Raw genomic sequence first — 72089 nt, forward strand, 5'->3', positions numbered from 1 at the left:
CGTATGGCATTAGTTTTTTGCTTTGGAAAGTGACTGAAATAGATTCCACTTAGTTTTTTCAATATTTACTGAAAGTTTACTTACTTTGAACCAGTCAAAAATTTTTTTAAGTTTTAAGTACATAATTTCACATAGTACAGTAATATTGCTGTGCGCTAAAAATATATTTGTGTCGTCGGCAAACATTATTGTCCTCAGGCTGGATGCTTTATGGAGATCATTGACATTTAAAAGAAAAAAAAAGGTCTGAGTATAGAACTTTTTGGCACGCCAGAAGTAATGTTTAGAAACGTTTTTGATGATATATATTCAATGTTTACATATTGAGCACAATTATTTAACTCATTACCCATTTTAAAACGACTTCTGTGATTCCACATAATTCGAGCTTTTTAATAAGAATTTGACGGTCAATAGTATCAAAAGCTTTTGATAAATCAATAAAAATTCCTATTGTATATTCAGATTTTTTAAACAACTTGTTAATACTACGTGTAAACTGAAGTATTGCATGTATATTCGTTAAAACTACGTGTAAACTGAAGTACTACATCCCCTACTTTGAATATTGGGTTACTTTGGCAGTTTTAAGTTGGTCAGAGAGAACTCATTGGCTAGCGCAAGACGAAAAGATTATAAATAGAATATTTTAAATAAAATTGTAAGAATTTATAACAACGTTTCCGTTGATACCGTCGAATCCTTTTGCTTTATTTGGTTTAATCGTTTTAAAGCTTTAAATTTCTTAAAGGGTATTTCAACGCAATTAAGAATTGTTGTTTTTTGAGGTAAAAATTCAAAAGAATTACTAGTATATGGAATATTTTTTGCCAAGTTCGGCCCCGCTAAAATAAAATGGTTATTTAATTCAACTATATCTTTATATGCTAAAATTTTATATGCTTCAACTTATCGCTTGAAGCATATAAAGTTTTATTATTAACTTTAATACCGTTAGGCAAAGCGGTTTTTTTATTCACACGACCTAGCGATTCCTTTTTTTAAGAAATTGATTAAAAATATCGTTCGTTATTACATCGTCAATTGATGAAGTCGTTGATACAGTAATTCTTGTCGGTTTTGTTATTAGCGGAAGCTCTCCGTTTTTAAACAAGTCATTGTAAAACTCATTAATTTTGTATTTGACGTGATACTGAAAACAATAATAATTAAAATCACCAATTAAATAGTTTAATTTCTTTTCTATAGGGCGATAACAGCAACTCAAAAGTATATATATCATATATATATATATATATATATATATATATATATATATATATATATATATATATATATATATATATATATATATATATATATATATATATATATATATATATATATATATATATATATATATATATATATATATATATATATATATATATATATATATATATATATATATATATATATATATATATATATATATATATTGGTTAATATTTCGATCGTTAAAACCTCTTTATCGTCATCAGAAACTGTTAAGTCAAGCCTATTAATAAAGGTTAGCGATTTTTAGAATGCACCAAAAGTAGGTTGTGAAAATTGTTTAAACTGCGGACCTGGAAAGTTATTTTTGCTACGCGCAAACGGAAAACAATTTAAAAACAACAAAAACCTACTTTTGGTGCATGCTAAAAAATTTTTACCAACTGTTTATGTTATTATTATGTAATTGTAAAAAGTAAATGGTCAAATCAGCGTTATTATTTTATAAAATTAGTTTTTTATAAAAGCTTTTAGTATTGATTATTAAAAAGATGATTTTATTGTTACTTTCATATATATATATATATATATATATATATATATATATATATATATATATATATATATATATATATATATATATATATATATATATATATATATATATATATATATATATATATATATATATATATATATACATACATATATATATATATATATATATATATATATATATATATATATATATATATATATATATATATATATATATATATATATATATATATATATATATATATATATATATATATATATATATAAATTAGTAAAAAACACTTATCTAACTTTTTTCTTCAACTTTAAGTTTCACCATTGCTGGATCATCAGGAAGAGTTCTCTTCAGGAAAAACTCTTCCTGATGATCCAGCAATGGTGAAACTTAAAGTTGAAGAAAAAAGTTAGATAAGTGTTTTTTACTAATTTATTGTTGCTCTGTTCTTTAAGAAAATTAAGCACTCTATTTGTAAAATACACTTACAAATATATTTTTTTAAATAGTAATTTTTAGTGATTAAAAGAACTTAACATAATTTTAAACAATTTTACAAAAAGCAAAAGAGGTATTCCATGAGAAAGTGGGACAAATTTTTAAGGTTTTTAACCCACCATCTCAGATTTCTTTCATACTTTTTAGCACTGATATCGAATAAGTTTTGGAGATATTGTTACATTAAAATCAGCTATTTTTAGCAGTTTTTTTTGTTCGGCGGCCATTTTGATTTTACTATAGTTTTTGTTTTACAAGTTACAGTTTAACTATTCATATGATTAGGCTGAAAATTAGCACCAGTATAGTTTTAAAGACGAGGAACCAGAGTATGATATTTGTTTTTAATGAAAACAATTAGAAGTTTATCAATATTGGGATTGTACTTCACCTAGAGCTATTTTTGAAATTTTAACAAGGACTGAAAAGAGGTCTGGTAACCGTGATAGTATTAATTTTTTGAGAATTTTTTTATCTTTTCATTAAAATAGATATATTAAAGACTTTTTTGGTACAAAATTGAGAGGTGGGTTTTTTGAGGATTTTTGTAAATAGTTAAACAAATTATAATGAAAAAGTACATTTGGATGTTACTTATTAAGAAATTGCTTATTTTGAAAATGTCAATTATAAGAAAAAAAAACCATTAACAATAGTTAAAATAAAAAATTCATAATAAATGTAATATATTGAGCCAAAATAATCAAACAAATACATGTTTTAAATAAAAAACTAGTCAATAAAAAACCAGAACTTGTGTCTGAATAATTCATAAATTACTTATAAAAGAAAACTTGTGTAATATGATTGAGTTAATTTAAAGATTGGATTTTGGGCAAATCATCTGTGTCTATCTGGTATATGCGCCCTTTTCTTGAAGACAATGGTTTTTTTTATCATAATTAAAATATGGGATTTAGGAACCCAACAACAATCATCTCTACTTGGCCAGTGTAATGAAGAGTTAGGTAAATGAGGATGCATGAATTTTACAAGGGCGTCTTCATTTCTTTCATCAACTTCAAATACCAAACCAACCCAGTTAAACATCATATTTGCAGATATAATATTTTCCTGCAATGATTTCTTGAAGATATTGATTTGAGCCAGTAAGGTTGAATGTTAGATTAAATTCCTCCTGCTCAGAGACTCTTGACATATATGCTTGTTGCATCCTGTGGAATAAATTGGTGAAATCTTGTACCAGGTAAAGTCTTTGCATTATTCAATCGGAGAGTCAATGATTTACGGACTGATAAAATATCTTCACCTTTTAAAAAAAAGAAGTGGATGCCAAATATGTTATCTTTTGAAAAATTGAACATTTCTTCAGCATTCTGAATTTGTAAGTTAATTGGACATTGAAGACTGACACTTGAAACAAGTCTTTTAACTGTTCCACCAATGCATGGAAAGTTCCCATGTGATGTTGCAAAGAAATTCCATTCACATTGCGTCCCAAAATCTTCAACATGATGGCATAAATTTAAAAAATGTTTGCAATTTTTGTATTGGCCAGCACAACCATCAGAGAAATAGTGGATTTTTGTGGTATTAGGAAATATTTCTTGTACAAATTGGACAGTTCTTTTTACTATGCAATAAATAAATCCAGCATCATGTGTTAAGTCATCAGATATAAAACATAAAGACGTTGGTTGACTTTTAGTAGCACCCTCATCGTTTTTGTTATATATAACTACAGGATGTAGTGTGCATTGCTGTTGGTTCCAGTGGTAACTCTGGATTTCGTCTTGTATGAAAAATTTAAAGTTTTCTGCAAAATCAACCAAAATAATAATTTCATTTATGGGTATAGATGACTTTAATGTATTTAAATATTTACTTTGTGCTTTAGCAATATAAGAGTGAGATGTTATACTATCAAGTTTTCCACTAAGACTTTCAATGAATTCGCTTATTGTAGATGTATAACTTAGAAGCTCTGCTCTATCTGTTGTACTCAACTGTTTGTATTCAATTATTTCATCTTCATCAACTTTATCATTCTTTTCAAATGATCCTTCATTTTGCAATAGGTTTGCAGTTATATAATTTATAATATTTTGAATTCCAGGGCAACGATTACATCTATGGACCATGCATTCCCTTGACTCTCTGGTACAAACAATCTCAATAAGTTCATGGTAATTCTTCTCCAGTTTAACTGCACTTAGCATAAGCTTTAGGTTTTGGTGTATTACACATATACAAACAGCATGGGTTCCTTTTTGACCAGCATAAATACACCATTTTGGCTTTAACTGAGCAAATTTAGAAAATCCTTTTTTGGATTGAGGGTGCTTTAGTTTGAATTCAATAAAAAATTCCTTTAAATTTCAAAGAAGTAATCACTTAGATACATGTTTATTTTTGGATACACTGACAAAATCTTTTACACCTGGCAACTGCCGATTAAACTGATCATTACAATAGAAGCTTTCCACCTTATCAATAATATCGAATTCAATTCTAACAATGTTAGTTTTTTCTGGAAGTGTTAATATTCCTTTTTCAAATTTAAGTTTTCTTGCTTTAGTTATGGTTGACTTTGATATATTAAATACTTCAGTTGCTTTCCTTAAAGACCACGAATCTGGAACCAAAGTTGAAATCTGAATCTTTTCTCTTCTATTTGCTGTTTTCAATTTTTCTTGCATTGAAAGTATCAATTTATCTAGATCTTCAGCTTTCTTTTGATGTTCAACGTTGGGCTCCTCAGTAACATCATTTTTCAGGTCTGTTGCATTAACATTGAGGATAACTGATAGCTTTTTTGACATAACATCAGTAGCTTGCATTAGTTTTCTTTTCCCTAGAGAAATTTTAGCATGTTGTGGAACCCCATGAAATTTTACTGGTGATACATCTAATTTATCAAAACTGGTGTTTATAAGTTCTTTTTCTTGTGCAATTTCTATGTCTTTATCAAAAAATGTTTGTTCCAGAAAATTATCTTCGCCATTGTGGTCCTGTAAAATAGACCAATCATCTAATTTTTTTTACCATTTCTTTTTGACATGACGGACACATTTTAAAACCAGGTGCTGTTTCAATACCAATTGATGATCGATGCAATTTTTTTGGGAATTAGCAAACCGGTTAAGTAAAATTTGCTCATGATGTAAACAGATTTTAACATTAACGTTTAATATTGATAGCCCAGATCTCCATAATAATAAATTTCTATTTCTTTCTGATTAGCTTGATAAATCTTTCAATCCAATTGATTTCGTGTGCACCATTTTTTGACATTGATCATTTGATAAAATACCAACTGTACACAAAATCTTGTTCATTTTATTTTTTTCAATTTTTTATTTAGCTGTAAATAAACACAAAATACACAGATATATACATTTATTAAAAATGGAAAAAACTTTTATCATTAGTATTTTTAAATATGATAATATGTATTTATTTATTTTTTACTTTTATTTTATAATTTTTTTTTAATTTAATAATTAGCTACAGAGAACAAACAACAGCTGGTAAAATATCAGACTAATACTAAGTCTTAGCATTTTGATATTGAGTGTTTCTTCTGTTTTAGTGAAAGATGACATTATATGACATTAATTAGAAAGCAAAAATTTATTTTGAAAAGATATATTTATTTGAATTAAAGTTTCTTTAAACAATAGCTTAAAAAGTTTTCTTTTGTATAATATTTGATGACTAATGAAAATTGTCAATGTCAATTAATTTTAAAAAAATTGTGAACACTGACCTATAAAACTCATTTTTTCACATATTACTCATATATTTTTACAAAAAATTTCAAAAAACCCACCTCTAAATTTTGCATTAAAACACTCATTAAAATATCTATTTTAATAAAAACATAAAAAAATTTACAAAAAATTAATGCTACCATGTTTACCAGACCTCCTTTCTGTCTTTGTTAAAATTTCAAAAATATCTGTAGGTGAAGTACAATCCCAATTTTTATATAGTTCTTAATATTTTTATTAAAAACAAATGTCATATTCTGATTCCTCGTCCTAAAAGCTATACTAGTGCTAATTTCAGCTTAATTACATGTTTAGTTGAACAGTAACTTGTAAAACAAAAACTATAGTAAAATCAAAATGGCCGCCGAACATAAAAAATTGCTAAAAACTGCTGATTTTAAAATAACAATATCTCCAAGACCTATTCGACACTAGTGCTAAAATTTTGCAAGATAGTCTATGTTATTTAGGTGACCGTTTTTACAAAGTATGAAGAAAATCTGAGATGGTGGGTTACATGCCTGTCCCACTTTCTCATGGAATACCTCAAAAATATTGTAAATTATTCTTCAAGATTGCACAAAATATTTGATCTTTCTTGCCTTAGTTTCATATTTTATTCTTTATTTTATACCTTAAACTTAAAGGAATGTTAATAATAACAAAAAAGTGTTTTTATGATTTATATTATTTGAAAAGTGTTAATTTAGGTGTAATTTTATGAAATCTTTATTTAGACTAAATAAATTTTTCATAAGTCTAAATAAATCTTAATAATCTAAATAAGTCTAAATTTTCCACAAAATTACATTCTTACCATTTCACATGAGTTTTTAACAAAGAACTATAAAAAAAATTTTCTAAAAATTTTGAAAATTAGGTAAATTTAACTCTCAGTAGCTTTTGAGCTTTTTTGAACATTACTTATATTATTAGTATATTATATCATTACTTATAAGTTGTATATGTTCTTCCATATTTTCATTGTATTGTGGTCTATACATATATTTTTTATGTGTTGTATATGTTCTTATGTGTTTTTTAAATTACAACTTACAAATATTAACTTGATAAATTTTTTTGTATATTTAAATTTCCCTTAAATAAATTAACATATATTAAAATTAGTATGTATGTTTTGATTTTAGAGTCTATGGACCTCTTGTCGCTTGTTCTTAGAAATGATATTGATAGTTAAACTCCGAAATCATGTGTTTAACTTTTGAATCATAAACTAAGAGACACCGCAAATTTGGAACTACAAAGAATTTTTTTAATCGGAAGGAAAAACATTTAATAACAAACAAAAAGCTTGTAAGTTGCAATTTTTTTTATTATACTTATTCACTTCCAAGAAAGCTTAAGGCAGAAATTAATTGAATAAAAATTTACTAAGAAAGTGAGAAAAAGGGTTAACAGGCAACTTATAAAACTTATTTCCAGAGCTGCAAAACATGCCTTTTAGAAATAACAAAATCAAAATTTCATGACTAACTAGGACTATTTTCCTATTTTTCAAGGATATTTGATTATAAAATTCCAGGATATTACCCTCCAGAAAAAAAAAAATCATGACTTTCCCAAATTTTACCTAAAAATTTTTTAGGATTTTTTTTAACAGTCAGAGCATTTTTTTTAAATGAAAAAAAGTATTTAAGTTGAAAAGGTTTGAAATAATAATTTCACTTAAAACTCTATACCAAAAATCTAATAATTATGTGTTTGTGGATTTTACCTTTCTACAAAACCTAAGTCATAAAATATTTCTTAAAAATTAACTTTATTAATAATTGCTTTTTTAAGTACTGAAAATCTAAAATTTGGCGTTAGTAACATGACAATAAAATATCATCAAAGGAAAATGTCACATTTAAAATAATGTCTACTACTTGTTTAGCTTTTTTTCAATCAAATCAAACTCAGTATCTTCCTATTTTGCTTTAACTTTTTTTAACATAACTTTTTTTTTTATCAGATTCTTTTAAAAGTGTAGTTTTTAGTTACTTTTTTAAAAGTTACTTTACTTTTCTGCATTAGTGGCAACCTTGTCAGACTTGTTTGATAAGAAATCAATTTAACTTTGAACAAGTCTGCAAACAATTTTTTGCTTTAATGCCGCATTTTTTTTCTTTTTTTCTTTTGTAAGTTTTTGCAATAGCAACTGCTTGCTTCTCTTGCATGATGCTGCATCCCTTTGCCAATTTTAATGTTTTTATGTAAAGTTGAAGTCTTTTATGTCAAGTTTGAAAATAAAGTGCATCATTTTTTTTTACAGCATTTTTGAGGATAAATTGTCATTGACTATATCACCAAGAATTTGACTATATCACAGATAAACTTTTGGTACCAAAAGTTTATCTGTTTGAAACCCTTTTAGAAAGGTGTTAAATTCCTGATACCATTTCAAAAAATTTTAATTTTGATGGTAAAATAGGATCATGTATCGTTGCTTTTCATCACTGACAACTTTCATTAACGACTCCAGGTAGTTCAATTTTTTCAAGACTACCATCAAATGTTGTTACTTTGAACAGTGGGGTAACTTTGGACAAAAACTCTACTAGAAAGAGATTTACTCAAAGTTTTTTTCCTCTGTTCAAAGAAACAACATTTCACGGTACTAAGATATGATACACGTTTTTTGTAATCATCAAGAAAGCTTTTCATAAACAGTTTTCACTTTTGCACCACCTGTGTCCACAAAATTATAGTTGATATTAATCAACCATATATTTCTAATTATGTCTTACAATCAAAGATAGTTAGTTGTAATATTAACAATTTCCTGAACAAACTTACTAATTCAAAAAATTTCTTAGAAAAAGGGTTTAATTTATTCATTTTTACAGTATTGTGAACAATAAGATAAATTTGTTTAATCATTTATAGCAGTATTTACTTACTTTGTTTAAAACTAAAAAGATATAAGACATGCAGCCATATTAGATTTTAAACAAATTCAAATGACTTTTTTAGAACACAAAAAAGTTTTTCATTACAAATAACAAATTATAGATAAAATGATTAAAAATTGTCAATAATAAAAGAAACATTTTAAAAACAATAAACAAAAACTTAAACAGAAAACTTACTATTTAGTTGCTTTTCTTTGTTATAGATTTAGAAATACCTTTAGGTTTTTAATATATATCGGCTTTTAGTTTATGATTCGAAAGTTAAACATCAGTTCCTGAAGTTTAACTATCAAAATCATTGCTAATAGTATGAAGTTGATGTACCAAGGATTTTCTGAAGAATCTGATTTTATAGAAAAGGATTTTAATGCTCTGATTCTTTAATGTTTTTAAAAATCTATGTGGCTATTAAAATAAACGTTTTAGTAATGCTTTTACCATTTGTGCTAAGCAGGTTCGGATGAAGCTTTATTGGTTTCTTTTCTATAAACAAAATAGAAAATTGTTTAATGTTAACTTATTATTTGCAAATCTTCAATAAAGTAATGACCCACAAAATAAGGACTCTTTGTTATATTATACTGCATTATAACCAATTATCCTTGCAAACTTATTTTATAGTTTTAAATTAATCATTACAATTTTGGTACTACATAATTATGAAACAGGAAAAACAATCATTTACAAAATCTAACACATATTTTCTTCCTTTTTAATCTTTATTTATTCTTTATATTTCCTAATATTAATTTTTTCTTTGCTATAAAACAATTTTTAAATAAAATATACCTGGATATATATTAGATATAGCTTGACTAACAGGGATAGGAAGTACCAAAAAAGCTGCTTTCAAAAGTTAATAATCACTATCTATTGCTGGACTTTGGTGCCAACAAACTCTAAAAGTCTATATATAGAGAGAAAATCTCAACATTTAAGCTATAGAAAAGACCAATTTTTAACCTGGAGTAAAAAATGTTCAGTTTTAAAACATTAAATTCAGTGTTAATTTCTTTTAATGTAGCCTCTAAATTTATTTTAGAGCTCTTGTATACCTGGAACATATAGTGATTAAAAGCAGTCTTTTTTGTGACATCTTTTCCCAAAAAGTACTCAAGCACTGCATTTAAAATGTTTTTGCATTGGTATAAATTTTTAAAAATATTACTTCATTGTACATCCTTTGAAGCAATCATGGCAACTCCAAAGCTCATCTTTTTTTTCAAATGCAATTTGAGGAATTCTTTCGCATTCACGATGAAACCAATTTTTGCAATTAAAACATTGAGCCATTTGCCTTAAAAAATTGTACTTATTAATTGTTTCAATAAATTTAATGTATGAACATGCAATTTAAAGTCATTGCTTTAATGTAAAATAAAGAATGCTAAGAAAAATCTTTGCAGATACACTTAATACTAAAAATAATGTTTATGTTAAAAATATAAAATAATCTTTACAACATATGATTTATTAAAATTAAATTTCAAATTTTAGAGTAATGCTAATGTGATAATATACCTATTAAAGATTTGTTCATCTTCATTTGTCCAAAACATACGACATGAGCAATGCAGAGGGATACGAAAGTTCTTTGCTAAACATTTTTTAAACAGTGAGGGATTTTCAGTGACTGGAAATACATCTAACTGGTTCTTTTGTATACAGCTTAAGAGATGATTTCTCATTTGCCCTTGTTCAAACATAATGGAAGTTGATGGTATACTTTTATTTTCTAGGATTTGTTGAGCCCAGGCAATGGCATACAATCCGCAATCCAAAAAATTAGTTTGTTGTTTAACTAATACATACTTTTTCTTGTTATGTAAAATAGAACATATTTGCTTTTTTGTCTTGACAGATATAGAGCCATGGAAAAGGCTGTCAAACATATAAATCTCACCTGGCTTAAAATTGTATGTGCTCACACAAAGCCAGTGAAGATTTCCCGAAGATTTCCAGTGAAGAACTTGAACAAAAGGAGTAGACTCATGTGTATTAAAAGCATTGATTTGACCCTTAATGGGATCCTGTAAACCAACATTAATTTTTAATTGAATCAACATCATTTGCTGGCTAAAATTAATAATTTTGTCATTAAGTATTTGATATTTTTCAATTTCAAATAGTTCAGCTTCACCAATCAAGGACGATTTGAGACTTTGAATACATTGAAACTTGGTTTAAAATTGAACATCATTATTAACTTGGCTTAAGGTGGTTTGAAGGTATTTTTTTCAGCCAATCGTTATCACAATAATTTATATCTTCCTATATTTATGAACGGTGATGCACTTGATGAGTCACCTACTCTTCATCTTCTAGGATTAACTCTTACTTCCAATCTTTCTTGGAAACCATATATCAAATCGGTTGCAAAATTAGCATCTGCTAAGGTTGCATCTCTCTATCGAGCTCGTCACTTTCTTACTTCGGATTCTATTCTCTATCTCTATAAATCTCAAATCCGGCCTTGTATGGAATATTGTTGCCATATCTGGGGCGGATCCTCTAATGATGCCCTTTCTCTTTTAGACAAGGTGCAAAAACGCGTTGTAAACATAGTTTTCTTTTTAGACATTGTGTGCCACATTTTTTATCCAGAATAGCCTAGAGATTTTTACTTGGATTAAGATCTGGACTTTGCGCTGGCCATTCAAGTAACTCAATTTGCTTTTGGATAAAAAAATCTTTAGCTTTCTTAGACGTATGTTTAGGGTCATTGTCTTGTTGGAAGATAAAATGTTTTCCTAATCGTAGTTTTTAAGTTGAAGCAAGAAGATTTTTATTGAGAATGTTAACATAAACCTCAGAGTCCATAATTTCATCAATAAACTCCAATTTTCCAGTTCCGTTCCAAGCCATCGATCCCATACCATAACATTGCTTCCACTAAATTTTACTGTGTCTCAAATACAACTGAGTGTAAATGCTTCACCTTTTTTTCTCTATACTTTTTGAGCTCCATCGGACTTCACAAGATTAAATTTTGACTCGTCTGTCCAAAAGACATTCCTCCTGAATGATACCGGCATATTTACATATTTTTTAGCAAATGCAAGCCTTCATTTTCGATGAATTTTTGAATGGTTTCTTGCGTGGACCTCTTGCTTTGAATCTACTTTCTTTCAATCAATTTCGAATAGTACATGAGCTCACTTGTAACCCAAAATCTTTCTCAAGGAGGCTTGACACTTTTGGTGCTGATAAAAAGCAGTTTTTTTGCACCATCTTGACAATTTGTCCATCTTTTCTTGATGTTGTTTTACGCTTAGCTCCGGATTATGACTGATTTTGCACATATCCAAACATATTATACTTTTTAACTAGATCGCTGATGGTTCCTAATGCCATTCCAGTCGCTTTATTTATCGACTTAAATGTTTTACTGCTTGAACAAGTCAATAACCGAATTGCGCTGAGCTTGGCACCATTCCTTGATTTTAACTCCCATACTTAATAATATCAATGGTAAATCAAATGAATTTAAAAAAATATCAGTCAGTCATTAAAAATTACTCTTTGTAAAACAACAACATTTCTAAAACTATTGATTTAAAAACTTTTTTTAATAGTCAATTTCAAAACTTCGTTTATAAAACAATATGTTCAAATAATTATTTTTTTGTTGAAGTTTTAACACTTCTTCGGGAATTACTAAATTTTAGCAACACAAGTTAATTACCGTTGATTAATTTTTTGCTAGATAAAATCATGATTAAATTTGCTTTTAGAATAATTATATAAGTATTTATCAAAAACATGTTTTTTTGAAATAACCTGACAAAGTTTATTTTTTACAATAAAATGTTTTGTTCGGACACTTATTTCTTTGACTGTATATATAAGAAGCAGGTATATATAAAGACACCTAGAAATCTGTCAAGTGCTTTGTGCACCATAGATTTAATATGTACTTTCTGTTTTTGATAACATTTTTGATTAGCTTAATTTTACCTGTTTATCTCTTCTATTTAGATGACTAGAATTAGTAGCTACAAAAAATGGCAATCAGGATAATAAAATATTCCCAGATTAGTACTCTTTGGAGATGTCAAAAGGGGGTTTGTCCTCAACAACAGTATGAAAGCACCTCTGATGACAATTATTCCATAACTACAATTTATGAATTAAAAGTCTGGCTTAGATGAACCAGAAAATAAAACAACTAACAAGGAGTAGTAGATGTAAAAGGCGACTTTGGCCAATTATAACAGTTAATTTTACCCCTTCAACTATCGCATCACCATCTGGTGATGCGATAGTTGGAAGACTCAAAGCCTTTTTTTTTGTGTTATAATTAGAGGCAGAGGTACTATCTAATATATTGTTTAGAAAAAAACAATAAGATGGCTGAATGTTTAACTAATTGATAGAGGTAATGTGGATTGGGGCAAAGAAGATGGAGAATCGAATAGGAATAGTTTTAACTAAGGTGATTTTGAAATGAAGCCCCTTACCTTTGAAGAGGTTAGTGATGTAAATATTTTTGATAGAAAACAACTTAAGAGAGTGAGATGAGCAAATGCAAGAAACATTAAAAAAATTTCAAACCACAACACTTGAGGTTGTAAAAGATATAATACCATGACAGGGAAATGTTACTGTTGAGGTTTTACCTGTTAGTAATATTATTGAGGTTACACTCATATAACAGTCTCCTCGCTGATAACTTTAGATTTAACCAAAGTTATCAGCAAGGAGACTGTTATACCACAAAATAAAGAACTTACTAAATTGGATAATCTTATTGCCTTAAAGAAAAAACTAAAAGATCTCATAATTGAAAAAAAACAGTTTTATCGATATGTATTAAATGTTAAATATTAATAATATTGATAACAATTAAAATAGAATAAAACAGTAATAAAAAAATAATAAAGAAATTTTTTTTCTGCATGAACTTAACTGTTGTGTAACTTACCGCTTCAACATTTATTTTCTCTCTGTACTCAGCCTTTACTTTAACATTTCGGTCTTTCCCTTGTTGACAGTCAAGAGTAGACTGTGAAGCTATAATAAAAGGAACTCCAGATTAGGAAAGATCTTTATCTTTATAAATTAAAGATTATGATTTTTTTTTAAATAATTAATAATAAATTATGATTTTTTTTTGTCAATTCTATAAAACAAATAAATATCTAGAAGTATAAAATAAAATATAAAAGTAATAGAAATGATTGTAAAAAGTAAAATATTGATATTTACTTTTTACTTTTCTACCTTTTTACTTTACATTACTTCCATATCTATCAGCAAAACATTTTTCCAGAAACAGACTTCTGCTTACTATGGTTAGAAACCATTGTAAAAAGGTTTTGTCTGACGAGAAGCCCACTATTCTCGTCAGACAATAGTGGCAGACACTATACTCATATTTCATCTCAAAAATTAGGCTCTTGTGACTTCTGGAGAATATTCAACAGCAGCATGGAATATACAAAATTGAAGACGAGCAGTCAATTTAAACTGCTAACACATGGAATTGATGATCAATTATTTTTTTTGGATGGCTAAAATTTTTATTATTTTATTTGTTTAATTTTTATCTTAATTTTATATGCACAAAAATAAAAAATAATGCTTGAAAATTAAAGAATTTGTATTCCTTAAAAAAATATATAATTTTAAATAAAATCAATGCATTTTAAATGAAAATACAAATAACTAACATTCAAATTACATCTATACATACATCTTTTATTTTCCATGTAAGTATACATATACTTCTATTTACATTGTTAGATCGATTATTAGAACATTTTAAATTTGCAAACCTTTTAATTCCTTTTCCATTCTCTTGAGAATACTGAAACATAACGCACTGTGTGCAATACTTGATGAAATTTTAGTTTTAAACAAACATCTCTATATGTATTGAGAATGTGTCGTTCTTCAAGAGTTTCTTCAAAGGGATCTAAAGGTACTGTTGTTGATCCTGGTTCTGCACATAGTGAATAAATGAAAATGAAAAATTTTTGAATAATAACTATATTTCAAAATTGAAAAAAATTAAAACTTGTTTATTATACCAAAAAATTAACTTCAAAATTAATATTAATTTTTTTTGTAATTATTTTTCTACTTAATATTTGCCATATGTAAAATATAAATAAAAAAATTCATTAGTTAATGTCATAAATCAAATGCAAATAGAATGTAACTTAGAGCAAAGTTTCAAGTTTAAGTTAAACTTAAAACCTGCATCAATTTTATATAAAAGCAAAAAACAAAATATATTAACTTTTAAATATATAAATTAGGTATATTATCAAAAAGTATCAATTCTTGATACCTAAAGAACATTTAAACAAAGTTAGTTAAACAAAGTTAATAACATTTTATCTAATGTTTTTTTAAGTAGTTTAACTTTACTTAAGTGCAAATTAGGCTTAAATACACTTAATGACATTGATTAATGTATATTATTAATGTAAATAAATTGATGTCATCAATTGATGCCATATTATATTAATATATTTACATTAAATATAAAATCTTACCAACAAAATCTTCTAGATCTAATGAGGAAACAATCTCACAAACATTACAATCTCCCAAATTATTTTTGTCCATTTTAATTAACTTTTAAGTTTTTTTTGATAAATACAATATAAATATCAATAAACAAATATTGGTAAATATCCAAAGAATAAGCTTCGTACGAAATTTTTGATTTTAAAAGTATGGTGAAAAGTTTTTCGGACGTGTTGAGACGATTTTTGCGTCATATTTGATATCCATAAGTTTTTCCGTAGTCTGTAAATTTTAAAATCTATGGCACCTCCTTTTGGTGCATGCTAAAGATCGCTTACCATTAATAAACTGCAGCTTTTCTTTTATATAAATAAAAATATCACCACCGCATTTTTTTTGTTTTACTCTCTAGTGAATAACAGCGATACCTGGTAAAAGAAAATTTGAGTTAGAATTGGCTTTGTTAGAATTGCACCAAGTTTCAGTAATGCTTATTACGTTAAAAATATCGAAAATATCCTCCATATTATTTGAAAAAGCTTCAAAATTTTTGTTCATATTTCCTATACTATGCAACACATTTAACTGGTCGCGCTCAAGAAATCATTTCATTCCATTGTTAAAAAAATAAGAGCAGTTACTCTGCAAAGAATGAGTCTCATTAAAATAATTTAGATCTGGGTCAGAATTTTCATCAATCACAAAATTATTTGTTTAGAAAAAAGTTAAAGTTGTTTCAAAATTTAGTTCACTTGGAGCCATTTTAGTTATAGTTAGTTATAGTTTATTATAATCTTTCCCAGTGGGTACACGACGTCGATCCAACGTTGAAATAACGTCGATCAACGTTGATTAACGTTATTTTAACGTTGGATCGATGTCGTGTGCTCACTGGGTTTGGTTCTAAAAACAAACTTTTCCTTATCTCCGTCGTTGATTCACTGAACGAATGAAATAATTAGTTTTGGGCTAACAAACTCTCGCTTAACTTAAAAATAACAAACTACATATTATTCCATAAAAAAAACACAAGAAGAAAACCTTCCTTATAAGTTGCCTGACCATATCTTAAATAATAAGTTAGTTAAAAAACGAGCCAGTATAAGATTCTTAGGAATTTTTGTAAATAACAATTTATCTTGGCTTTCTCAAATAAGATATATTCAATCTAATATCACAGTAAAGTTGGTATGATGTATCGAGTTCGTTCGTATATCAATAAACAAAGTCTCAAACTAATATATTTTGGATTAATTTATTGCTTCATCAGCTATGCAAATACATCATGGACAAGTAGAAAATCATCAAAACTTTAAAAATATTATAGCTTACAAAAACATGCGTGCATTATTAGAACTGACTGTCTACTTATTTAACGCGACACCGGTGTCGCGTTAAATAAGTAGCTCGTTAAATAAGTAGACAAACAGTTCTGCGCATGCATAAAAACGCTGAAACACTTAAATCTAGGATCCTAAAACCCAGCGTTAAATAAGTAACATTGCTTATAAACGAAAAAGATGGCTGACCACGATTACTCTGTTGAAGATGTTAAAAAATATATTTATGATCGAACAATTAAGAAATATATGAGTTTAAAATAGCGTAAATCATTTCTAAAATATGTTTAAAAGTTTCAGTTTACTGGTATGTATTATTATTTTTGTATTATTGTATGTATTAATAATTTTGTATTTGGATTTTATCTTTTTTTGATGATTTAGAATTTAATCTCAGATAAACTGTAAACATTGAATACAAATGTAAACATTTGCGTATAAATTATATACGATTGTAAAAATTGCAGTTATAATTCTGCAAATGATTAATCTTCAAATCATTTGAAAATTAGTCATTTGCAGAATTATTGTTCATTTGACAAATAAACATATACAAAAGTAGGTACGTGACAATTGCGTTTTACGGAACCGAATTTTGTGCTACAATTTTGTGCCACGATTTTCGTAGTCTCTTCAAAGATAGCGTGCTTGAGGAAGGCTTTCTGAAATAACTTTTTAGTATTCGTTATCAACATAGATTATTTTTAGAAAGAAGAATAGTTGAAGCTTATTTTCGATTTGGTTTTAATTATACTCAATTGATATATTAACGAGTTTATTGATGTCGAAGTTTTGGTCGTACTTCTGTGATGAAATTGATGTCCAGAATATAGTCTTTTTTTTTTTCTATTCAATTTTTATTTTTAAGTCATTTATCTACCATATTTCTGTAACCTACCATATACCTGCCAAATTTCGTTGAAAAATAATATGTAGCAGTCAGTTTTGTTACCTAATTTACATTTTCCCTGATGTTAGCGCGGGAGACAGAGGGGTTCATTGATTGTTTTTATATATATTTTATATATAACATTCATATTACTAATATTATTTGCAATATTTAACTTGTCATAATGTCATAAATTGATATTATAAACCTCGATAATTTATAGTGAAAATATGATTAAAAAATTTGTAAATTCAAAAGAAATTGTTTTATTAAAACAATTTTCAATAAATCATAAAATAAGACTTAAATTTTATATTTCATTTAGAAACAAAATGGAGAAAGAAAATAAAGGTTTCACATAGTATTTCATATCATATCCATAATATAAATTAGATATTAATCAAATTAGTTATGAATCATATTTAATTTGAAGTTTGAACGTTGTCTTTATTTAACAAGGAATCCCAGCCGGCAAACAACGTTGAAATAACGTTGAACTTACGTTGAAACCTAACGTTGAATTTGCGTTGATTTAACGTTTAGAATGAAAGTTCAAACATTATATCAACGTTGATTCGACGCAAAAAAACGTTACAATAACGTTGAATTTACGTTGAAACAACGTTAAGAATGACAGTTTTTTTAATGTTAATTTATCAACGTTAAACCGGCTTTTAAAAAACGTTTTGTAATCAAAGAAACCTTTGATAAAAACTGAGATCAACATCAAAACGCAGTATGCATGTCCAATAGTGCTGTTGCATTTCTCTATTACATTATTAAGGTATATTATGGAAATTAAATCTACTCATAGTCTATACTTAGACTATTTAGAACTTTTTCAGTTTAGTTTAGTTAAAATAGTAATATTAAAGCAAGAGATAAAAGTTGTTTTATTGAAAAATATATTTAAATATTACGCATATTTACATATAGTTGAATAAAATCTACACAAATTTCTTCTCTTTTCCATCACCTTTTTGAAATGGAGCGTATTTTAGAAAATCAAACAGTATTCAATTGACCAAGGTTTCTTTTGCTTCATTGAATACAATAGAAGAAGCTGTAAATAAAAAAAATATATATTTAAAAAAATCAAAAAAGGCAAACTTGAAAAAAATATAAAGAATCGGAAGGTGTTACAACTTATAAAGGTAATCCATTTACAAAGCCATATAAATTAGTGTTTCTAAGTATATTTTTCCACCTTTGCCCTTCATATCCGTAGAGGCCATAAAATTTTTTCGAAAAAACTCTGAATTTTTAAAAGGTAATTTAACTGTTAGACAGGGCCGTCCCGAAGTGGTCTCTCATGGGGAGGGGGGGAGGATTGAATGTATTTTTTGCCAACTAGAGACACACACACACACATAAAAAAGGGCCTCAATACTTGCAATTAGCCAACTATAGTTCAAAACTTGCTAAATGTGTCAATTTAATTGTTTATATGACAGCTTTGGAGGTAGTGGGACACCCCCTACACTTCCAGTTCGGGACGGCCCTGCTGTTAGATGATTATTAATAATTTTTTCAAATATTTAATTTAAATGAAACAACCTTTTTTCGAAATAAATTAATAATCAAAATAATAAATTTTTCTAACATTGAAAAGTAATTATCGGGGGGGCCACATATAATTTTCATAAGAAAAATAGGATTTTAGAGGAGAATTTGCACCTAATATAGAGGATTTTTTTTGTTTTAATTTAGGTTTAACATTCATATTTTTACACTTATGGGGCTTGGACAGAGGTCAATAATGTCATTTTTCATATTAAATAGCATGCATTTGCAAAAGCAATTTTTAATAATCCCTTGCACTTTCAGGGGAAAATATACATACATACATATATATAAATATATATATATATATATATATATATATATATATATATATATATATATATATATATATATATATATATATATATATATATATATATATATATATATATATATATATATATATATATATATATATATATATATATATATATATATATATATATATATATATATATATATATATATATATATATATATATATATATATATATATATATATATATATATATATATATATATATATATATATATATATATATATATATATATATATATATATATATATATATATATATTCAGATATGATGTGTCTTTATTGATGAAACACAGTGTAAAATGAAAAAAAAATTTTGTCAAGTGATTTTCTACTAATATATAATTAATTGCATAATTGCTTTGTTCTTTTAAGAACATCAAGCACTCTATTTTGTAGAATACATTTAAAAGTTGTTTTTAATTACTTTTGACTTTCGTCCAACATTTGCGTGTTGTTAGAAAGTAAAAACCATTAATTTAATTACAAATTAATCGTTTTTTAAAAAAACTGCAAAAACGCAAACTTAATTGACCATAATGTTTTTATCAATATAAAAATTATATTTTTATTGTTTTTAATAAAATGTTTTTATTTTTATTTTTTTTAATAAAATGTTTGTATTATTGTTGTTTTTTTTACAGTAAATTATGTGCAGAGTGTTGCTACATCGACTATCTTATAGCCTGACTCCCAACAAACTGCTGCTACATCGACTGACAAATAGCCTGACTCGCAAGGGAGTGCTGCTACATCGAGTGAGGGTTTGGTTGGGGCAGGCAGTCTACCAATTAATAAAAAAAAATTCCGGAATTGCATTTTAATTTTTACTTTTTTCCAACAAAATACGGAAAAAATTTTCTGACAACCAGTTAAGAGTTCTCTCTCTCTCTCTCTCTCTCTCTCTCTCTCTCTCTCTCTCTCTCTCTCTCTATATATATATATATATATATATATATATATATATATATATATATATATATATATATATATATATATATTTTTTTTTTTTTTTACCTATAGAATTGATCAATGAACAACTTGAGGTCAGGTGCATTGACACTTCATCTAAATCTTTGATAACTGAACCTGTAAAATATAATTACTAATTTATGGTATAAAGTACAAAAACATTTTTATTTTTAGGTATAAAAATTGAAATTTATAAAATCCAAGCACATAAAACTAATACATACTTGAAAAATTCTCTTTGTTTACGTTTTCTCTTTCGTAAATAGACATTCTCATTATAACATTTTTCTTTTGTAGTTGTAAATTCAAATTTTTCATAATCCTGTTTGCTTTCTGTGGAATTGAAATAATTATATGAATAGTTATACATTTTGTATCAAAAAAATAACTTTTCCTAACAAAATTATTTAAGAAATAATAATTGTAATATATAGATGTAATACCTGAAGAGAATTTAGTTTTAATTTGTGGAAACTTAGGCCAATTCTTTTCAGCATTTTAGTGTAGTCAATGTTTTGGTACCTGGAGGCCAATAAACAGTTTTATTACAAATCCTATTAGATGGAGCTACACCTTCTTCTCCTTGATAATCTTCATTCCAAACAGCTCCATTCCATATATTTGATTTTGAAAGTATTATATGAACTAATAAAAAAACGAAGAAACCATAATATAAGTGTACTAACAGGTCTAGTTAAACTAGCTAAATCTTGACATTTTATAACCATGATACTTGCTAAACAATAATATTATTAGACATTATTAGCAAAGATAAGATTTTCTTTATTTTATAAATTTATTATATTTTAAATTCATTTTTATAAATATATTTATTATACTATTAATCTGCATAGTTCTGAATATATTATGTTTAAATAACTCAAGGCATCAAAGGAAAATAATGAAAGAATCCCAAGTTGCTAAAACATAATAACTACATAAGAGTAATACAGAATATTGAACAAAAATAGATAATATTCATTATTAATACAAAATATAATATAAAGTTTATCATAAAATATCACACAACAATAACTTAGTTTGATTGATAATATAAATGCAACAAAAATTAAAAAAGAAAACATCTCAATAAGGAATAAATTATCATTCAAACAATTTTAAAGACCAAATAATAACTTGTAACTTATTTTTTACACATCTTCATCTAATAAACATTAATATTCATACCAATTTTTACTTCCACATCATTAGTATTTTTGTTTTTATTAAAAATAAAAATATTATATCAGTTAAGCTCTTCTTATTTTACTTAAAGCATAAACTAAATCCTACGTTTTTTCATAACTGAAATTTTTTTTTTGGTAATGTTGAATTAACACTGAAAACAAAATATTAGTAGACAACAAGAAAACATTGCTTTATTGAAATATATGTAAATACTTATAAGAATCAATCTAATTTTCTTTCTTTTCCGCCACCTTTTCGAAATGGAGCGTATTTTAAGAACTCAGACAAAATGCCATCATTTAAAGTTTCACTCTCTTCATTGTATTCAATAGATGAAGCTGTAAATAAAAATAAAAAAGTTTTATATATCTTATAAAGGTATACCTTTCATGGCACCATATAGTCTGGTAAACTTCTGTTAGTATAACAAGAAAAAAATAATCAATCATGATCTGAATAACAAGTTAACACCAGGAATAGCATCTGGTTGAAAAAATTACCTAACCTCGCTCATAACTTATTATAATCATATTAATGAAAATGAAACTGTAGACATTTAACATTAATTGCCCTTAAACCATTGAAATTATACTACCAAATAAGAAGCCATTGTTCTAATATATACAGTTATAAGTTTTTGTAAGTTTTGACATAAAGCTGTAGACATACAATTAAAAAAAGTTCTGAAACTAAATGATATAACTGTTTAATAAAATACTTATTAAAACTCACTCCTGATGATATTTCGTCATCTAATATCTTGTCCACTTCATCAAATTTAGCTACTGACAAAATAAAACTTATTTGGCTTATAAATTCACTATTATAATAAGGCTTTGTCACTGTGTTTTGGGATTTTTTATATCAGTAATAAAATATAACACTCTCTTTTGAAACTCTATAATTTAAAATAGTTTCACAAAACAACTTTTGTTAAACATTTTTACAAATCTTGTGGCATTTTCGCCAGTTTTTTAAATAAGCCGTTAATTTCTTTTGTCGTAAGAACAAGTAAAAATTTGAATACTAAATAAATCGTTTTTGAAAATTCAAAATTCAAAATTTCACACATAAACACCCTCTGTTTTGCACATTATACTAAAATATTGCTTTATTACTTTTTCGCTTTAACTATTTTTACTTTAAGCACCAACTCAACGGACGGTTTTTTTATAATTAAGTTTTTTTGTCAACGTTGATTTATCGTTGAAACAACATTAAATAAACAACGTTTAAATCGTAACGTTGTTTTAACGTTGAGACATAGTTGAACAACGTCGAAACAACGCTTTAACCAAATTTCAACGTTTAAACAACGTAGAAATGCCGGCTGGGATGCCTTAAGATTATAATTTATAACTAATAAATAAGTTATTTTTATATAAATTTATTAAACTGTTTATAAATTATTATTTGGCCACTATCTAAACCTTTATGTATAACTTAAACATTCCTTTTCTTGTTTTAGATGCTCAAAGTTTTGAAGTGGCGTCAGCCAACAACACCAGTTAGTTACTTTCTTTTTTCAATAGCTTAGTAGTTATTTTTATTATATATATATATATATATATATATATATATATATATATATATATATATATATATATATATATATATATATATATATATATATATATATATATATATATATATATATATATATATATATATATATACAAATGACTTACTATATGCAAATTTTTATATTACTTTGTAAAAATAAAGTTAATTTAATTTTTGTTTAGATAAACTTGCTTTAAAGAGGATCAGTTAGTTATATCCCTATCATATGAATTAATTTAGCATTTAGTCATTTACTATTAGTTTTCAAATACAGTTCTTTATTATGCCTATGTAGATTGTTGTTACTATACTTACTACTATACTATACTATGTTTTTTACTTCTTTGTTGTTGTACTTTAAATATTCAATCAGATATTTCAAGAATTGAAACATTTTTTGATATTATAGTACTATAACATGTGAGTTTTACATTCTCCCTTATCTCCCATATTTGGTGGTTGTCTGGTATGAATTTATTTTTTAACTTATTTCCAATTTATTTCTAATTTCATAATTTATTTTTTAAATTTTTCGTTCAAATTTTGAAAATAATATATTTTTAGGTTGAGTGGAGAGGTGAGGGTAGGGGGGTAGGTGGGAAGCGTTCGCCCCTTCCGTAATAGAAACCTCACTTTTATACATAAGATTGTATAACATAATTTTATATTGTGCACTAATTTTACTAATTTTAGTAAAGATATAAATATTTATAAAATCAAGTCGTTTTTGATCCTAGGGTGTATCAAACCATCGCCACCACACCCACCTCTATTGCTAACATACACCTCTCGTATATTTGGGGGTTTACTATAATTTTAAAACAACTTTTTTATGTATTTATATTGCTTATATCTTTAAAAAAAAAATTTTTTTCTGAGAAAAGCGTTCAGTTTTATACGGGCGAGGTGGTTTAGTGCCCCCTCTGTCCATCCGATACACCAGGCGGTTAGATTTTAACATAAAGTTGTAACCCACTCTTACACCTATCTTTTGACACCAAGATACTCGTATTTCGATAAGAATCGGCAAAGTTATGACAATTTAAGTGAAGAAAAACATTTTGACCACAGTTTCTTTAACAAATCCATATATAGAAAAATCGGTACTTAAACCGTCATAAATTTTGAACCGATTGTTCGATTTTGATAATTCTTTCACCTTTCAAATACTGTAATAATCCTCTTTCTAATGATATATAATATGGTATTAAAAAAATTTGAAATTTTTTACTCACGTACCTAACAAAAGTAACCGTTGCATACACGTTTTGCATACATGTCACATGTGTTTACCAACGTTTACATGTGTTGTAAACGTTTGCATAAAATTTTTATATGATTCTGAACATTACAGAAATGAATGTAATGATGTAAGGATGTAATGAATGTAATTACAGAAATGAATATAATTCCGTAATGAATAATATTGCATAAACTTATACAAATGCTCAAAAGTAACCATTGCATACACCTTTGGCATACAAATGTAAACATTGCAAATAAAATTCTGCAAACTAGTCTTCAAGGAGCTCATGTTGGCCTTAATAACACAAGAATAAAGCTAAAAAATGCTTTTTATTGGCTTGGTAACAGGGTTAAATATTTCAATTGAATATATTTTTTATCAAATTTTCTCATATAATAATTGTCTTCTTTGCATTAAAAATGATTTTCAACATGATTCATTTTTAACTTAATGTAATTGTAAATATAATAGTAAATTTTTCCAGAACAAAAGCTTATCATATTGTTTGCATAATGTTATCTAGATATGGTTAGTGGTATTACAAAATGGATGAAAAAATGCAACAAGTGCCAGCACATGAAGATGATTAAAACTTGTGCTCCGGAACTTAAACCAATTAAGGTCAACAGATTGTGGCAGTTTTTAGGTATAAACCTTATTGGTCCCCTTTCGCTTACAACACAAGGTAATAAATACATTTTTACTGTTACTGATCTTTGATAAAGCTTGTTCAATACCAGAAAAATCTGTTTTTTTGTTTCTTATTGTCTTGTTACTTTGTTTTATCAATTTGGCCCTCCAAAAAAAGTATTATTAGACCAAGGTAGAGAATTTTTGAATAACTTGAATAAATTTTTATTTTCTACTTTCAATATTAAGCATTTAATAACATCTGCTTATCATCCACAAACAAATGGACAGGATAAGAGAACAAATCAGATTATTAAGCGAGTTCTTTCAAAAGTAGCTAATGAATCCCAAGATAATTAGGATACTTTATTAGAACCAGTATTATTTGGTCTCTGTACAGGCGTACAATCTTCAACCAAGTTCTCTCCATTTTCTTTAATGTTTGGCAGGGAGGCGCAACTTTTTTCATCTTTAGCTCTCAATGATAATGATCCTGATTTTAATGATAATAATATTGACATTGCAGAAAGTAATGCAACTGAATCACAGATTCAACAAATAAAGAAATTCCCTTATTGCAGCTCATCTCATGTGAATAATAACATTTGTATTGCACAAAAAAAAAATGCAAAAGGACCTTGATAAAAAACATTTAAAAAGTTTCAAGTTGTTTAATTTTAAAATAGGTGACAAGGTTTTAGTGAAAAATTACAAAAAGATAGATCGCCAAGGTAACCATATGAAGCAAGATTGGCTCAGACCTGCTATAATTACCGACTTTAAGCCAACTGGAGCTGTTTTGTCCCCTAATAGTAAAATTTGGAAATCAGCTTTTGCTATCCCCAATATGAAGCCTTATTTAAAAGAAAATCTAAGTTTTATCTCTTCAAATATTTTAAAAGAACATAATTATTGTTTGCAAATCACTGACCAAATACATATAAATGAAAATCATGTGATGAAAATACAAACTCTACTCCCACAGCATTAAAGGTTACATCCACATTAATGTATGATTTATAAAGAAAGAAAATAAAAGTTAGTGGCGTGATTTTCCTTTAATTATAATGCAATTATATATCTGCAATATATATTAAATTATAATACTAATAATAACTATAATAATTTATATTTATAATAACAAAATTTAAAGAAGAGAAGCTAGTTGATAATGTTGTAGAAAGTTTTAAATCTGATAGTGAATGTAAAAATGAATGTTGAAGTTCAAAGTTTTCTAAAGTTTTTTATTCAAAATTGTAAACATAGTCTAAAGAAAAAGCCTTAGATATTTTAAGAAATCCATCTGGCTGGCTTGATGACACCTTGATAGATATAGCACAAAGTTTACTTTCATATCAGTTTCCTAAAATATCTGGGTTTCAAAGTTCGTGTAATTTTAATTGTTTTTATTTAGGTGGTTTTTTAGAAAATTACTGTTTTATGCAGATAATTAATGTTAGAAAATCACATCGGGTGCTTTTAAGTAATGAGTCCTCTGATGTTGTTTCCCATTTGAAGTGTGTTTAGTTCTACGATTCACTTTTTATTAGTTCAAATGAAGATGATATACCATTGATAGTGCACAGAGATGCACGTTCATCCTTGAATTGTCAAACAAGCAGTTCTTTAATTGTCGAAGTAATGGATTATCCAAAGCAACCAAATGGAAATGATTGTGGTTATTTTGCAATAGTAAATGCGACGGCTTTGTGTAATGGTATCAATACAAGTTTATTTATATGGAAACATAATGAAATGAGGCAACACTACCTGAAATGTATTAAGAATAGTGTATTAGAAATGTTTTCCTTCGTTACTGTGTTAGGCGCTCGTAAAATGTCTGCCTTTTCTATTGATTGCAATCATTTTTGTAAGTGCAGACAAGATAATAATAATTAATTGTCATTCAAGTTTTTCTGGATATGGTTTTATAACTCCTGTTACATTATTAGTGTTTATGTATCCTGTTGTTTTGGCAGTTTTTTTGTTTCTACCGTCGCACAGTGGAGTATTTATGGTAAAAAGTTGATCAAAATTATTTTATGGCTTTTAACAATTAGATAAACAATTAAAAGCAGTTTGAAATCATAATATAATATTTAAAATAATTGTGCAGGTTTTTTTTACTCAAAACACACTTTTGCATATAAACCATACAAAAAGAAGTTTAAAAAAAAAAACTAAACAACAATATAAACTGTTAAACTTCAATTAAAACATTAAATGCCTTAAGAGTAAAAATGTTTTAAAAAAGTAATGCAAATACAAACAATTTAAACAAAAGGAAATATACAAATACACATACTATAAAGGTGAAATAAACCCTACTATAAAGGTAAAAACAACATAAAATAAAAAAATATACTTACAAAACGATAAAAAATAAACATTAGTCTGATTAATTTTCGCTAGATGCCTCCTCTTCATATTGTTGTAGTTCGTTCAATGTTTCTGGTTGCAAGAACTCTAAATAGCATTTCTTTTATTCTTGGAAATAGCATTTCTTTTATTCTTGAGCCTCTTTCTGACACTGCTCAACAAAGGATCGGAACTTAACAGAAGACTGTTTATGATATCCATATTACAAATTTCTCTAGAAAATTTCCTCGAGAAATTCTGTCTATAATCACGGAAGTGCTTGTTTCGAGCCTCAGCCGCCTCTTCCGATAATTGACCAATAGGCAATATAGCTTGATCAATTATTGTGGCACCATGTCTCAATATCTTGTGCATTGTAGGAGTCATTGGATACCATCCATAAATTTCAACATAAAGTTCTGCTGTCAGTTCTGCAAACTTTTCAAATTTTTTGATATCTATTTAAAACCACTTGACAAGGTTTCCAAAATGATACTACAATTTTTAATAAGTCCAATGTTAACTCCTGTAATGCAGGATGAGGTTTGAGGATCTGAGAAAAATCTTCTTGATGTATTGCCATCTATTAGCATTCCCAAAACCTGCAGTTGGAATATCCACCAGCAGCCCCATTTTCTCTTTGAATTTGTTTTGAACTTTTTTTGTTTTGTTTCAGCTACAATTATTTTATTATCTTGTGTTCTCGCTTGCCATTTTTTTATGGGAATGTGGTATGATAAAATGTAGTAAAGATTCAAAAAACCTAATCCTTGTATGCAATATCGATAAACCAAATTTAAGGGCATCTGGATTATCTTTTTTTTTTATGGTTAAAGTCTTTTGATGTTAGTCCACATATATAGCACCTCATAGCAGATGTCGTGTTGGTTACAGCATTGCATACTTTTGCATCAACCATTTTAAATGCCAAGGTATGCTTTATATGTATAACACCACCTAAAAACTTCAATATTTTCAGTTTTTTTTAAGTTTTTTATTTGATCTTCTACATAGCAGATTTCTTCATTTGTTATGTCTTTAGTTTCATAGATAAAACGAATTCGAATTGGGCGACAATATCTTGTAGAAGAGGGCACAGGGTTTTGCCAAATAATCTTCTGGCTACAAATATGACATATAAGCCGTAGAGGCACAAATGAACTTTGAAAAATGTTAGAGTCACTATCTGTACTATTTTGGAATTTTTGTTTAAATGTTTGCTGCTGTGAGCCATCACAACCCCATTTTGATAACATTTCTAAATTGCTTCTTTCTTCTTCGTTTAAGGTTTCCAAAACTTCATCTAAATATTCACACAAGCGTCTACTTGTGTGGTCAAGAATATCTTGTAGTTTAATTTCACAACATGTTTCTGAAACTGTCATTGACTCTTGTGGAGGATAACATTGTTTTTTTGATTCTTTCAAAAGCGAATAACATGGATAAATATTTTTATTAGCTGCATGAATTGTTTCATATTGTCTCCTTGTCATATTGGCTTCCACAAAAATTGATTATGCTTCCGATGGTGTGTTTTTTTTAAAACATTCGTCTGAATGGAATTGAAGTTTTCTCTATATTTGTTTGCCTTTTCCGGTGAGCAGCTAATATCTTTCATTATATTAGACGCATCACAATGTCCTGCATCACGCTGACTCATTTGGGCAGCATAGGTTAGTTGTGCATAAGATATTTGGTCTCTCAAAGCTTTTGTTCTACGTCTCTTGCTTGGCGAACTCAACAACTCGAAATCTTTTGATGGTCGACCAGGTCTTTTTATTATACAGGTGGGTAAACTTATGATAGCATTGAGCCATAGTTCATTGTGCTTCAAAAAACGTTCTTCTATGTAGTTAGCAGCTATCCATTTTTGTTTAAAATGAAACTTGAAAGTATTTAAGGCGTTTTTTAGTGAACTTTGTTCATTTTCAGTACATTTTGTAATAATTTTGAGATTTGAGATTTTGAACAGATGACAATAATTCTACGTTTTGTGTCAATACTGCCCACTCCAGATGAAAAGGAAACCTACGTTGATATAAGAAAGCATTTTTTTAAGCTTTATTGACATTATTGATTCTACAGGCGCTGAAATGGCTAAAAAAATATTAGAAACTTTGGATTCTCATGGAATTTCTATTGAAGATTTAAGAGGACAAGGGTATGATGATGGATCGAACATGCGAGGCAAACAAAACGGAGTTCAAGCCAAGATCCTTCATCTTAATTCACAAGCCTTTTATGTTCCTTGCTCATCTCATTCGCTGAATTTAGTTGTCAATGATGCTGTTGGAAGCTGTTTAGACGCAGTAATATTCTCTGACATTGTGCAAGATTTGTTTGTATTTTTCTCAACTTCAGCTCAGCAATTGAACGTTTTACGTCAATTTGTCAAAGTCAATTTGTCAAACTTTGAAAGGACTTGTGAAACCAGATGGGCAAGTAGAATTGATGCATTAAAACAATTAAGACATCAACTGAGAAGATAATACAAGCTTTAGAAAGCTTCTGGAATATCGAATTACCTGTATCTTCAGTAACAGCAACCAAAAAAAGTATGAGTCCAGAGCACTAATGCAAAAAATAGACTTTAAATTTGTTTGCTGCCTTATCACTTGGTATGATGTGCTGAGTCAGATTGAGATAACAAGCATATTTCTTTAAGAAGTCAATTTAAATATTCCTCAGGCTGTTTCATTAATTTCCAACACTTTGGAGTATGTTAAAGATTATAGAACTGATGAACAACTTCAAAAGATGTTAGAAACTGCAAGAAAATTGTCTGTTGAGCTCGATATTGAGCCCGAATTTGAAAAAAAGTGTTATCGTACCAAAAAAAGAATGTTTGCTTATAAAAGTTGAGAGGAATCAATGACTGAAGAAAACAATTTTAAGATTAACTTCTTCAACAGCATTTTAGATCAGGCTATTGGATCTTTGCAGGATCGATTTGAAATGCCTATGCAGCATAATAATCAGTATAACTTTCTTTACAGTTTAAATGCCAAGGACATTACTGAAGACGAATTGCTAAAAAGATGCATGGATTAAGAAAAATTATGATATTGCAATGAGTTGAAAGATGTTTCTGGAACTGACTTGTTTGAAGAGATGAAATATTTGCGAAATCATTATAAGGGAAACTACTCTTCAAGAAATATTTTAGACTTTATTTGTTCAAACAATTTGAATGCAGCTTTGGGAAACTTATTTGTCTCTCAGAATACTTTTAACTCTACCTGTATCTGTTGCAACAGCAGAGAGAAGCTTTTCCAAGATGAAGTTAATCAAAACATATATTCCCTCATCAATGACACAGGATAGAATGGATGGTCTGGCAATGTTATCAATAGAACAAGCAATTGCAAAAGAATTGGACTTAGAAGATATGATTAAATCATTTGCTATTGTAAAAGCAAGACAGGTTCAATTGTAAATAAATATTGAAAGTTCACCACGAATGTCCATAATACGATTTATTTATTTTTATACGGGAGGGAAGAAGGAGGGGGAGAGGGGGAACGAGGAGGGCGGCGCTAATTGAAAAATGGCTACAGGCGCCACATACACTTGAGCCGGCCCTGACTACAAGAGAAAAATGCTGATTCATCTCAGGATACTATGCTGCAGGAAGAAATGAGTATCACCTCAGCTCCCAACGCTTTTAAGCAAGAACATTAACTCTCAGGCTGCTGGAGTATGAAGCAGTATGATTCATTTAAACAAAAATACGATGGATTAATTATGCAGAACAAAAAACTTGGTTGTTTGCATTGTGGAAAATTTGATTCTCTGAATATGAAAGGCGTACATATTTCAATGGAATGGAAAAAGTGTCAAGTATTAGCATTAGGAAGAGCAAAACAATCCAGCAAGCTTCCCTCAGAAAGAAATACATTTACAGTGTTTCGAATGTAAAAAAAACTCAAAAAAACTCGCTCAAATTTGCTCAAAACAAATCTAACAAAAAAAAACATCATTAGTCAAAGCGTTCATTACCTGGTTTCTACTGATGTAGTTAACACATTTCCACTAATTGACACAAAACTTCTCAACAAGTGTAAAAAGAAAAAAGTTTTACAATCTGTAGTCACCAATTTCATAAAATAAAAATTTGAAACTGTATCTAAGTTAGAAAATAAACAAAGAAAACGTATTTTAAAAAAAAATAAAATAAAATAAAATGTTTTAAATGCACTTTTTTTAAAGATCTAACAATGTATATTTTAAGCACTTTTTTTTGGCAAGAAGTTTAAATTCATTTAACATTCAATTCCAGTTTTTTCTCAATAATAAGAGGCCATCAATTTTTAAATTTAAAACCTCCACATCTAAAATTACCTCTTTGGCTTGAAGAACTGTGTGATGGGTGTTAAAACCTTAAAATTAGGTGCTCGCGAGTTTGATGCACTCAAATGAACCCAAGTATTTTTCAATGCTTTTGATATTTGATCGAGTCTCAGCAGTCAGATTTAGCTTCTTTAAGTCTTAGGTAGCACTCTATAAACCAGGAGTATTTTCTTCAAAAAGTTTATCACTGTCCTAGCTGACCAACGTGTATCTGACATGCTATGCAAAGAGCATCCAATGTTTTCTTATAAAATTTGCCATCTTAAGGGCTAGAGCTGAAAAAGTTATAAATCTTTTGCGCAACACCGAAAAAGTTTATAACCTCTGCACAGCACTCTGTGGTATAGACACCACATAGATTTAAGCTATGACAAGCACATGGAGATTAAACTGACAATGGGTTCTCTTTAATAATATCTGCTTGAGCTCCCTTATACTGGTCGTTCATGTTGCTGCCGTTGTCACAACCTTGACCGCGACAGCCTATCATTGGTGTATTGTATTTTTTAATAACACTGTAAATTAATTCAGCAATGGCTTTTCCCGTTTTCTGATTAAAGTGAACAAACTCTAGAAATAGCTCTTAAACTTTGTAGAGATTATTTTCTTCATTTAAATGAAAATAACGCAATTTAAATACAGTTTGTTCCATATGCGCTGAATTAGGGTTTGCATTAACAAGTATTGAATAATACCTTCTCGTTCACTTAGAAAAACGTCTAATACTTTTTTGGCACAACACTCTATAAACTCATATTGATTTTCCGGTGAAATGTAATTTACTTGTCGTCTTCTCTTTAACTTCTGCAACTTCATAACTTTGTTCAAATGTTCTTTTCTAAACTGATACTAAAATGCCCAAAAATTGCCATTTGCTACAACGCCAACTTGTTTGTGACATCTAAAATTGGTAAAGAACCTGTTTCCAGTGTGATTCCTAATTTTAATGTTCTGAAGAAGCATAATATTGACAGTGGAATCAGAGTCAATACTGTTTGCCGCGATTTAATATAACAATATTTAAGGTTGCTGCTGTTTTGATGCACTGGAATTATGTCGTTTTTTCTGTTTCTTTTGAAAACAATACCCAAATAGAGTGATTAAGCGTGAGTCCACAACTCTACAACTTGTTCAACAAGGTTTTGTTATTGCTGAAATTAGCTTCTACATTATGATATCGGTTTTCTTTCTCTTTTGAAGACACTGAAAATTCATAACTTTGAAGTAGAGTTTATATATATATATTTTTTTTTTAGCTCCAGATTTATGATGGTAGTTCATTCTTTATTTGACTACTAAATAAGATTTTATATTTATTAGCATTACTTATCATTCCAGTAACGTTCCAGTAAACATTTTGTACATGATCGGTGTGCATATATCGATGTAATAAAAAAGGATATTTGCAACAAGTTTTCTTAAACAGTAGCGTAGCGAGGAAAGACCATCGAGTAAATGGCTCCGGGCGCAAAGGTTTTTAGGAGCCCAAAAAAAAATTGAGAAGCAAAAAAAAAAAGCCAATTTTAACATAAAAAGTTTTTAAAATTTTATTGTAAAAAAGGCGCTTTTTTCATTTTTGCCCCGGTTACAAAAACCTTTGCTACGTCACTTTAGCAATGTATATTTTAAATAAAGCAGTTTTTATAATTGAATGTGTTGTACATTATAAAGGTGAGTTTCCAATTATCCGTTTTTCTAAGGGAACTGGAAAGGGAACGGAAAAATAACCACGTGAGCATGCGCAGATTTCCTTTAAACAAATAAAAACTTATAATTTTTTCTTTATATATTTACTTTTAGAAAAATTTTCGAATAAAAATAACTTATAAAATTGTTTTGATCAAAAATTTGTTAAAAATGCAATTATAATACTTCATAACTCACATGTCTAGGCCCTTGAACAAAGTCGGGCCCCAGGAAAATATACCCCTATATATATATATATATATATATATATATATATATATATATATATATATATATATATATATATATATATATATATATATATATATATATATATATATATATATATATATATATATATATATATATATATATATATAGTTATACATCGCTTCCTGAGAAAAGATTCTTGGAGTTTTTACCAAATAATAATAAACGTCATGATATTGAAGAGATGGCCATTCAGTTGGGTCATCATTCCAAGAATCTGCAGGGAATTTATATATACATTGATCAACTCCAAGGATTTTAAGTTTGTTTTTGTAACAATCAGCGGCGCTACAATCTAATTTTTCAAAGTATTCATAAATAGTCATCTTTTGTGGACTCTTTAACTTACTTTATGTTCGCTTTCTGCTTTTTTTCTCACTTAATTGATAATTTGTTTTATCCCTACTAAGATGGTAACCATTCACGCTATCGAAATTTTGCAAGCTCACGTGATTTTCCGAATCCAAGGATGGTATTGACTACCTGGTTCTTTCGAAAATATGCAATGCGTAAGCATCATTAGCATCTAGAAAAAATAGCAACGTAGATCCTAACATAAATATAAAGTGTTGCCCTAAAGAAGTATTTGTTTGTGGTATCACTTTAGAAATAAGTATTGCATCAGCAGAAGTCGGGCCCCAGGAAAATATACCCCTATATATATATATATATATATATATATATATATATATATATATATATATATATATATATATATATATATATATATATATATATATATATATATATATATATATATATATATATATGTATATATATATGTATATATATAATTTTTTTGTTATGATTAATTTAGTACTTTACTTTTCTAAAATTTCTTATGAGTATATTACAATATGCATAACATTTTAGTGTTTTTTATGATTGTAGAACTAACTTAGTTTGACTTGACCCCTCTCAAAATTTAGTTTAAATTGACAAAAATTGAAATAAAATCTTAAAATGCCGCACGGGGGCGGCTAGTTAAGACGGCAAAAAAAAAGATACTACCTTCTGGGTATTTATTTGACAAAAATGTCAGGTAAAAGAGTTGGCAAGAGTTGGAACTTAAGTCTTGTAGTTCTTATAAAACTTTAATATACATGGAAATTCGTCTAAATGATTTCTAGAAAATAAGTGTGAAGATAAATTTTCGGCAAAAGTTAGAATATCAAAAACAGATCCTAAAAGACCTTATTATAATAGACCCTATTTCGTTTATTATAAATAATTTTGTTTTTCATGCATAATTGTTAATTTACTTGTCTCCAGATGTACACAACTGAAGTCAAAATCTCATTTCCCTTCTTATATTACAACCCATTTTATTAGATTTAGGAGAAAAAAATTTACCACAACTTTAAACTTATCATTATCATTATTGACGACATCAAATTGAAAATGAAAAATAAAGTTTCATTTGTTCTGTCGACAGAACGGGCAATACCAGACCTTTGCCTTTAGTAATTTTTTTAAGTTAAGGCAGATTGGATGAAACCATTGATCACAACAATCACAACCGACCATATCACTTTCACTCTTAGTTGTTTTTCAAATGCAAAAAACGCTTTCCTTTTGATGTTGTTCAACAGTTTTATCTGTGATTTCTATGTGATGTTGTTCAACAGTTTTATCTGAGACTTCTAACTTACTTGTCATTAATTCTGGTAATACCACATGCTTCCAAAACTTTGTACTATTTGCAATCATCTCATTAACAAAATCAGGATCCTGTTCAATTCGAAAAAATAAAAAATTCATTGGAGTCCAGACAACAAAATCACAGTAACACATTTCCAATATGAACATTTGAAGCTGCACCTGACTAAAATATGGATGTTTTTTTTCTAATATAAAGCTGTTCTTGTCTTTTTTTACATAAAATTTTTCATCATCTAGTGATGAAGTTAATCCAATATCTTTAAGACTGTAGAGACATTTCACCTCAATGACTCCTGACCCACAACATGAACAATGTACAACCCCATCAGGAGATACATCCAGCCATGGCTTATCTTGAGAAACTACAAGTCCAATTGTTTTTATTTCAAAATCATTATGAATCATGATTTCTGAAAGACAAAGTGACTCACTTATGTATGAGTCATCAGAGCAGACATTTGCATACTCAGCCGAGGCAAACTCTTCTTTTTCTTTTCCCCATAATAATGAAGGTGCATTGTTTTGGTAAAAGTTTGGTTTTGTAAGTTTTCGAACCAAAGATTTTGGTGGATTTTCAACAGATGCTTTCGAAACATCGTGAACTGTTGAGCTTGTTATTCTACCACACCTTTGCTCATGCCAAGTAATGGAGGATGACTGGTTCACTTCTTCCAAATATTCCACTTATTGTGTGGTAATTGATAACGATGTGAAAAGTCTCTCTGCCTCAATCAATAAATCATACTCACTGAGATAAGCATATAACGGTAGATACAGACTCCTTAGTGTCAAAGGCAATCTGGCTGGCTCATATTCTTTGATAGAGACAAAAGGCTTTTGGAATCCTTCAAACAGTGGCAACGCAACAACTTTGGGATTGTTCTTCTTGATTAAATTCAGAAAATGAGTCTGATGATCTTCACTTAGCTGGAAAGGAAAAATGCGCATTTGTATTTTTATAGATTTATTAACTTAATATAAGCAGATTTACTACACCATTGCTATTTAAAGTCAAAATCTTAACTTAACTGGAAAGAAAAAACAAACACAAAATTACTCTTACTCTTGATGCTGGAGCTGATCTGGTGCTTGATCGTATTTTGTATTTTGCATCAGCACTGTAAAAACTTATTTCAGAAACTGGAGCAGGATTAACATCTTTTGTAAAGTTCTGATTCCATTTACATGGTACATCTTTGCAAGTTTGTGACGTCAAACCTAAACGGACTGCTGCTTCTAATTTATGCAAAACAGCAGCAACACGAGAGCAGGTTTCACCAAGTCTGTAAAAAATTAAATAACAAAATCTTAAAAAAGATATTTGAATAATTAAAAAAAACAATTTTCTTTAGATTGTACCTTTTTTTTAGACATTAAACAACTATGTCTAGATTATACACACCATGTCTAATTTAGCTATTATGTATATAATCTTAACCCTCATAATGCAAGCATTGTGTTTGAATTATTCGTCTTAGATAGTATGTAATCTAAGACAAGAAAATTATCTGGGAAAAAATAAAGAACAAAAAAATCATTTAACTCACCCTGCCATGCAGTTACAGTAACTTGATATAACCGATCCTTTGCTGTTAACAGCAATCCATGGTTTGTGAGTTGGGTTGTTTTTTCGATAGAACGGCCTTACTTCTGCTTTTAAAACAACAATACCAGAGCACAATGTCATATGTATAACTGTTTGTACCCAGCCAGACACAAAATGTTTATGAGCATCCAATGCTTTGTAGTTATACATCGCTTCCTGAGAAAAGATTCTTGGAGTTTATAATAACCAAATAATAATAAACGTCATGATATTGAACAGATGGCCATTCAGTTGGGTCATCTTTCCAAGAATCTGCAGGGAATTTATATATACTTTGATCAACTCCAAGGATTTTAAGTTTGTTTTTGTAACAATCAGCGGCGCTACGATCTAATTTTTCAAAGTATTCATAAATAGTCATCTTTTGTGGACTCTTTAACTTACTTTATGTTCGCTTTCTGCTGCTTTCTTCACTTAATTGATAATTTGTTTTATCCCTACTAAGATGGTAACCATTCACGCTATCGAAATTTTGCAAGCTCACGTGATTTTCCGAATCCAAGGATGGTATTGACTACCTGGTTCTTTCGAAAATATGCAATGCGTAAGCATCATTAGCATCTAGAAAAAATAGCAACGTAGATCCTAACATAAATATAAAGTGTTGTCCTAAAGAAGTATTTGTTAGTGGTATCACTTTAGAAATAAGTATTGCATCAGCAGTAAATCAATACAATTATGGTATTTCTGCTATATTAGACATACTTTAACGTTTAAATGTTACACAAGGTACATTTGCTACTTAGTACTGTACCAAGACATACCAAGAAAAAATAAAGTTGATTGAAAAGAAGTCGCTCGACTCCATTAAACACAGAAAAAAGCAGTTTCATGCAATATGGTTTTACTGATATAGTAAATGAAAGTGATATATTTATTTTTACATATGTAATTTAAATGTATATTTTACTTTTGTATATGTATTAAGATCTAATGAAGCAGGAGTGTTTTAGATTTTAGTTTTTTGTTATTTTTTAATTAAGTTTATGTTATCATAGTTATTGTATTTTGTAACGTAGTTATTGTATATTTTATTTTAAAATTATTCTCTTTATTATTAATTAAATAGCTTTATCTTGGTTAAATTTTTTTCAAATATTAAAGTTTTCACACTATCCTTTTTTTTATATTTTCAATAATGCTCAAGACATTGTTTTGCAATAATTTATTGACCTTTATATATATGTATTTTTTAAATCTTTTTATTCAAAATCTAAACGATTGTTTTTCTCAAAATATAAGTTTCTTGCACGCTGCGATAATTATTTTGTGATTGGATTGTCTGTTTGTGTTGAAATTTTCAGGAATTGTTTATTATATATATTTACATTCACCTTACCAAAATAATTCATGTTAGTTAACTTGTTCCAAAAAAAAAGTCTAGGTTCTAAACCTTTTCGGGGTTATTTTTGAGGACATAAACTGGTTTTCTTACAAAAGCTTGAATAGTTTGTTAAATTAATTGATTTTGGCGAGGCGAGTTTAATCATCTGATATTAAAATGCTGTGAAAATTTCATAATCATACCATTATTAGTTCACAGGCTGTTTATCGCAGTGCGTAGTCCATATTTAGGGCCCATGGACCCAAAATCTAGACCCCAAAAAAAAAGTTTAAATTTTTTTTTCCTTTGCAGTATTTTAAATATGAAATACTATACTTTGTATAAAAATCATAAAAATTGAATGCATTTTAATATTATTGATTTTATTAGTATAGGACCGCCTTAATAGAGCTAATCTGATATTGTGTAAGATTTGCTTTTAATGGATTAAGATGATCTTTGCTTTCGAAAAAATGTAACTAGCAAATATATGGGCAATTCCACGGCGGAAAATGAAAAAGTTGTAAATTTTTATACTCTTTTTTTTGCAACTTTTAGCAAATGAAATTTTTTTTTTTTTTTTTGTTTTTGCATACGTTATTTACATATCGTGATTTACATGTAAAATATAAACATATAAATTTGGAATCTGGAAGAAGATCATATCGATCTTGTCACCAGAACCATATAAAAATTACAATATAAATATAATATAAAATAATACAGGTAGTTAATAACAAAAAAACTATCCAAAACATTTGAAACAATAAATGGTTAAAATAATATCTAAAAAATATTTCAATATATTATCCATTGAAAAAATAATATTCTTTAACTTGTTTTTAAAAACAGAAAAAGAGTTGAATCAAAATTAGGCTGGACAATTTTATTCCAGAGATAAGGTGCTCGATAATCTATACAAAATTGATTAAGCTTTGTTTGACAAAAGGGTTCTTTTAAATAGTTTTTATTTCGCATACTACATTTATTTTTTACTATAAAGGTAAATAGATCTTTAAAAACATGTAACAAAGGGTTGTTCATACAACAAAACGTAAAACATAAAGTATCATACAACTTAAGCTCATAAACGTTTAATACATTCATATCTTTGAATAAAGGTTTTTATTCCCATTGTATGTTTCTGATGGCGGTAAAGACGTTGCAACTTACTTTTACCTGTACTTTCCCAAGCAATATTTACACAGCTTATAAAGCTATGAATAAATGAGTATTATAGTTGTTTTAAATTATTTTTATTTAAATAATTTCTGGCCTTATACAGGATTCCAATACTTTTTGCAACTTTTGTTGATATATAATCAATATGACTTTTTTAAGTCATATTTTCGTTAAGATAAATTTAGATTTCTTTTTTGCTGGCGGCGCTGCGGCTGATTTAGCAGCAGTCAGGTTTTATAAACCTTTGTAATATTGATCAAAGCCTAATAATTTTCACGGAATAATTCTTTAATATCTTTAAGAGCTTGTTCTGCCGCAAAGTTCATCATTAAAGGAGTGAAGAAGATCGAGTTTTAGCGCTTAAAAATTCTCAAATCTTAAGAAATGAAAACATTTTTATACGTCCTGAAAAAACTAAATCTGAACAAATTCAATTTAATGCACTCTATAAAAAGATAAAAAAACTCTACGAACTTTCACTAAATAAGCAGTTCTTTCGACTTGTTGTAAAAGGCAACTGACTACTCAGCCTCGACTTCCCAAAATGTTTCGAAAAAAAAACAACAAGCATATATGTCAAATGGAATGAAGCAATCGAAGCAACAAAAATTTAAAACACAAAACCTGAATTCGTCCCAATTTACCGAACTGGATGAAATTAGAAAACACAATGTAACTACACTAATCATTGGAAATATCAACATCATTAGGAATAAGTTTGAACAACTATAGGAATTAGTTCGAGGCAAAGTTGATATTATATTAATAACTGAAACAAAACTAGACTTTTTGCCACTCCACCACAATAGAAATAAGATTATCTGATTTCCATAACTTAATATTAACGGTAATGAAATGTAATTTTCCAAAACAACCCAGAAAGATCACTTACCGAAACTATAAATAGTTTGATAATAAAACATTTCGATGTCACCTAATTAAAGAAATAAAGAGACAAAACCTACTAAGCAATGATTTAAATACGTTTATAAGTTACCTATTAATGGTATTGAATGAACACGCGCCTCAAAAAAAAAAAAAAAAATATGAAAGAAAAAATCAAGCTCCTCTCATTACCAAAGAATAAAATAAAGCCATTATAATCAGGTCACGACTTTTGAATCATTATAAAATGGAAAAATTATATGCATTTCATGCATATGCATAAAATTTCATATAATTGTAAAAGGAACTTTTGCGTGAGCCTATTAAGAAAAGTCAAAAAGTTATTTTACGAAATTCTTTCAACAAAAAGTTGAAATCACTGATAATAAACTATTTTGGAAAACAGTAAAACCCTGTTATAAGGAAGTTTTTTCATCAAATGAAAAAATTATATTAGTTGAAAGTAACACTATCAAATCGAATTAAACGACAGTGGCACATATATATTTAATAGCCACTTCAACGGCTCTGTATTAAAATTGTGTAAAAAGCATATTCCTGAGGTTGCTATTTTAAGCACACCTGGTGGAGGACTTCATAATTTCATACTCAACACACCCAAGTATGCTTGAGATATATAAAAATTCACCATCTTTTACATTTAAGCAAAAAAAAAATCGACGAAATAAAAAAAATACATATGCCAATTAAAATCTTTAAAAGCAAAACAAAAATCTGACATATCAACTCCGAATATTGATTGGCGAAGCTCATAAACAATACTTTAAATGCCGAGTATCAAGTAAGGCAGTTTAGCTAATTTTATTTAAAAGAGGCCTCCACGAGCTCGGCTGTGGTAACGAAAGCAAGGTGTTCAAAATAGTAAATGGGAAAAAAAGCCTTTTGCTATTCATAAGAAAGCAGTTTTCAAAAACAAAATCGCTGAAAACACAGCTAATGAAATTATCAAAAAAATTTTATTAATATCTGTTGAGAAGCTAGCCTGACTTAGTGAAGCTATCTTTAAATTTGAATAACTCGCAATGCAAAATCATTTTTATTGTTAATGATATAATCCTCAACATCTGTTTACTCTGACGCATTTAAACGCATTGATGCGCCCATGCGTAGTAAGCTATACCAAAGTTTTTTTCCAATTTTTTTAAAAGCTGTTATATTTTTTGCCTTTTACGGCCTGGTCAACTTTATTAATTTTCATCTTTTATTATCATGTATCACGACTAACATTGTAAACTGAAAAACTAAACTGAAATATATATATATATATTTCAGTTTAGTTTTTCTATACATATATATATATATATATATATATATATATATATATATATATATATATATATATATATATATATATATATATATATATATATATATATATATACATATATATATGTATATATATATATATATATATATGTATATACATATATTTTTATATACATATATATATGTATATATATATATATATATATACATATATATATATATATATATATATATATATATATATATATATATATATATATATATATATATATATATATATATATATATATATATATACATATATATATGTATATATATATATATATATATATATATATATATATATACATATATATATATATATATATATATATATATATATATATATATATATATATATATATATATATATATATATATATATATATATATATATATATATATATATATATATATATATATATATAAATAAAGAACCATATCATGTTTCTCGTTATCACACATACTTTTGTGCTCCAATAAAAGTTTCACAAGTACTTGTATGCAAGACCAGGAAAACTCCGCGAAAAAAAATAAATAATGGCAGTGGTAAACTTACAAAGCAGATTTTTAAATTTAGTAGAAAGTGAATTTGGCCGAAAAGATTTGCTTCAACAGCAATTTAACACAGCTCATCAAGCATGGCTAGCTGCAGTAAATACTCGCTTAGGTTGGCTAAACGCAGGCCTTGTGGCTCAGGGGCAATCTGGCAATCATATAGAATTAAATACCGCTATTAATGCTTATCAACCTGCTTTAGAAGTAAACGCTGATTTTGTTTTGGTATCGCCTCTCCCTGAACCTGTTTTTTTTAAATATGTTGTCCCTGAAAACATTGCTCTTTGTTGTGATTACGCCCTTGTAGCATCATCTTTAGTGATTTGCGGACTAGACGCATCTATGCTTTATTAAAAGTAAAAAAAACTTGTTCACAAAAAAATAGCCTCACAATTTATACGGGCTAACATTTTTTGTTTCTTTACTATTATTTTTTATTTTAAAAGAAAAATAATTAACACTGATGAGCTAACTAAAGCTCCTCCAACAACAAACAGTCTTTAGTTCGTTGGGTTTCTAAAGGTGTGTAAATGTCTGATTACTCAGGAGAGCGAAGCAAATTAAGCAGTTCAGTTTTATTGTTTGCAGAAGGATTACCAAAAAGAGCTGAAGGAGTCATTGGAGATGAAAAAGCAATGGCATTTGCAACAGCTGCTCATATAACAGCAAAGAAAGTCATTTTTTACTAATGATGCATTATTCTAATTGTTTTTACACAGCAAAATCCACGATTCTTGTTTTAAGCAAAAAAAGTCTTAAAGCAAGAAAAAAAAAGACTTGTCCGCCACGTGAGAATTTTTTTTCTTGTTTTAAGAATTTTTATTCTTATAATAAGAATTTTTTTTCTTAAATATCTTTTTTTTCTTGTTTTAAGAATATTTTTGCTCAGAATAAGAATTTCTTTTCTTGTTTCAAGTATTTATATTCTTAAAATAAGAATTTTTTTTCTTGTTTCAAGTATTTATATTCTTAAAATAAGAATTTTTTTTCTTGTTTCCAGAATATTTTTGCTCAAATAAAGATGTTTTTTTCTTGTTTTAAGACTTCTTTTTATCAATAAGTATTTTTTTCTTATTTCAAGGACATTTTTGCTTAAAATAAGTTTCTATTATCTTGTTTCAATAATATTTTCCTTGAACGGTAAAACAATATTACAAGAGTATTTTTTCTATAGAAAAAATGAAACATTTCGAAATTAGGATGATATAAAATAAGAATATTCAAAAAGTATTAATACATTCAAACAAATTTCATCGTTGAAATAAAACTTGTTGTTCTTTGGAATGTCAAGTTATTGATAATGCTTGTAGCGGCAATACTCCTCCCATAGGCTACTCATCTTACTCAACCGAGTTTCTGTTGAGCTTTTATCTTTAAAAAAAATGTAATGTAAGTGTAAAATATAATGTAAATTGTATATGACGTCATGACATGGGCATCATAATCCATGTCCATTACATAGTGTATTCCAATAAGTCCAATCACGGCGTCAGAAAATGAAATACTTCGTAAAATAATTTTTTTGCCATGCATAACGATTGCCTCGCCTCCATTGTTTGTTATGATAAGGATTTATTTTATCTGAAAATAAATTCAACAAACTCAAATCTAATATTTAACATTAACATCTTTTCATATGTTAAAACTTTAGAAACCCTTACTTTGATATATATATATATATATATATATATATATATATATATATATATATATATATATATATATATATATAAATATATATATATATATATATATATATATATATATATATATTTATATATATATATATATATATGCTGATTTAGGTGAGCAGTGTGACATCATACTCAAATAGCCTGCTGCTGGGGGCTTCAGTACATACATCGACTGACAAATAGCCTGACTAGCAGTGGAATGCTGCTACATTAACTGAGGGTTTGGCATGGAGCAGCAATCTTTTCATTCATTATTCTTCGTTTTTTTCTTTTTTTTCCCCAAAAAAGCCATATCGATTTAGATAAGCAAAAAAAATGAGCAAATGCTTACATAAATATGCTATAGTAGATATATCAACCCTCGGAATTAGGAAAAATGAGCTCAGCAATATTTTGCAGACCTCAATCTTTTAGAGGTCTGCAAGAAAAACTTAAAGGTCCCATCATTAAGCATAGAAATGAGGTCAGCAATTTTTTGCTCTCAAACACCTTTTAGATTGGCAGTTAGGTCGACAGTGCCGAATGCTGACCCTAATTCCGAGGGTTGATATATAATATATATATATATATATATATATATATATATATATATATATATATATATATATATATATATATATATATATATATATTTCACATATTGCTTTAATTTCACTGAATTTAGGGGTCCCATTCAAAATTTAATGATTATTTTAGGTATACCTGTGAAAAGGAAGGGCTTTTGTTATATATATATATATATATATATATATATATATATATATATATATATATATATATATATATATATATATATATATATATATATATATATGAAAACTTCTTAACTTCTTAATTAACCAACTTGAGTGTTCCAGAATGTAAATGTGTGTCAATTTATTCAGTCAAGCTTACTCTCACTGAGTCAACTGTGGCAGAAGATTTTAATACACAAGCTATCTCGCCAACAATCTGAATTAAACAATAATAAAAAAAAAGCATACAAACAATTTTAAAAAGCAGAGGATAATTATAGAATAATCCATTAGAACATTGCAGTTTTGAAAAAATAACTTCTCACTTTAGAAAGGATTTGTGACTTTGAAACACTATTAGATTTTTTCCAATAAAAATATAAAATCAACAATGGAAAAAAAAAAATCTTACCACTGCACAGTGGGACAGAGTGTGCCAAAATACCAAAAAATCAATATCAGCATTGCATGGTGAAAATTTGTCATAATGGTGAAGACACGTTCATTAGAGGAAATATCTAGTTGAAAAAACATTAAATATTAATTTAAGCGTAATTTTATGCGGTTATTTACACGTTAATTTGACGTGTGTTCCAAAACACTATTTTGCATTTTTTATTTATCAATTTTCTTACGCTACTGTTGTTTTAAATTAACTTTATTGACTTTCATTTTAAACAATAATATTTTAATTAAGAATGTTTTATTCGCTCAGGCTTTTAAAAACAATTTAACATAAATGTAATCATTACTTTTTATGCATTGAAAACAGACAGTTTTCAATATTTTTTTTGCTACTAACCTTTACTATTAGGTGTCAGATAAACTATTCTCCAATATCCTCCAAACATTTGACTATGTAAATCTCATGCTAAATGTATGTAAATAGCCATGCATCATAAATATTTTGCTACTTTTTGCAATAAAAAGTTATAACAAAAGATTGGTCTTTGGTTAATGGTCAGTTGATGAGAAATACTGAACATGTAAAAAAGATGTTTTGTACACAAAGAATACCTACAATATCTTTCATTACTGTTATAATATATAAGTTTTGTAAATATAAATCTAAAAAAGTTTTTTTATGACAAATACATGCATCGAAAAGTAATATTTTTAATGTTTACACTGATAAAGTTGTCTTAATAAAAATATTTTGTATTTTTTACCAAAATAATTTAATAATTTTCACCAAAATAATTTTTTTAATATTTTTTTTTAAATTATATAATACATGTTTATTACTTTATTTATGCATTTTATATATAAATATAGCTATTCTAATAAAAAAAAATACGAAAATAATTTTGGCACAAAAAACTCGATTTTTTCCCACTGTGCACTGTCACAATAGAGAAACATGGGTATTTTTCTAAAACTGTTGAAATTTTATCAGCTCTGTCAACTGAACATTTATTTACCCAGGTCCGTTTTTGAGTAAATTTAGCATCTAATTTCTAATAACTTTGTTCTGGAGCATTTAATTAGATCAAGTTACAAAAATAAAGATAAAAAACAAACAAAACTAATTATTAATATTAAATTTACTAATTGAAAAGTAATGTTTTCTTTACTTACTTTACATTGCGTATATTTGGAAACTTGCAATTGCTAAAAAGAAAACACACACATATATCATGTGTGTGTATGTATAAAACATACACATGCAGTTCATGGATATTTAGAAATAATAACTAATAAATAATAACTCGTACTAATCTAAAAAAAATTAGCAATAACAATATTAAAATAGCAATAATATTATAAACAATAAAGTATTTATAATAATATTATAATAATATCATTATTGCTTTATAATAATATTATAAAGCAATAATGATATGAGTAACAGTAAAAAAATGCTATAATAATATTTATATTACATATAAGCATACCAAAAGCAATAATAATAATAACACACAATGAGCCCAACATTTTACAAACAGTATCTCTCCACAAAAAAAAGGCATAAAGACGAGTTTTAATATAGTCTAGTGATTTAAATTGAATATAAAAAAAAAATTATTCCATGAATAAAATATGGTAAATTATTTCATGATTTTATGCATTAGTTTGTGATTTATGGTCGCACTAACTGAACAATGATTTAGGATATATAATTTAAGGTTACTAAAAGATGGAAGATAATAACAAGAACTTTTTATAGAAGTAAAGAAATTACAGATTGAGAGAGGTATGGTAACTTGCGTATGACTCCAGACAAATAGACAATTTAAAATATGTACAAGAGCACGCAATTTGATAATTTTGGATAGAAAGTAAAGGATATTAGAATTTTTTTACGATATTCTTGAAGGTATATTATTTTGATTGTCTTGTTTTTAGATAAGATATTCTTAAAAAATTATTGGTTGATAAGTAGTTTATAGGGTAATTCACTGAAATTATAGATACATATATATATATATATATATATATATATATATATATATATATATATATATATATATATATATATATACATATATATATATATGTACATATATATATATATATATATATATATATATATATATATATATATATATATATATATATATATATTAATACAAACAAGGTACAAGCAAGGCATACTACAAACAAGGAGGTGAATTCATTCATAATGAGTTTAATAAATTATTTACCATATATCGATACTTTCTCTAAAAAAAGGGCTTAAAAAGTATTCCTATATCAAAAAAATAACAATAGCCATCAAAAACTAACCATATAAACAGAAAGCTTATTTGATTTTTATTACATTTTTATACACCGAATTTTAAAATACATTTTTACAGCAAAATTAAATTTAAGCAACAACTAAAAAATAGTCAAGTATAAATAAAATAATAATAATAATGAAAAAATTTTAATTTGTGCAGTTAGAAATTCTCAAAGTTTATTTCAAAAAAATAAAAAAATCACTCAGTATTACAACAACAACAACAACAACAACAACAACAACAACAACAACATCCAAAAGCACTATATTTACCAGAAATATAGATGTTTTACATAAGCATGTAACATTCTTATGTAAAACATCTTGTATCATGCTTATGTAAAACATGCTTATGTATAACATGCCATGTTATTAAATTAAAAAAAACATATGTACAGTTCACATTTTGGATTGTTCTCTCTCTTATAGCCTCAATTTTATTTATTTACTAATAAAAAAAAGACATTCATTTATTGAGTCCGATCAATAATATGGTTGCAACATAAATTTTTACAAAAGTAACTAAAAAAACAGTTGCCATATAAAAAAGATTATGTAGCTAAGAACCGCAGCCATTTTAAAATCTCTGAAATTTCTAAAAACTTCTGGCATATGCGCACCATAACGCTCGTAATCAACAGTGCCTAATTAAGGTTTTGAGGTTTTTGGCCCCTATTAGGTTGGGGGGGGGGCAAGACCTTTTAGCCACGCACTGGCCTACAAAAGTTCCTTGATACGTCGCTAGGCAGTATATTCATTTTTGCTTTATTCATTTATTATAAAAAAGTGCACAGCTTTGGAGCTCTTCGAACTGAATTGCACTTATGCTTGTTTCACTTATGCTTCCACTTAACACTTATATTATTTTGCAACTACTTCGCCCATACAAAAGATTCACATTTATAGTAGATTAGATTTATGCAGATTCACAGATATAAAAATCGCACTTATTAAATGCGAATTCTATAAAATTCTTGTATTATATGACTTCTTCTGCTTGGTATTTTAATCTTCATGGCGATCAAGTGGATTAGACTGTTTGATTACATTTTTTTTTTTTTTTTTAAAGTTATATAAGTTATAAGTTTGCGTTTAAAATAATTACAACTCTCGTATTGGTAAAATATACACATGGCGGGGGCAAGAAGAAGACAAAATAGTCTTATCGCCAAGCTCCCAATAATCCGTAAATAATATAGCTATCAAATCTTGTCATTAAAAAAGTTATCAAATATAAAAAGAAAAAAAAAGAAAAATTTTTTATTTTTTTTTTTTATTTTTTTTTATTTTTTTCATATTTTTTTTTTTTTTTTTTTTTAAAAAAAATAGGCAAAAACAAAAACAAAAACAAAAAACAAACAAACAAAAAAAAAAAGACAAAAAAATAGAGATAATAAATTCTAAGACTTATTTTCAAATATAATTGAACACAAAGCAAAAATGAAAAAGAAACAAACAGACAAAAATGATATTTGAACCTATATATAAATGTTTTTAATTATTGCGAATAAGAATTCTTAATTAGGAAATATAATGAAAAGAATTTAAACTTCTATAGCAAGACCTTTAGTTTTTCATAAAAAGAAAATAAAAAATAAAAAATAAGTTTTTTAGTGAACTAAGTTTTTAAACCTTTGCAAATAAAATGAAAATATACTATACAATATTTTAAAGGCCAACAAATAAATATAGCTCTAGAAGAAGTCCTTCATGTTTTGATTAATTAAAATTATTTCTTTTAGTTTTGATTCAAAAATATTTATGTTTGCAAGCGTTTTGATGTCATTTCTAATTACTTTACTCCATAGTTGTGGGCCTCTAGTTGTGATGGAAAACTTGGTGGCTTCAAAGTGATTTTTAGCTTGAACATAATTATTGTTTGCATGTCTAGTAAGGTATTTGTGCTGTATTTTTTTAAATAGCGTTTTAAAAATGTTTGGCATCGTATCGTTATTGATTTTATACATAAAAATTAAATGATGATATATATTTATTTGGTAAACATTTAAGATTTTTAGATTAATAAATAGTGGTTGTGAATGAGAGAGACTTTCTGCGTTGGATATTATTCTTATGGCATGTTTTTGTTTGTTAAATAGTTTGTTTAGTTTTTTTTTATTGGTGCTGCACCAAGCAATGTTAGCATAATTGAGATAACAATGAATAAAAGAAAAGTAGATATATTTTAAGCAAGTTTGATATAGATAAGGTTTTACCTTATAAAGTATGCCAATATTTTTAGAAATTTTATTTTCGATTAATTTTAAGTGGTTTGTCCAGGTGATATTTTCGTCAAGAAGAACACCTAGAAACTTCATTGAGTGTTCTCTTTTTATAAATTGATTCCCGATGCTAATATTTGGGAGCTTTAGAGGAATTTCGTCTCTTTGATAAAAGCGATGAAAAAAAATATACTTAGTTTTGGTTAAGTTTAATGACAGTTTATTTGTATTAAACCATTCAGTTACTTTTAACAGTTCTTCGTTGACTGTTTTAAATAGAGTTTTTATGTTACTATGGGAATAAAATAAATTGGTATCGTCAGCAAACAAAACAGAGTCTAAAATATTCGAAGATCTGCTTAAGTCGTTAATGTAAATTAAAAACAAAAGCGGTCCTAAAATGGATCCTTGAGGAACTCCACAAGTGATTGTCCTATTGTCAGTTTTACCACCATCATAAGAAACATACTGCTTTCTATAAGACAAATAGCTTTTAAACCAAACTATATTTGCATTCTTAACTCCGTAATTTACTAGTTTTTTTACTAAGATATGGTGGTCAACTGTGTCGAAGGCTTTGCTAAGGTCTATATAAATACCTAGTGTATACTCTTTTTTATCAAAGGCTCGAAAAATATCATGAACAAGTTTAAGAATAGCATGATCAGTTGAATGACCTTTTTTGAACCCAAATTGTTTGTTGTATAAAATATTATTTGTTTCTAGAAAAGAGAATAGTCTATTATACATTACTCGTTCCAGTATTTTAGAGAAGCAAGGAAGAATGGAGATACCCAGTAGGCACGCAACGTTTTATTCACGTCTCAATCACGTGTATTTTACGTGACCTCGTCCAGGTGACTATTTTACGTGATAAAAACGTGAAAGTCACGGTTCCAAAATATCGTTGGTTTTGGAACTTTTTTTATTCGTAATGAAAACCTGCGATTAGAAACTTGTAAAGATATTCTTTATTATATTTACTAATTTTTTGTAATATGGTTTAATATTCATTATTATAATTATTTTTATTTTACTTTACTGATTTAAAAAAAAAAGTGTCAGTCTTTATAATAACTTATAATGTCGCAATGTATTATACTAAAAAGTCACATAATATTTTATCTAAACAAAATATAATATCTAAGTGTTATCAATACATTCTATCTAACTTAGATTACAACACTTTTTTATTATAACACTTAGATTCTAAGTGTTATCGATTTATATTAATCAAAATCATAGATACGTTATGGCAGATAATTCTTATATAGCCACACGCAAAAGATCGAACCCAAGTACAAGGTATACTTTTTTCGCAATCCTATTATATATTATTTTAGACTGTCAAAATTGTCTATGTAGCTTACTTTATTTGAATTATTATATATTACATAATAATTATTATATTATATAATATATTATATATATTATATGATATAATATATTATATATTATATTATACAATATATTATATAATATTATATAAGTTATGTTACAACTTATTTAATATATTAGGGTACTATTTAAATTTAGGCTACTTATTAAATTTATTAGGCTACATGGACAAATGATAAGTTCTGCATAAAATATTATTGACTAGGAAGACCCAATGATATTGTTTTGTTGTTGTCTAGGAACATTATTGTCTAGTAAGACCCAATAGTCTTATAACTTATAAGGTTAATGAATAATGATGAGAAAAATAAAAAAATTTCCCTCTCTTTGTCTTTTTTTGTGACTCATGCGTTAATGACAAGTTATTTTATATTTTCTGTTTCTTTTGACTTGTTCCAAAGATATTTTTAAGGCTCTATTATATATTTTAGTTATGTATTTTTTATAAATGTTTATTTTTTCTGTTGGTTTTGTTTCATAAATAAGTTTAAAATTTGCTAGAAAAAAATTATAAACTTTAAATCTTGTTTATGTCTTCAGTTCAGTATCATTGTGGAGGAAACGGCGGTTAGCTGTTATACAGATGTCTGTATCTACACAAGGTTCTTCAGATATAAGAAGAAATTAACAAAGTGATAATATTTTTACAGATATTTCAAATGATGTAGAAGATAATGATTTTCTATTTATTGAAAGTGGTTTGAGTAATTGCAATAGTGAAATAGATGTTTCTTTAACATCCTCAGAAAGTGTTTCTTATGGTAATAAAGACGATGAAAATAGTATTTATGATGCAAGCTTATGTTCTAAACTGCGTTACTGGGCTCTTACAAATAGATGCACAAGACATTGTATTAATGGTGCATTAAAGTTGTTTTTGGAGTGTAAGCAAAGTGTACCATTAGATTCTAGGACATTATTAAAAACTAAAAGAAGTATTGCAAGTATCAATATTGAAGGTTATGGTGACTACATTTACTTGGGTTTAAAAACACAAATTGAAAAACAAATTTCTTCCAAATTAATCAAAGAAACTTCTCTTTATTTAACTTTTAATATTGATGGCATACCTTTGTTCAAATCAAACTCTACCCAATTATGGCCAATACTTGCTTCAATTTTAGGAATGGAACCATTTGCTGTTGGTTTATTTTGTGGTAATAAAAAGCCACCATTCAATGTGTACTTGCGTACCTTAGTAGATGAGTTAAATGAATTGCAGCATAATGCTCTTCATGTTAATAACATTGATTACATTGTTACTGTTTATGCATTTGTTTGTGATGCTCCTGCTAGGGCAATGTTAAAAGGAATTGTTAGTCATACTGGTTTGCACTCATGCGAAAGATGTACAATGGTAGGGAAGAGTTTAAAAAATCGTATTGTTTTTTCCCACCATGAAGAAAATGTTGTTTTAAGAACGGACCAGATCTTTCGGACAAATGGTTACTTTTTCAAAGATGATAATAATAGATCTCATCAAACTAGAAAAAGTTCATTACATGATGTTAAGTCTATTGGTTTTGTGAGTATGTTTCCACTTGATTATATGCATCTTGTTTGTCTTGGTGTTATGCGTAGAATATTATATTTTCTAAAGGGCAGTATCAAAGGTACAAATTCTGGAAAACTATCTGCCAACATGGTCAACCAGGTGTCTGAGAAGCTAACCAGTTTGAATGGTAAACTTCCAAGTGACTTTGTTAGACAGCCACGAAGTTTTGTTGAGTTGGATAGATGGAAAGCTACAGAATTGCACTCATTTTTGCTTTACACTGGTATTTTTGCCCTTAAAGGTGTTGTTAATAACTATGTTTACAAACATTTTTTAAGTCTGTGCCTTGCTATAAGATTTCTGTGTGAAAGTGATGATGCTATTCGCAACTCAAATCTTCAGAATGCAGAACTCTTACTAAGATACTTTGTAACTAATTCAGTAGATGTGTATGGCCATTTGTTTTGTGTCTATAATGTACACGGTCTTTTGCATCTTTGTGAAGATGTTCGGAATTATGGTGTGTCTCTTGATATTCTCTCTGCATTTAAGTTTGAAAATTATCTTCAAAAATTGAAAAAAATGATCAGTGGAACAAGAAATCCATTGATACAAGTAGCCAAAAGACTTGACGAGCTGAATGATTTTCATCAAACACCAAAAAACACTTTCTGCGTTAGTGTTTCTGATAAAGATAATTGTTTTATAACTAACTCAAGTGTTGTATTTGTTAAAAAAGTTGTTGGTGATCAATTTCATTGCGTTAAATTCAAGAAGCATTCTTTGAATAATTTTTTTACTGATTTTGTGCATTCAAAGGATATTGACATATTTTTTCTACGCAAAAGTTCTATTTCTACTCCTTGTGTCAAGCAAAAACACAATATTTTGCGGAAGTGTGTCTGCATGCCTACACATGATGGATTTGTCATATCAGCTCTGGTTCACGATGTTGATAAAAGACATTTATAGACAATTATATATTTTTTGATAATAGTCATAGCATTTTATTTTTATATCTACATTTTATGGGTGAAGATTTTCAGTGAAAAAATTTAACATTTTATAATTTTATATTTTATAAACGTGTGTTTAATTATAACCATATTTTCCTCTTGAAAATTAACAAAATGTTAGTTTTCAAAAATAACGATAAATTAGCCCAAATTATAAAATAAAATAAATAGACTTCTTTAATCTAGTAGTGTTTTTAGGTTATGTATATATATATATATATATATATATATATATATATATATATATATATATATATATATATATACATACATATATATATATATATATATATACATATATATATAGTAGATTGAATATTTTATTTTAGCCCGATCAAAAGACTTTACTCAGTTGTAACTCTAAATGAAAATACTTTTCATAAAAAGTGCATGGTTCCGTTTCATTGGGTGGAGGAAGAAGAAGAATGCGTGTACTGGCCTCCAGTAGGTGAACACCCCCTACACTACTACATATCAAAATGGCTTTCTCCTTGTCCAAATTGGCAACAATTTCCTCTAATAAAAGTCTCCTTAATTAAAGGCACTAAAGAAATGTGTAATGCATGTTTGAACATAGACTCAGAATTGTCAGAGTGTCCCCCTGCAGGTAGATGTCTATTTAAGTGTTTTAATTTTACATTTTTGGTTTTTTAAGGTTTTTTTATTTTGTTTCTTTCTTTGGATTGTGTCTTATTTTATGATAAATTTGCATTGCTAAATGGAAATTATTATTTTTATATAAAGCCGGAAATAATAACCCGACCATTTGATTTTATTAGGGGTGGGAGTTAAGGTTAGTTTTAGTCTAACTAAAATTAGTCAACTAACTTTTTAGTTAACTATATTTACCAGACTAAATTTTTAGTTAGCTAAAAATACCCAACAAACTTTTTAGTTAACTAAAAATACCTGACTAACTTAGTTTAGTTACAATTTTTAGTTTGGGTCACAACATTAGATTTTAAATACCTCTTTTTAGGTGTTGTACTAGAAACATCTGAAATGATCCGCGAGCCTAGTCCGGATCTTGTCATTAAAAGATTACCAAAGTTAAGTTGTAATAAAATTTTTAAATCCGACCAGTGCAAAAGAAGGTACAAAGCATATTCCAATGAAAGCGAAAGTTGTTCCTCTGATTCACATTCCGATCCTTCAAAAGTTGCAATCAAACAAACAAAAAAATCAAAATATTCGTTGCCTAACAGTCATAATACTGCAACCAATCACAACTATAAGTCATCTGTTTCATATTTTCAAACATCAGCTTCTAACAATAATAAGAATCGATCCCCAAGGAGATCTCCATTGAAACAAAACACTTCATCTCATTCCATGCTCAATGTAACTTCCACTCCCTGTCACAAGGATGCATCATTGTCACTCTGCCAACCAAGATCCAGTCAAACATGTTGTTTTGGAAATTACGGTGACCCGCCTTCTTCGTTTAAGTTAATGGATCAGAGACGTAAGTTTTTTTAACCTTTTTTACCTCTGCTAGGTAATATATATTTTGAAAAGCATTTTTTTTTTTAATGTGTTAAATAAAAAATCTAGAAATGATTTGTTCCATAAAATACGATTGCAAAAAGTGCTGGTCTGATTTGTTGATATAACTATTCTTTTGTTTTTACGTTATAAAACAAAGTTGATCAAATTGTTTTTATTTTAGGAATGCAGTATGGACTGTTTATGGAGTTGGCTGCTATTAAAGCCGGTCAGGCAGTTATTGTTACCGCATTGGAACGCTTAGGTAGGAGAATAGAGCTAGTGGATTCCAGTTTTCATCTTACAAAGTTTGACAGCATGGAAGAATTTGAAAAGTTTGATAGAAAGTTGGGTGATGAAAATGAGTATACTCTTCTGGTATGTTTTTTTATTAATTTTGGTTTTTATAAAACTGGGCATTAATCATTCAAAATCACTTGTCAAAAAATAAAATTATGGATTAACGAATCTAATATGAAATATTCATTCAAATAATGAAATATTCATTTTTAAATATTTTAGGTTAGTCGTTTAAAACAACTGGGTGGACAGTCACCTTCGCAACTGGTAAGTAGGTGTTTAAATGAGTTGATGGAGAAACAGGTGCAGGCACAGTTTAATAAGATGGGTAACAAAGGGAAAAAATCGTTTAAGCTGACTTTGTCATATAAGGCTATACTAGGTAAATATTTTTTCTGTTTTGAAAATGTATAGATTTTTCTTTGCAGTATTTAGTTTCTTACAAAATATAGAAATAACAAAAATAGTCTATAGAAAATGACAAATTAATTTTCTTTAATATTTTTTTTCTTGTTTTTTAGCTGCGCTTGTATCTCAAACTAACACAAGGGAAGTCGTTGATAGATTCATTGGAGAACATTTAAAGCGTGCTCCTCGTCAATTGGCTGCAGATTATGAATAATGAGTTATTTTATATAAAAAATATTTACACCTGAAATTATGACCTAATTTTTTCTTCAGTTTTTCATTTTATCTTTTTGGTTCGATAATGTATATAAATTTATATATATATATATATATATATATATATATATATATATATATATATATATATATATATATATATATATATATATATATATATATATATATATATATATATATATATATATATATATATATATATATATATATATATATACACATATATGTACATATATCTATATATATATATATATATATATATATATATATATATATATATATATATATATATATATATATATATATATATATATATATATATATATATATATATATATATATATACAATCTACATATAATATTCTTATGTATATTTATATATATATAATATATAATACTTATGCATATTTATTATACATATTATTCTTACGTATAATATGTATAATATACTTTGTAGAATTCATTGCAAGAAAACTCAGTCAAGACAAACCAGTTACTTATATATAAAATTAATTATATAAGTAATATATAAGTAACTGGATTGTCTTGACTGAATTTTCTTACAGTGAATTTGCAGAATAAAGTATTTATTTATGACCCTATTTGACAATACTTGTATTATACATTATATTGTAATTCTATTATTAGCAAATAAGATCATTTTTTTAGTAAGTTCTAAACATTAATTGGTCCAAAAAAAAATGTGGTTGTTTTAAGAAACCTCTGCCAATTTTGACATTTTGTTTGGCATTAAAACTATGAAGCTAAAGCTGATTAACCAAACCAGGGTTTGTAGATAAAAAAATTAAGATAATTACTTAATAATTGATAATAATAGTTGTAAAAGATCTAATTCATTACTTTTTAGTTTCCTTCAGTGTTGGTAGCTATTATGGGAGAAAATATTGTCTGATCCATTAAAGAACATTTGAAGCTGATTAACAAACCAGGGTTTGTAGATAAAAAAATTAAGATAATTACTTGATAATTGATAATTACAAAAGATCTAATTCATTACTTTTTAGTTTCCTTCGGTGTCGCTAGCTATTATGGGAGAAAATATAGACTGGTCCATTAAAGAACATTTGAAGCTGATTAACCAAACCAGGGTTTGTTGATTAAAAAAAGATTTAAGATAATTACTTGATAATTGATAATGATAATAATTAAAGATCTAATTCATTACTTTTTAGTTTATTTCGGTGTTGCTAGCTATTATGGGAGAAAATATTGACTGATCCATTAAAGAACATATGAAGCTGATTAACTAAAGCTAAAGCTGATTAAAGAACACATGAAGCTGATTAAGCCAAGGTTTATATATAAAAAGAATATTTAAGATAATTACTTGATAATTGATAATTATGAACGATCTAATTTATTACTTTTTAGTTTCCTTCGGTGTCGCTAGCTATTATGGGAGCAAATATTGACTGATTCATTAGAGAACATTTGAAGCGTGCTCCTCATGGATTGGCCGCAGATCTGACTATGAACTTTTTACTTATTGGATATAAGGAAGCCATTTTAACATAAAATGCAGCTCTTAATACAATTCCAAAATGTTTGTCAAAAACTAATGACTATAATGAAATGTAATTTGATATGTACGTAAAAAATATTTCCTCAACGTTGAATCAGGCTTTTCTTCTGTAAAATCTAAACACTTGTAATTTTAAAGCATAATTTTAGCATAAGAGATATATTTGTCGTCAATAAATGACTGATGGCACGTTGCAAAGTTATGTTGAAAATACGACCATAAGTCACGTCCCTCAGTCATTTCATAGGGACCAAAAAGTCACGTAAATATCACGTGCCAAAAGTAACGTGAAAAGCACGTCCCATAAGTCACGTCTTTTGGACCTTTAATAGGGACCAAAAAGTCATGTAAATATCACGTCTCAAAAGGCACGTGAAAAGCGCGTCCAAAAATCACGTTTTTTGGTCATTTCATTTTTTTACTTTTACAAGGAACCCCACATCTTTAATATTATTTTGAGTTGAATAATTTTGCTCATGTCATTTTGTAACTAAACTATTCACCTCTTGTATGGTTGCTTTTGGTAAGCTATGGAAGCATCTAATATGACAAAAAAAGAATTTTTGTAAAAATTGAGCGGGTTAGCACCCTTGATCCTAATGCGTTTATGCACCTTTGATCCTATGATCAAAGGTGCATACACACACACAAACAAAATGTTTAACCAATAAAGTAACATGTACAATATGTCATATTGTTTTTAAATAAATTTTTTTCTTCCATTATGTAGCCTTTAAAGTAGATTTTATACTATTTTGTGTTTTTTTTGTCCTCCTAATACTTTTATATAATATAATTGTAATCACACACACACACACACACACACACACACACACACACACACACACACACACACACACACACACACACACACACACACACACACACACACACACACACACACACACACACACACATATATATATATATATATATATATATATAAATATATATATATATATTTATATATATATATGTGTGTGTGTGTGTGTGTGTGTGTGTGTGTGTTTGTTAATAAAGTAGATTCTAATAATTAAAAATCTTTATAAATGTTCTTCCAAAAATTAGGAATATAGCAAAACTATATAATGACACTTAAGAGATATGTAAGGAAATGTCAATTAAATCCAAGTACAGTCTGCAAACCTAACTTCATTACCATGCAAATCTTTACCAACGAAGAAGAAATATCTTTATCGGACTATCTTTTAAGGGCTTCAAAACTTCACTATGGATTGTCAACCAAAACAACACGAAAACTTGCCTATGAATTTGCAATGACTCTTTCTAAGCGCATTCCTAAATCCTGGAAAAGTTTACAAATTGCTAGGAAACAGTGGCTTCGTGGTTTTATGTTACGTAGGAATGAGTTATCTTTACAAAATCCAGAAGCTACTAGTATGTCACGAGCAACTGCTTTTAATCGTTATACAGTCGGAGAATTTTTCACCAATCTAAAAGATGTTCGTCTGCGACACAAATTTCAGCCACAAAACATATATAATGTTGATGAGACAGGTCTTACAACCGTTCAAAAACCAGTTCAAGTAATTGCTGAAAAAGGAGATAAACAAGTTGGAAGGATAACTTCAGCAGAAAGAAGGAAACTCAATCCCTCCATTTTTTATTTTTCCAAGAGTTCATTTCAAAGGAAGTATGTTAAATGGTGGTCCACCTGGATGTGTTGGGGTTGCAAACCCAACTGGCTGGATGAATTGTGCAATATTTTTTGAGTGGATGAAACATTTTATTCAAAATGTGAAATGTTCACCAGCTAATCCAGTGCTTTTACTTCTTGACAACTATGAGAGCCATGTTTCAATTGTGTGTTTAGATTTAGCTAAAAAAAATGGCATAACTATGTTGTCCTTTCCACCACATTGTAGTCACAAGCTGCAGCCATTAGATCGGTCAGTTTATGGGACTTTGAAACGTTATTACAATACAGCCTGTGATGATTGCGTTGTATCTAATCCAAGACCGATGACCATATATGATATAGCTGCAGTTGTAAGGAAAGCTTATGCACAAGCTTTTACTTTGTCTAAAATTTCTGCAGGATTTGCTGTGGCAGGAATTGAACCCTTTAATCCTAATGTATTTTTTGATAATGAGTTTTTGGCTTCATATGTAACAGATCGTCCAGAACCTATTACTGCTAACCCATTTCCAGGTGTTATTGATCCAGTTTCTGCTATTGTTCATGCCCCAGCTTTTAATTAATCATTGATATCAAGTCTGTCATCAGGGCCAGCTTGTAGTGTATTGCCAATTCAGCCTACATCTGACCCTGTAAGTCAACTATCCAGTGTTTCTATTAATATCTCTCATCAAGCAAGTCTAGAAAAAATTAGGCCATTTCCGAAAGCTGGATCAAGGAAGTTCATTAAAGGACGTAAGCGTCAGCGTACTCGAATACTCACAGACACCCCTGTTCGAAATGAACTTCAGGAAATGAAAAAAAAGTCTCAGTCAAAAAAGAAAAAATATGAAACGCAAAATAAGATCTTCATGACAAGGAAAAGAAAACTTGATCTTGAAAGTAATGAAAAAAAAAAGTCTCAGTAAAAAATATCATTTTTTTCATTGATTTTTTCTTTTAAGAAAGATAAATTTGTAGTAAAATTAATAATAACTTTATTGGTATTTATTATAGACATACTTTTGACGACTTAAAAATAATTCTTACACATTTATGGTATAAGTTTGATCTCTGAACATGTATACAAACATAGGATCAAGGGTGCATATAGGTAGGATCATGGGTGCATACCAGTATGCTCCCATGATCCCAATTGAGGGTTCTTAGTTTTTATAATTTTAAATCTACTTAAAATATTCTGGTAAAAAAAAGATTATTGAATTATAATAAGGTATAAAATTTGCTATTATGTACTGTTACTTTAGAGATCGAAATGAAAACATATATTCAGTAAATTGGCCTGATAGATTTTTAGGATCATGGGTGCATACTCTCCCCTACTGCTTATTTCATTAACTCCTAATCCTTTGTTTAGTTTTAATGTTTGAAAAGCAATTAATAACTCATTTTTAGTCAGTTTATTGTTGATCATTATTGTATTGTTAGCAGTTAAATATGACTCTACGCTAAATTTACCAAGTTTTAGTTTTAAGGCTAGATTTGATCCTACATTAACAAAAACTTGATTAAATGTTTTTTCAATTTTTGATTCATTAAAATTGCATTAAAAAATACAATTTTTGATTCATTAAATATATCAACGCCATTAAAATTTATTGTTTTTGGAAGACAAGTAGTTGATATCTTTTTTTTACCAATTAATTCTTTAATGATATTCCAAGTTTTCTGAGTGTCGCCTTTGAATTTAAGTAATTGTTTTGAATAATATTTTTTTTTTGAACGATTTATAACTAGCTCAAAAATACCTTTATATTTTTTATAATTGGATTCATTATCAAATGATTTTTTTTTAAGAAATTTTTCGTACAAACGTTGTTTCCTTTTTGATGATTTTAATATTTAATAATTTTTGTTATCTCTGGAAATGCATTATTGTAATGTTTTTGAAATATTTGAAGAAAATTTTCATAAGCTTTGTTAGTACTTTTTATTTGCAATATATTTTCCCAGTTTTCAGAAGATAAAGATTGATTAAAAAGTTCAATAGAAACGTCATTAATGATTTGCTTGGTTATTTTTATTTTTTGCGGGTTTTTTGAAAGATAACATTTTTGAGTTGCAATAAAAATTGGAAAATGATCCGATATATCAGATATAAATATTCCAGTTTTAACTTTTGTGTCTGTAAATTTGTTTGTTATAATTTGATCAATTGAGGTTGCACTATTTTTGGTAATTCTAGTTGGTTTATTTATGGTTGGAATAAATCCATTTTGAAATACTAAATTAAGAAAATTTCTGACGTTTTTATTTGAGTCATATTCTAGTACATTTAAATTCAAATCGCCCACAAGGTAAACGCATTTACTACAAACATCTTTATTTGTAATTAAACTTTTTATGTGTTTATCAAATATTTTCATATTACCTGAAGGCGGTCTGTATAAAACATGCACAATTACGTTTTTGGTAGATTTACTAAATATTTCAATTAACAATGACTCACAATCATTACTTGCTGTACAATAATCACTTCGCGGTTTATAAATTATTGAGTTGTGGATAAAGATGCATACTCCTCCTCCTGGTTTTTCAGAGTTTCTAAGTTGATGAACTACTTTATAATTTTTTAACTGAAAATTTGAATTGTTTTCAATTTCAATATTGTGACACCATGTTTCTGTAAGGCAAATAACTTTAAACTCCGTTTTTGTGCTGAGTAAAAAAAGTTTAAACTTCTCAAAATTTTTTTGAATGCTTCTAATATTTAAATGAAGGATTGAGAATGCATCTATATCTATTTCGGGATTTGAAGTATTTAAGTTGTAATATAATGGACTTATTTTTTTGATTTCATCGCTACTATTATAAAAATTAATATCTGGATCTGAATGACTCTCTAGAAGTATATTTTTGTTTACTTGAAAAGATTTAAATTGTAAGTTTTGATAAAAATTTATAGTTTTATCCATTATAAATAGAAAAGAAAAGAAAAAAAAAAACCAAAAAACATAATAAATTGAAATGATTAAATTTTAGCGATCTGATTTTTTCGAAATTCTTTTACTATTAGTTTGTCATAAATAACAATCGAGTACATACCGTTGTTTCTGTTGACTTTCATTTCTTCAAGTAATTTTTTCCGTATCACCATTGTATCAAAAAAATAATCCTCGTTTATGTAAATGTTCGTTCCTTTGAGTTTGTGCGCGTTTTTCAATATTTTAATCTTATCTTTATAATTTAATAACTTCATTACAATAGTTCTCTGATTTTTTAAACTTATCTTTCCTGTTCTGCGTGCCCGTTCAATAGTAACTCCTTTTATGTTGAGATTGTTTTCAAATACTTTGATAACTTTTAATTCGGTTTCCTCCCAGCTTTCCGATTCGTTCTCTTTAAGTCCATCAAGTCGTAGATTGTTTCTTCTTTGCCTGTCTTCTAATTGTCGAATTTTATTTTTTTCTATTTGACCAATTTCTGTTTTGTTGTGAATTTTTTCCTCTAGGTCATGAACTTTCTTTTCTTGAATATCATAAAATCATGAACCCAGGGTCTATCAGATAATGTATATATATATATATATATATATATATATATATATATATATATATATATATATATATATATATATATATATATATATATATATATATATATATATATATATATATATATATATATATATATATATATATATATATATATATATATATATATATATATATATATATAGATCGCGCTGGACTTATTATTGTTCCTAACTTTATAATATTTTTATGATATTACAAAATTAAGAATAATGTTTTTTATTGAAATATCCTTAAATAAGAATGAAATTTTTAAAACAAGATTGAAGTTCTTAAAATAAGAATAAAAATTCTTAACCTAGAATCTTGGATTCTGCTGTGTACTTAGGAGGGGCAATTGATGCAGAAAGCCATTTTTTATCCATAAGCATTTGACGCGTTGCTTTATCTGCAAGTAGGAGTAAAAACGCTTTTTCAATATCTTTTATGTCAAAATTTAAAAAAAGTTTGACTAGAAACTTTAAATTTCTCAGCGAGAGACTAAAGTCTATTGCTAGTCCTCCACTTATAAAGCTATAATATGCAATATCAAGAGCAGGACGCATATAGTCGCCTCCAGTTGATCCACCTGATGACATTTTTAATTTTAACAAGTATGTTTAAAATCTTGCTTTTTTTGTTAAAAATTTTCTTAAATATATAGCAAATTATTTTTAAAATGTTCTATGCATCTTTAATGCATGATTTTGGTTCATAACCTCTTCGTACCTTTTAGGAACATAGTGTGAAAATTTCAGAGTTAAAAGATATATAGAACTGGAGATATCTTGTTATAAATTACACCCATATTTTGGCAATTCGTATGGAATAAGTGAGGCAAAAGTTGGGCAATCGAGATTTCTTATTTAAAAAAAAATCAGCATACTTGTTTTAACTTGTGTATTGTAGTTTTAATTTTGTATTGATTATTTTAAGGAAATTTTTTAGAATGGGGGTGTACCACCTTAAACATTAGTAAAGGCTAGCCGTAGCTAATTGTTAATAATTAAAATAATAACTCCTTACATGCATTACAATTGCATTCATTACATTACATGCATTACATTACAAAAAAAAAAAAAAAAAAAAATTATTGAAACTTCACGGATATAAACTACATCAAAGAGAATTTATCGAGTTAAAAGCAAATCATATATACATACACCTTAAAATCGCTTCCACTGGTAATTGCTAAAAATGGTAACACAAAAACAACTTAAAGACGCTCTGGAAAACGCTGATAAAATTGCCAAAAAAGAGCTTAAACAAGCTCTTTATGTAATTAAATCACTTACTGCCAGAATTGATAAACTTACTAATAGAATTGATTTGCAGGATATTGAAATAAAGTCCCTGAAAGATAGCAAAAGTAGTGAAAAACCTTTGTTATCTAAATTAGTTGAACAAGTCAGCAAACCCGGTACATGAGCAAACGTAGCTGTAGTGAGCGCGCTCAATAAGCATAATAGGGACGTGACTAATAGAGAGAAGAGAATTGTTGTGTTTGTTATATCTGAATCTGTAAAAACTCAAAATAAGCGATATAACTAAAGATGACACCGCGGAATTCAAAAAGGTTATGGCATCCTAAAATAAATCAGTCAATATAGTTAGAGTTGAACGTTTAAAAAAAAATTTGAACTTTAATTCTGGTAAACCTGCTCCTCTTATGATTGAAGTTGATTCGGTATCTATCAGAAACGACGTTATAGCATCGGCAAAACAATTAGCATCGGGCAGTTTTAAAGATATACTTATACGCCCTGACCGCACAGCAGCAGAACAAAGTGAGTTTAATAAATTAAACTCAGAAAGAAAAGCAGCTAATTCTGACCTTGACAAGCTTGGAAAACTTGGCAAGCCCTTTAGATTTGTCATCCGCAGCGATAAATTGCGATGCATTGATGTCTCACAGGAAGTTGAAATCAATGGACGTAAAAAGCATCCTTTCGTCAAATGGAGAGATGCACAAGCAGCCAGAATTGCAAAAACACAATGAATCAAAATGTTTGCCTGCAAATATTTATTTAAATGCATTAAATACAAAAATAAAATCTGCTAAATCTAACCCTAAAAACACATTTTTAAAATGTTTTTATACTAAAGCAACTTCCCTTAATCCGGATAAAACAAACGAATTATCTGCACTTTGTGACATAAACATTTATGATTTAGTCTTTATTTCTGAGACATGGTTTACTGAAATATCTGCTTCTCAATTAAAACCTTTAACAGTCCTTGGATTACAAAAGGCTTAAAAAAATCTTCAAAAATAAAGCAAAAGTTGTATATAAAATATTTAAAGACTAAATCTTCCGCAAATGAAAAAATATATAAAAATTATAAAAATTTATTTGAAAAAATTCGTAAAAATCTAAAAAAAAATTATTATTCTAATCTGATCAATAAATTTAAAAATAACTCAACGCGCACCTGGAAAATAATAAAAGAAATAACAGGAAAATCAAAAAATCACTTAAGTTCTTTACCACAAACTATAAAATTTGAAGACGTAAATATAAGTGAACCGAACAAAATTGCATACATTTTTAACAAATTTTTTACTGAAATTGGAACCAATCTCTCTAAAAAAATTCCTACGACCGAGCATTCGTTTGAAGACTACTTGTGTCCTATAAATAAATCTTATTATAACAATGAGTGTTCTTCTGAATTATCCCAGGACGAGCTTGCTAGAGCCTTTAAATCTCTAAAAAGAAATAAAAGTATTGGTGCTGATGAAGTAAGTGGTAACATAGTCATAGATTGTTACGAAAGTCTGAAAGATATTCTTTATAAAGTATTTAATGCATCTATAAAACAAGGAGTTTTCCCGGACCAATTGAAAATTGCGAAAGTTATACCAATTTACAAACAAGGCGACAAAACAAATATTAACAACTATCGCCCAATTTCGGTTCTATCAACTTTTTCAATAGAATATTTAAATATTTTGACCAAAATAATATACTATATACCAAACAGTTTGGCTTTAAAAAAAATATTTCAACTGAGCACGCAATTATTCAATTTGTTAGGGAAATCTCAGAATCTTTCGAAAAAAAACAATATACCCTAGGAGTCTTTATTGATCTTTCGAAGGCTTTCGATACCGTTGACCATAAAATATTGCTTAAAAAGCTCGAATATTATGGAATTAATAACAATATGCTAAAATGGTTTCATAGTTACTTATCAAATAGAAAGCAATTTGTTATCTATAATGATGGCCTTCAAAGTGACTATATTAAAATAACCTGTGGTGTTCCACAAGGTTCTATTCTAGGTCCTCTTATGTTTTTAATTTATGTTAATGATTTAAGTAGAGCAGCTAATCTTCGGAGTATTATGTTTGCTGATGATACGAATTTGTTCTTATCAAACAATAATATTAATGAGCTGTTTTCTGATATGAATAAAGAACTTAAATGTGTATCTGAGTGGTTTAAATGTAACAAATTAACCTTAAACCTTGATAAAACAAAATACATTCTGTTTCACCCTATATCTAAAAAACGTTTTTTACCAACAACCATGCCAAAAATTCTTATTGATGAACTTGAAATAAAAAGGGAAACTTTTACTAGTTTTCTTGGCATTTATCTTGATGAGAATGTTACGTGGAAACCGCATATTGACTACATTTGCACTAAAGTTTCTAAAAATATAGGAGTCCTCTATAAGTCAAGAAATTATTTAAACAAAACCATTTTAATCCAACTCTATTACTCATTTATACATAGTTATATTAACTATGCAAATATTGCTTGGGGAAGTACAAGCAAAAGTAAGTTGCGTACTCATTATCATCGTCAGAAACATGCAATACGCTTAGTTTGTTTTGAAAATCGACTTACGCAGTCAAGGTTTTTATTTAAAAATATAAAAGTACTTAATATTTATGAAGTGAATGTATATAAAATATTATGTTTTATATTTCAATGTAAAATCAATCCATCATTACACATTTTTAAAGATTTTATTACTTTAAAAACAAAAAATAAGTATACACTACGAAATGATAACTCACTCTATGAACCCTTTTGTCGAACAAAATTCAATCAGTTCTGTATAGCTTATCGTGCACCAAATCTCTGGAACAAAATCATTTTACCTAATTTTGATTTATCAATTACCTTCCCAGTCTTTAAAAAGAAATTAAAAGAATTCATTCTTTTTAATAACAATATTTTGAAATACTTTTAAAAATAAGTAATTTATATAAATACGCTCTTTGTTTTTGTATTTTGTCATTTTTATTTGTTTATATTTATTAATAGCTTAAGTTATATTTTATTATAACGATTTATGGTTCTGGCGACAAGATCATTAGATCTTCTATCAGATACCAAGTTTTTATTTAAACTTTTTTTTTTGTTATTTTATTTTTTAATCTTATTGATGTGGTGATTATATTCTCTATTATAATTTATTAAAAGTATAAAAATTCCAATATTTGTAAACGTAAAACTTTATTTTAAAAAAGAGGACAATATATACATAAAAAATGTATGTATGTATGTATGTGTGTATATATATGTATGTGTGTAAGTGTGTGTATTTATGTATGTGTTTACATACAAACAATAAAAAAAAAAAATAATAATAAATAAAAAATTTATCACACCTGAACACATTGGTCAAAACAGTAATTTCTTAGTATCTACGTCTTTATTGATTGTCAAGAACTTGAAACGATTCAAAAGAAGAAAAAGAAGAAGAAGAAGAAGAAGAAGAAGAAGAAGAAGAAGAAGAAGAAGAAGAAGAAGAAGAAGAAGAAGAAGAAGAAGAAGAAGAAGAAGAAGAAGAAAAAGAAAAAAAGAAAGAAAAACAAAAAAAAATGAAGTGTCATTTTATTAAAAATGAAATACGAACATTACGATGAAAGGAAAAAAGATTAATAAATTTCTTAAAAAACTAAAGATATGGATGTGTAACAACTAAAAATAATTGTGACATTGTACAAAATTATAATCGGATATAAAAACTCGAAAAACAAATTTCTAGCTAAAGACACACAAGTTCTGAAAGTAAACATTTTCACCACAAACAAGTTATAAAGATAAAAATGTAAGCTATGTAAACTATATTATGGAAATATAATAAATAAAAACTAAAAAAAAAAAAAAAAAAAAAAAAAAAAAAAAAAAAAAAATTGAACAACTACTCACTAGTAAAGAAAAATCGAATTAGTCACGGTGGAGGTGTTGTTATCTACATCAAGCGTGATCTAATCGTGAATGAGGTATCTGATCGTCATCTAAGAGAGAGATCTTAAACAACAGCAACTCCGAGTAAATATGGTGTGAAATCTAAATCGGTAACGAAATTGTTCTTATTGGTTGTGTCTATAGACCACCTTTATCGCATATAAATGATATAAATTAAACAATTATATTGGCTAAGCAAGCTGTTGATAGAAAAGCGTATAGTTGTATGTTACTAGCAGGTGATTTCAACTTTCCGGATATCAAATGGCACTATGATAACAGGATCGAATTACTAAGTGGTCAAAATAGTTCGGCAAGTGTTTTTCTTGATACTTTGGCTAATCGTAACCTAGAACAATTAGTTAATTTTTGAACATTCGAAGCATCTAATGGTAAAGCAAAAAACATTTTGGATTTAATTATTGCAGACTTATCAACAAGAGTAATCAACTTATCTAGCTCTCTGCCGTTAGGTAATTTGTGGCAAGGTCATCGCATATTGAGTTGGGATTATGTTGTCCTTTCTAAAAATGAGACTATTTTCTCAAACAAAAAACATGACTTTAATAAAGGCAACTATATAAATTTTGGTAAAAAGATTATGGAAACTAATTGGAAGCAATTATTTGAAAATAAAAACACTAATGAGTGCTATGAACTTTTATGCAATAAATATGATGAACTCAGCAAGCAATTTATTCCGTTAAAAAAGTCCATACCACTCGTAATGCACTGTGGATGAATAAGGAGGTACTGGCTATGATGAAGCAAAAAAAACAACTGGGCAATTACTTATCTGTGACTAACTGGCGATCAGCGACACTGATTCGTGAATATAGGAAACTAAGAAGCCAAGTGCAGAAAGCATGTAAACGTCGTGTTCGAGTATTTGAAGCACAACTAGCATCAGATAAAAGTAATCCTAAAAGGGTGTACGCTTATCCTAAGGCGCAAGAGAATGTTCATGTATCTATTAGTGCTATATCTGATGCAAAAGGTGAAACGTTAACAGAGGGAATACATATCGCAAACAGACTTAACGAACACTTCAAATCAGTTTTTGTTGATGATAGTAAAAGTAGTCAGTTACCTATTTTTGAGAGAAGGCATTATCAAGAGGCGATATAATTATTAATTTTAAGATCTTAGGCGATATAATTATTAATTTTGAATCGACGCTAGCTTATTTGAAAGGTTTGAACCCGAATAAATCTATTGGTGCAGATAACATTAGTCCAAAAGTACTTAAAGAATGCGCAGCTCAAATGACTTACCCTCTTACTTTACTTTACAATAAAGGACTGTCCGAAGGCTCAACACCTACAGTTTGGAAACAGTCACACGTCAGACCGTTGTTTAAAAAAGGAAGTCGTCTTGATGCCGCTAATTACAGACCAGTGTCTCTCACATCAGCTCCATGTAAAGTAATGTAAAAGATTATCAGGAAAAAGATAACTAAATATCTCGAAAAAAAGAGCTGCATCTTACATAATCAACATGGATTTATGTCTAAAAAAGATGCATGTCTAACTTATTGAAGAGTGTCGACTACATCACGAAAGCGTTAAGTAAAAGAAAGTTTGTCGATATTGCATTTTTGGACTTCGCGAAAGCGTTTGATAAAGTTTCTCACCGTAGACTACTTCATAAATTGAAAGCATATGGGATTAATGGCAATGATCTAAAATGGATTGAGTCATTTTTGATTAGTAGAAAATAGCGAACTGTTTTAGGTGAACACTCTAGCAACTGGACCGATGTTCTAAGCGGAGTTCCTCAAGGGTCTGCACTTGGTCCAACATTATTTATCATTTATATAAACGACTTAACGAATAAGTTAAAATCAGTTCATAAAATCTATGCTGATGACACTAAACTGTTACTAGCAATAAGACCTGAGTTTCACGATGCTGATTGCCTGATCGTCCAAAAAAATTTAAACATTGTCACAGAATGGTCAAGGGAATGGCTAATGGAGTTAAATGTTCCAAAATGTAAAGTTATGCACCTTGGTTATCGAAATAGTAATCATGAATATGTAATGAATGATGGAAATACATCACTTACTCTTGAGGCAACGGATATTGAGAGAGATCTGGGTATCTTCATATCTAATTATCTAAAATGGAATCAACATTTACAGATTGCAACACGTAAAGCAAATATGATACTTGGCCTATTAAAAAAAACATTTAGATCAAGAAATATGAAGCTTTGGAGTAAATTATACACTGCGTATGTTAGGCCGCACCTGGAAGTCGCTATTCCGGTATGGTGTCCTTACTTAAAAGGTGACATCAAAGTAATCGAAAAAATTCAGCACAAAGCAACAAAAGTACCTCATGATTTAATAGGATTACCTTACGCTGAAAGGTGTCGGCGGCTCAATTTATTACTTTGGAAATTCGCAGGAGACATGGCGATTTAATCCAACAGTTTAAGCTAGAAAACGGTTTTGAGAGTATCAATTGGCATAATCCACCAATTCGCAGATAATCTTCCAACGTCCTAATGCGTGAATTCACATAAAATAATGCTTGTCACAATTTTTTTACAAATCGTATTGTCAATTATTGGAATAACTTACCGTCAGCATGCAAAAAGATTCCGTCAGTTAACGCATTTAAGAATAGAATTGACAAGTATTTTTTTTTCTACAGCTGCAAACAGTACATCTTTTACTGAAGATGAGCTGCACGTTTATTAATTAATTTGTGCTTTAGCAGCTACAAATATTGGCTTTTTAGATACTATTTGTCATGGATGTAAACTTTAATTAAATGAAAGCAATCTTTTTTCCCATTTTCCCAATTTTGATATCAACTTCCTTGCTATGAAATAACAATTGCTTTTTTTTACTTAAAGTTTATATTTCACAAACCATAAATTTTTGTATAATTTGTAGGTTTTGTTAGTTTGTTTTTTAATTATTTGTCATTTTATCTACGAGGACTTGTTTAAATATATTACTATTACTATGCGTTGAATTTTGGACGGAAAGCATGCTTTTGGTCATTAAATTGAAATTTAATTAATGGGACCGATGCATCATGCCAAAATTTTTAATGTACATCAGAAATTTTTATTTGAAGCATTTATTTAAAATACATAACCATGCGAATGTTTATTTTGTTAAAATGTTTTGGATTAGCTGCTTCAGAAAAAGCAAGGATTTAAGACCTATAAAGAACGACGAGAAAGCATACATAAATCTTAATAAAAAGAAAAATGACTATTCAAACCTTATCAAAACATCAACCTGTAAAGACTATTCAGCTAATAACTTAGATCTTTCTACCTTGCTTCTCTCAAAATGTAGAAAAAAGCTTGCTTGGACTGATCTTTACTTCACTATGCGACCGTGTTATGAAGATAAAATATACATATTTATATATAATGTAATTTAGGTAAAATTTAGTTACATTATTATGGGAACAATAGTTACTAGACATACGCTATGAAAGTTAGACCTAAATACCAGAGTTAGCAGAGGCAGAAAATGTGAATGTTTTATATGTAAAAATGGGTGCAAATTAAAAATGGTAAAAATATTGGCCCCTATAGTTGAATAAGTTTCGGGAAAATCTGTTTATAAAGGTGCCAAAGACGTTTCAAACAAATCTGCAAAAAGAATTATTTGTGCAGATTGCTATGTTTAAGTGTCCCAAGGAATTCCACATCCCTGTTAGAAAGACAAAAGATTTTGACGGCCATTGTGAGATCAGCATCTGCTACAACGCAAGGAACAGTTCTGTCCAGCTCCATTAAAGGCTGGATCATAAATGAATCAGGGAACACTTTAGCTTTGAAAACTTTTGGTTCAAAGCAACTTGTTGTCTCTGTCGGAAAGAGGTTAAAAAACCTTTCTTTTCTTTGGATAAATTGAACAAACCTCAACTAAAACTACATACCAGGTAAGGTTTTGATGCTTAAAAACTTTTTTTTTTAATTTACTTATGAATTTAAAGCCAATTTTTTTAAACAACTTTGTTATAACTTCTAAGTAATTGCAATATGATTGAAGTTGCACACTTTCAGAGAAGTCATAGAGAACGGAAAAGTGTGGAATCTGGTTTCTATATTAAACTGACTGAGAGCAACCAGCTGACTGGAAAATTATTTGATGTTCCCATTAGTATTAGGAGTA

The 72089-nt window shown here is 27.8% G+C and overlaps 2 protein-coding genes and 3 long non-coding RNA genes across 5 annotated transcripts; 3 read left to right on the forward strand and 2 right to left on the reverse strand.

Annotated features, from left to right (window-relative positions):
- Nucleotides 1-13843: 13843 nt before the first annotated feature.
- On the reverse strand, nucleotides 13844-15150 carry LOC136076372 (uncharacterized). The gene is made up of 3 exons (XR_010636214.1): nucleotides 14693-15150; nucleotides 14139-14428; nucleotides 13844-13928 (listed from the first exon to the last, which is right to left on the reverse strand). It is a non-coding gene; the product is annotated as an uncharacterized LOC136076372 (long non-coding RNA).
- A 29677-nt stretch (nucleotides 15151-44827) lies between these two features.
- On the reverse strand, nucleotides 44828-46449 carry LOC136076373 (uncharacterized). The gene is made up of 4 exons (XR_010636215.1): nucleotides 46313-46449; nucleotides 45537-45605; nucleotides 45147-45252; nucleotides 44828-44951 (listed from the first exon to the last, which is right to left on the reverse strand). It is a non-coding gene; the product is annotated as an uncharacterized LOC136076373 (long non-coding RNA).
- A 4361-nt stretch (nucleotides 46450-50810) lies between these two features.
- Nucleotides 50811-56053, forward strand: LOC136076717 (uncharacterized). Its single transcript, XM_065790087.1, has 6 exons — nucleotides 50811-50983; nucleotides 53917-54194; nucleotides 54567-55052; nucleotides 55257-55450; nucleotides 55595-55754; nucleotides 55894-56053. The coding sequence occupies exons 1-6, from the start codon at nucleotides 50931-50933 to the stop codon at nucleotides 55992-55994; spliced, it is 1272 nt and encodes a 423-aa protein (XP_065646159.1). The 5' UTR covers nucleotides 50811-50930; the 3' UTR covers nucleotides 55995-56053.
- Nucleotides 56054-56540: 487 nt separating this feature from the next.
- On the forward strand, nucleotides 56541-57654 carry LOC136076374 (uncharacterized). Its single transcript, XR_010636216.1, has 5 exons — nucleotides 56541-56805; nucleotides 56886-56968; nucleotides 57043-57126; nucleotides 57211-57331; nucleotides 57410-57654. It is a non-coding gene; the product is annotated as an uncharacterized LOC136076374 (long non-coding RNA).
- Nucleotides 57655-58648: 994 nt separating this feature from the next.
- Nucleotides 58649-59783, forward strand: LOC136075811 (uncharacterized). The gene is made up of 2 exons (XM_065789249.1): nucleotides 58649-59107; nucleotides 59157-59783. The coding sequence occupies exons 1-2, from the start codon at nucleotides 58649-58651 to the stop codon at nucleotides 59781-59783; spliced, it is 1086 nt and encodes a 361-aa protein (XP_065645321.1).
- The last annotated feature ends 12306 nt before the right edge of the window (nucleotides 59784-72089 follow it).

Source organism: Hydra vulgaris, chromosome 02, assembly GCF_038396675.1.
Source record: "Hydra vulgaris chromosome 02, alternate assembly HydraT2T_AEP".
Lineage (NCBI taxonomy): Eukaryota > Metazoa > Cnidaria > Hydrozoa > Anthoathecata > Hydridae > Hydra > Hydra vulgaris.

Excerpts from the sequence above, each read along its gene's own strand:
- LOC136076717 (XM_065790087.1), top strand. The coding sequence starts at position 50,931 with ATGGCAGATAATTCTTATATAGCCACACGCAAAAGATCGAACCCAAGT. Across the intron at positions 55,053-55,256 it reads TAAGTTAATGGATCAGAGAC|GAATGCAGTATGGACTGTTT; the intron begins GTAAGTTTTTTT and ends TTTTTATTTTAG. Across the intron at positions 55,451-55,594 it reads AAAATGAGTATACTCTTCTG|GTTAGTCGTTTAAAACAACT; the intron begins GTATGTTTTTTT and ends TAAATATTTTAG.
- LOC136075811 (XM_065789249.1), top strand. The coding sequence starts at position 58,649 with ATGACACTTAAGAGATATGTAAGGAAATGTCAATTAAATCCAAGTACA. Across the intron at positions 59,108-59,156 it reads CCGTTCAAAAACCAGTTCAA|AAAGAAGGAAACTCAATCCC; the intron begins GTAATTGCTGAA and ends TAACTTCAGCAG.